The sequence below is a fragment of the Thermobia domestica genome, chromosome 2 (assembly GCF_964235325.1).
Source record: "Thermobia domestica chromosome 2, izTheDome1.hap1.1, whole genome shotgun sequence".
NCBI lineage: Eukaryota > Metazoa > Arthropoda > Insecta > Zygentoma > Lepismatidae > Thermobia > Thermobia domestica.
This window is the reverse complement of record NC_137455.1, coordinates 283,048,717-283,120,805: the sequence shown is the minus strand read 5'-3', so window position 1 is coordinate 283,120,805 and position 72,089 is coordinate 283,048,717. Positions and strand designations below refer to the sequence as shown.

At 36.0% G+C, this 72,089-nt stretch overlaps 1 protein-coding gene across 1 annotated transcript; it reads right to left on the bottom strand.

The window, feature by feature from the left end:
* Positions 1-14,251: 14,251 nt before the first annotated feature.
* On the bottom strand, positions 14,252-52,845 carry LOC145679444 (pickpocket protein 19-like). The gene is made up of 7 exons (XM_081750025.1): positions 52,832-52,845; positions 32,733-32,936; positions 28,188-28,353; positions 21,639-21,784; positions 19,785-19,896; positions 15,192-15,477; positions 14,252-14,283 (listed from the first exon to the last, which is right to left on the bottom strand). Exons 1-7 carry the CDS (start codon positions 52,843-52,845, stop codon positions 14,252-14,254), a joined length of 960 nt encoding a protein of 319 aa, XP_081606151.1.
* Positions 52,846-72,089: the final 19,244 nt, after the last annotated feature.

Below are 72,089 nucleotides of genomic sequence, written 5' to 3'. Positions count from 1 at the left end.
GGACCAGACTGTGAAATATAGATCCTGTGTTAATATCGCATATACTAGGCAAAGTCAGACAGAGATGCAAGGGCTCGAAAAAAGGAACCTTTTGTAAAAACAAAAACAAAAAAGAAAAAAGAAAAAAGAAAAAAGAAAAAGAAAACCAAGTTTTTTTCGCTATTTTTTTCTTGGGAAATTTTGGGCTTTTTGAATATTTCAACTTTAGTGAAGAGATAATGATATATTCACATTTGTTTTCGAATTGTGATACGAAACAACATTTCACCACTACATTCTGAAGAAAAACATTCATGAGACGTTCAGTAATTCGAATGAATGAATTTTATAGAATTCGAAGGAATCGTTTGTAGATCCATTAGAGTAACGTACTACGACAAAAATTTCATATTGAAAATTTAATAATATTGCCAATAACTGTTCTAGGAATGTAATAACTAGACCTACAAGGAAAATTTTCCCAGTGCCAATTTGCTTGAAACACCTGCTGTGAATAAAGGAATCAAAAGTAGAACATACATGTTTTTGTATATCGGCTAATGTGGGGGATGAAGGGGGAAACATTCCCTAAACTGCGAACATAGGGCAATATGACATATTTTAGCGAGATCATAACCAGCAACGCACAATGCGGATTTGGTTGAAACTTCCACAGTGAATAAAGGAATCAAAAGGTGCTTGAAACTTCCACAGTGAATAAAGGAATCAAAAGGTGCTTGAAACTTCCACAGTGAATAAAGGAGTTTCCAAAAAGGTGTTTGAAACTTCCACTGTGAATAAAGGAATTTCCAAACAGATGCTTTAGATGTCGGGAGAGATTATAGTTGATGAAGGGAATGTGTGTAGAATTCAGTGTTGAGGAAGAGCTTCAAACTGCAAGGTTCCTTGGGCAACATTTGCGCGCGAATTTTCGTGTAAGATCACGGCATCAAGTGTTTTGAACATTTCTGGATGTTTAAGGTAAAGTTTCAGAGCATTTAATGGATATCAGTTCTCTTTAAATTCGTGGTGATAGTTTCACCTCGACTGAGGAAGATATGATAGATGAACCACATCATAGATAACCATACCATCAACAACATCTTTTAGAACTTTTGGAAAGCTTCTTGGAATTTTATCAATATCGAAATACTGCCGTGACTGTATACAATTGTCGTAGCAGATACAGCTTAATCAAAGCTGACAATCCAATGAATGGAAGTTTTTTCCGTTATTTCTTACACTCAGATAAGTGCTCACCTCAAACGGCGATTATTGTTGACCAGTTCTAACTCATGTGAGACACATGAGTCCAACATTCACCTTACCGATTACATGGGAAAGCCGAACGACTATGGTATGGTGCATGCCTAATTCGTCTGCAATGACAAAAACATTTTTCCTAGATTCTCCCATTATGATGTTTCAAAGGAACTCATTTAAAGGTAATGTTGGTCGGTGCGGACGGGTTTTATTATTCTACACTGTGTCAGAGAAACGAAATGTCACAAACACACGACGAGTGGAGCGTTCATATGCTATTCCTGTCCCAAATGCACTGTTAATATTTGTTGTGGTTTACTGTGAAGCATGCTCAAGTTTGAACTCGGAAGAAAAAATTGTGTGCTCTAAATGGTGCACCTTTATACGACACAGTTTAAAAACGCACTGTCTATCTCGGTACCCAACCTGTTTGCTGGAAGTGTACAGAGGTAATATGACGTTACATGCGTGACCTTAATTCATCTCTGTGTTGTAATACGGAGGTGAGTTTTGCCATCAGACTTCAAAAATGACATTTCATTCGGACCAACCAAATGCTTTTTCCAAACTCTAATCTGACTTTGCAAAAGATTCTTTGAGGTTAAAAATGAAGGAGCTGTACAACAGGCCGGTAGTCAGCCCAAAAATGTAGGGGGGCGGTAAAATTAGGGGGGGGTGATTCAACCATATTATAGTTTTTATCACCATATTAGACCCTATAGTTATTTGCAAGCCTATCGTGAAAATTTTAGGGGGTAGTAAAAATTTAGGGGAGCGGCCCCCTAGATCCTTCGTGGATACGGGCCTGCTATACAACCATGCAATATATAGAAGGAGCCGCCATAGTATGTAGAAGATTCTCAGTTCTTGATGAGTAATCTGTAAGTGATAAATTATACATAAACGATAAATGGATTATGTTATAGCAGAACATGTTACTAGGGCTGTCTCTCCATAAGATTATTTATGTAGCCCTAATAGATAAAACATGGAAAAATAATTATAATAGTATTTAGTTTAATATCTCAGATTTAAGGCCTGTAGGCTACAGAAGAGAGATGGCAAACACTAGTGAACAATGTTGAAAGAATCGGTGGAAATTAGAAAGTGAAAGAAAACGAGTCAACTTCAACGTACCGGTACCGTTTAGATGCAATATTGTCAAATCGAACTTACGGTTCTTTGTTGCAGAAGTGATTGCTTCACCTATAAATCAGCTCCTATTCCAACACTTAATAAATTATGATAATTTCCTTATGTTGAGACATGACGATATGTTGAATAACTAACAAAGTTTTAGTTATTCTTTATACAAATACGGTATATTAATATAGTTGGTTACTTACGTTGGAATTTGTGTGCTTTCAATATTATATTTAACTTCGTCGCATGCTGGAGGACAATTGCAGGGAATAGCTCTCTTATCTTCCTTGAGCACTTCCTCCACATCAGAAAACTGATTTGGAAGTAAACTATTGCGAAGAAAAGCTGAAATAAATATGAACTTCATGAACTATATTATCATTTAGATCTAATTTAGTCCAGGTTTAATATTATTATTTCTACTTGAACAAAAATAAAATACTTAGGTAATTGTGAGCATTGGATACTTATTGTTAGAGCAATATCGGATATGATTCCCAATTCAAGTGTAAAGCATGTTAATTTCTAAAATCTATCTTATTGGAGAGATATTAATAATAACAAGTAATTTTGGTTACCCTTTGAATCGTTTTTGAAGAGTTATTGTAAGCTCTTTGTCAAGTTTGAAAAAGTGAGATACAAAACTAGGCTTCAAGATAATTTGCAGCATAAAACGAGAAATAAATCGTAAATTATTAATTTATATTTATCTAAAACTATCTTCAACAGTTTACTTGTAAATAGCCGCGAAAGAATTGAATATGAGCACTCCTACCTTCAAAATCTTGTCTAGTTAACAAGAATCTCCTCTTGAAAGGATATGGTAATTGAATATTATTTCCTTTATGAACCAAGTTCATTGAATAACACATTTAACTTCATTATTGTGTCAGAATAATAATTTATAAGACAAGTCACAATACGTTTAATTGTAGTAATATTAATATGACTAGCGCACACTAAAAATAATAAATGTAACATTATTAAGATATATCGTTTTCGTTCTAATGCTCAATGTTTTCAATTTTCAAACTAGAACTTAATATTTTAGTAACATGACAATATCTACCTGGTAAGCCATTTCAATGTGGAAGTATAAGACATTGCTGTCCTAATAAAACTCTTCTATAACTAACATTCTTATACAATTAATTTTCCTCAACTAGACCTTTTTGGTAACGACTAAGAATACTTATACCGATATTTAGAAAAGTAACAGGAGAAATGTCATATTAAAATGAAAGAATAGGTAATTTATGTAATTTATACTTTAGTATATCTGTAAAGTTATAGCGAAGAGTTCCAGACAACAAAAGAAACATCCTCTACGTTGGAATCTTTCATAACAAGATCATTGTGATACAAGATAAAGCGTTCTACTTTCTTCTGCTTGGAACCATTATATTTTCACGTGTGTAAAATATGAACCAGCACTGAAGGATAGCGTCATATAAATGGCATTTGTAATGAATAAATCACAATACTAGCAACAAGGTTTTAGCGTGGTACAGTAAGAGATCATATTTGATAGAGTACAGGACTGGAAAAAGAAAAGATACAAAAGGAAGTACAGAGAAGCTACATGAAAATATTTGGTCTAGGAATTAATTCGTGCGGGTGGACAAGAGATGGCGCAACGAACGGAGCGTCCCACAGTTCCGTGTATACACACATGTGTTGCAAACCCCTGTCATCGCGTATCGTTCGTAGTATAGGGCAGTGGATTAAAGCGTCAACAACACCAGTTTGTAGTTAAGTGAACATGGCGCAATTTGTGCCTGATAAAGTGTTTTTGCGGGGTGTCCTGCTGCATTACTTTAACATGCAGAAAAGTGCGACTGAAAGTCATCGTATTTTGGTGGAAGTGTATGGTGACCATGCTCTAGCTGAGCGAACGTGTCAGAAGTGGTTTGCACGGTTTAGAAGTGGTGATTTCGGCTTGGCAGACCAAGAGCGAGCTGGACAGCCAAAAAAATTTCAAGACGAAGAATTGACAGCATTGCTCGAGCAGGATTCGTGTCAAACGCAGGAACAACTTGCAGCAGCATTAGGCGTTGATCAAACAACAGTCTCCAAACGCTTGAAAGCCATGGGAATGATTCAAAAGATGTCACATTGGGTTCCACATGAATTGAAAGACAGAGACGTTGAAAGACGAAAAACCATTCGCGAATTGCTGCTTCAATGACAGAGCAGAAAGGGGTTTCTGCATCGAATTATTACGGGTGATGAGAAGTGGATCCATTACGAGAACCCTAAACGAAAAAAGGCCTGGGTGAAACCAGGTGAACCAGGTCCATCACAACCAAAACGAGATATTCACTGTGCAAAGGTTATGCTGTGCATATGGTGGGATATGAAAGGTGTGGTGTACTATGAGCTGCTGCAACCGGGTGAAACTATGAATGGAGAACGTTATCGACGACAATTAATGCGTTTGAAGCAAGCTCTGGTCAGAACACGACCAGAATGGGAGAACAGACATGATAAACTTATTATTCAACATGATAACGCTCGCCCACATGTCGCAAAACCGGTCAAAACCTATTTAGAAAATGTCGGATGGGAAGTTTTACCCCACCCGCCGTATTCACCAGACGTTGGTCCTTCGGACTACTACTTGTTCGATTGCATGAACAACGATTTGATTGGACAGCGGTTTACTTCTTCAGAAGATATCGAAACATGGGTCTCTGACTGGATCGCTTCCAAGGATGAGGACTTCTTTCGCCACGGAATCCGTACATTGCCTGACAGATGGGCGAAAGTGGTGGCTAGCGATGGACAATATTTTTCTTAAGGTATTTATGTATTTTGTGTTTGTACTACAGCTTCAATGTGTGCGTACCAACCGCACGAATTAATTCCTAGACCAAATACAAAATAAATTAAATAAAATATTGTGATAGGTAAGGGGGAAAATGTCGCCTTTTGTACTTCCAGTTACTGCAACGAACTCTTAATTACGCATAGTAATTTCTCTCTATGGGTTTTAGCGTAACGTTATTCATACGGTTTTCCATGGTTGGATATATTCTGTGATTTTATTTCATGTAAGTACACGTTGTTACATTGCTTTTTGTAGCTTTGACATAATTATTTGTACTTATGAATATTAGTATTATAAATATATCTACTATCTACTATCTAAACATGATTGTTTGTTTGTATATATGTCAGGATGTGTGTGCGTGTTTGATCGTATACAAATGCACACCGTTGACTAGGTACACTTCAAAGGGATTTTATCGAAAAGACTACAGTTTAAAAGAGACCGTATGCTAAATAGAACTGTTTTGCTTCTTATCCAAAGAGTGAGGTGAGGCTTCAAAGGCAAAGAGGTACTTTAAAATTTATGTTATATATATATATATATATATATATATATATATATATATATATATATATATATATATATATATATATATATATATATATATATATACCTAGTTTCAACTTCTGAAAAAAATTGACATATGACTTACAATACAATCTAGATAAAAATATTGTGGGGATAAGATACCTTTAAGAGGGGTGAAAAAGGGTGACGTGTAAAAATAATCAACAAACGACCGAAATTAGTGGCGAATACACAGTTTTTAGTATCGCTAAATTGATTAGTGACATTTCCGATGGCGTTCGAGTCAAGATTTATGCAAGAAGGGATGCGGCAACTTGTATGGGAACTGACAAGGATAACGGTGAAGACCTTGTTCTTCGGTACTTATGTATTTCTCTCATATTAAGAGGGACAATGCCAAAGGCGCTGCTATTAGTTACTTATTTATTATTTTTTACTCATATTGACAGGGGAAAACCCAAAGGATTTACAATTTATTATTTAGTTAGTTTATTGATATTGACAGGGGCAACGTCAAATGCGTTACTCTTCGTTATTTGTATATCTCACAGGTATCGAGAGGAGCAACGCCCAGGGGGTTTCTCTTCGTTGCTTACTTAATTCACTTATTTCTTCACCTTCATATATGATATATTGCATAACCTTATTCTCAACTAGGTGAAGAACGGTATTTCACTTTTTTTTCATATTAATTATAATAATGATAACATTATGTGCCAATTTTTAATGACCAAACGAAAAATAATAGTGAATATAAATCAACGAAAACGGCGACTCTGTTGATAAATTAAGAACCATATTTTATCAATCTGCCGCAATTATTTGTAGAGATTCTGTGGAAAAATATGTACGGTGATGTTAACAAATTAATTTTAAACTAGCTGAACCTGTGCTCTCTAAACAGCAACTCATTCACATATGAGCATCAATCTCTTTGTCATTCCTCACAAGATCTGTACATGCCCCTCTAGAGACACAAGTGAAGGACGTCTTGATAAAAATCGGCAAAGGGTACCATAAAGGGGAGTTTCTTTTCAATATCTCGCTCCGTTTGCGAGACTGAGCCTACTTCCGGTTGGAGTTTCTAATTCATGTATGGTCAGTGTTTTCTTTCTTCTTGCATGCAGTATGTAATAAGCAAATACATTACATACAGAATTAATTATAATGTCAGTGATATATGGTATTCATTAGGCAAAACACTCCAAAAATAAAGATTCATCTTAGCCTGGAGAAATGGCTATCATTCGTTTTTCATTATAATTTGACCAAACGTCTGAGAGACATACAACCCCTGTATACAAATATGTTGTTGGAATGTATGACTCATAGAATATTATGTTTTACTGTTTTTAAAATTTCAACACTTCCTGTGTACCCTAAAAATGCAATAAAGAAATGACGGCCACGTTTTTTAAATATTCAATTAGAACTGGACAATCTACACAAAATTTGGAATCGACCAGCGAAACCGGCACGTTTTTAACATTTGTGGTTTTCGAGATCTGATTGTAGAAAACATTGGAGATAAACATATAAACTTTTCTTTGGAGACAAACATCTAAACCTAGCATTTTAATATATAGATCCTAGCGTGCAGAAAACTATGAAAACCGTCATAGGGTACGTATCTAAGACATGTTCTTTTAAGGTAATATGCGCTGTTCACTTACTTGACCTTCACGTATTCACGCTGTTCGCTGTTCACGTATTAAAATAACTAGGTTTAAAAACGCTTCAATTAGACGCTAAATGATAACAATGTATACATGATAAAAATACAAGCGGACTCACAATCTTGGACAATGATGATGTGTAATTACTATTACTTAAATTAATTACAATCTTTCATAGTAAACAGAGTTACATTCGCTCAAAAATGAATTCTTACAGAATAACCACTGGTAATTAGAGTTCAATTCAACTATAATTATACAAGTATGTAGTTTTCTCCATTTGTATGTTCAGAATTACATAGCCTCAAAAGGCAAAAACCCTGTCAACCATGAATGTTATTCAATGTAGTTATAAATAATTAGGTAACTAGTGTAGTTACAGATGAAACGGTACAATCTTATTCACACAAGTAATCCTATTATATAATAAGGAAGATATAGCATTACATATGGTTAAAAGAAACGCCGTAATCTTGAATTACAACATGCGCAATTTGAGTTCAATTGCAGTAACTACAGAAAGTGACACTTTTGATTTGTACCTACTTACTGTACTTTAAGCAAAATTGTCTTCAAATATTGCTACCTGGAGTGTTCTTTGTACTATAACCCTCAATGTTACTTGCATGTCTCCAGTAACTTGCTCTCGTTCATACTTTCAGACTTCACACTGAGTGACAAATCAATCACTCTCGTGCAAATAGAAAAATAAAAGCAGATAAAAGATTTGAAAGCAGTTTGAATCTTGTTTCCAGAGAATGCTGAATTCATGTACAGTAGAGCGTCGATTATCCGAAGTAATTGGGGGACATGGGTGTTCGGAAAACTGGTTTGTTCGGATAATCGAACTGTACTGTACTGTACTGTACTGTACTGTACTTCTACAGCCAGTGCCAAACTGACAGAAGTGTGCTGATTGTTGAAACACAGCGACTGGCGGCTTGGCCGGTCAGCAGCGCCTTATGAAGGCCACATTAGAAGCAATGTTCCGCCAGCGGTGGCTCAGTGCGGCGTCTACTGTGGGAAACTTGGTTTGGGAGTGAGGGGGATGATGGACGGTGGGGTGGGAGAGTAACAGGTGCGAGCGAGTACACAGTTCGGTTAAGCGGACGTTCGGTTGACCGACGTTCGGATAATCGATGCTCTACTGTATATGATTTTATGCTCCTAAAACAAATGCGTACCAAGAAATGTGACTTGAGTTATAGAACACAAGGATTACGTAATGATTTTCAGTTAGAAAATATAATATTCTTAATTTGTAGAAGAATTTCTTACCATTAAATCCTCCAAGACAACCTAAGTGATTGACATTGCAGGTAGGCACATCTACAACAACAATACAATCATAAATTATGAACTGCCAAAAGGTATATTTTTGAAACAACACATTACATGAATAACAGTACTACATTAATAAATAAGTAACACTCAAAACTTAATCTATGAAGTAGGGATATTATTTACCCGTGCCGCGCGGAGTAGATATGGTACGAGATTTCCCTGGAATTAGTCCGGCCGTCAAACCCCTGATTTTGAGTGTACCGTGCATTCACGTCCGCATAAAATATTTTCACGTTTTCATAATCTTTTAACCCTACCAAGTAATATTAGGAAGGGTGTCGCCCTGACACCCTTGGGCAATTTGTATAAAACACGTTAATATAAAATGACTGCCGCGATTAACGGAATTTCTAGTTTCAATAACCTCTCTTCAACTTCTTGTTCTATCATATGAATATAGGTGTGTATACCTATGTTTTAATGGTCAAAAAATACTTTGAGCAGTTTACCATTGTTGTGGAGTCCATATTTAATAATGTAAAATTGATGTATGTACAAAAAGCTACCACTATTAACGGAATTTATATTTTCATTTATATCTCTCCAAGACCCTGTTATATCATAGAAATATAGGTGTCTACACCTATATTTTAATTGTCAAAAAATACTTTGAGCAGTTTACCATTGTTGTGGAGTCCATCTATATATATAAAAGAGAACGCACAAATCCTTTGTGAACTCATCACGCTAATACGGCTGAACCAATTTCTTTCATTTTGGGGGGGTTATTAGGATTTGGACCCTAGATGGTTTTTATCATATCACTTTAATTTTTAATTACCAGTGTCTTGAGATAATTGACCATTCAAGTGTCCATACGTACAAATCCTTTGTTATTAGTTCATCATAGGTAAAAATAAACGTATTTATATGCAACCCGCATGACCATGTGACTCGGCGGGTTAACATAAATGACAGGCGATATAATGTTAACATTTACTGGAATCTACTATGGTTTTTATCATATCACTTGAAAGCGAAAAAGTAAAAATTATCTAATTAACAAGGTTTATTGCGTTCCGGGGTGACCGCAGCGAAGCGGGGTGAACGCTGCTAGTATTTAATAATGTAAAATTGATGTATGTACAAAAAGCTACCACTATTAACGGAATTTCTATTTTCATTTATATCTCTCCAAGACCCTGTTATATCATAGAAATATAGGTGTCTACACCTATATTTTAATTGTCAAAAAATACTTTGAGCAGTTTACCATTGTTGTTGAGTCGATATTTAATAATGTAAAATTTATGTACATACAAAAAATTCAAAAAGAAATTATATTAACCATAGGAAATACAGTATGCGTGGGACAAGAAAACATTAATTTGTCAGTAAGAAAAAATATTTCTATAGACAATCATTTTAGGGCACACTCTTATCTAGATGTAGAGACTTTGATTTCCAATTTATAAAACGGATAGTAACTGAGCACGATACCCTAGAATTTACTAGATTTAATACATAATTGTGCCGCCAGCAAGGACAAGACTCTCTAACAGCCACAAGGGCCATATATACCCCCTTAATAGAAATGGATCCTGCAGACCTCGACACCATGTTCATAGCAATGGTTGAGGCCATACGACTTACCAATATGTGCGGACAAAATGTGACTATATTCACAAACGACCAGCAACTGTACAAGTTAGCTGTGCACATCAGCTGGTTTTACCCCAAACGGTTTTCAACTTTCATTCCAAAACTTGGGGAAATGCACATACTAATGATCTTTATTGGTTGCGTTGGATGCCTGATGACACGAAATGGTCTTGAAGATATTTTGAAGACAGCATTCGGAAGTGTTCCAAAAATGCTATCTGGTAAGATGTTCCCATAGAATTTCAGAGCTCTTCAATTGGTTGTTGAAGAAGTTTATAGAGACCTATTTTTCTTGCGGTAAATTCAAAGGAAGAGCTTATATTTAAAAAAAGCATCAAGCAGTTCTACATCCAAACTATGGTGCGGAAAATTTAGTAAAGCCTGTTTTTTTTTTATTATGATGGTGTTTGTGAGAGCTGAACGTGAAAGTGAATGGCCACTACACCTGTGAGCAGTAAAGCAAATGCTGCCATATTTCTTTTCTGCTGGTTATCACAATTATACAGAGTACGGTTTGTATTATTTGTAATCAATGCAAAAATGTCATGGCGATGTACTAAAGAAATTCATGGAAGGGGAGCACGTCATGCACCAGAAGGAAGGGCTGTGGAACGGCATCTGGTCTGACATGTATATCAAAACGACATTTACGAGATACGGTAAAGGATCCCGTGGATTCATCGGACTGACGATAAAACCAGAAAGTATGAAGACGTGGGCATACAGCATTCGCATTTTTAGCCGTATTTTGCAAGATCTATCCGACTTAACCAACGACAGTCAGAGGGATGAAGTCACTACTTACAAACAAGAGAAACCGCGAAGATTCGAGCAGATAGAATTGACAGAGAGAAACTCAGGAGTAAGCTAGAAACGTGTATTGATCCGTTTGACACGAAGGACCATTCCCAATCTCTTATCAACATAGTCACTGGCAAAATCGCGTCAGAAAAAGTGAATGTTCACAATGCGTTGAATATTGGAATGGATCAAATGGTTAAATATTCAGCTTCTTGGCAGGCATGTTTCTCCATACCAAAGAAATTTATAACGATGACTATTAACAAGAAGTCCATATGCGTTGGAACTACAGATGTATGTGATGCCACGTTGATTTGCTCTCGTGTTCCTGGATTACAAGGGTCAAGATACATCCATTTTCAACCTGTCCTCAAACATGAACTTGCCCCGGTACAAATTGCCATGTTTGATGGCTACCGGGTGATGAGAATAACAAAGGCGAAATCACTCATGATGAATAAGCTAAACGTTGATGCATCTGCAAGAGTAATCCTCAGACCAGAAGATACAGTGATTGATGGAAGTGCTATACTGTGGGTAGTAGACTGTCCGAACAATGGAACTGTTCATGGCTATTCCAGTAACGTATGTGAATACGTGTTTCAGAAGACAAGGTTCTCTAATGTGTATTTGGTATTCGACAGATACTGCAACTACAGCATTAAGAGTGGCACAAGATTCGCCAGAGCTGGCCAGTTTGGTAGCAGGAGGCAAAAGCCGAGTTTGGGAACATCACTTTCATCACGGAAAATATACTTACTGTCACTGAAAACAAAATACAACTGACAGAGTTAATTATCCAACAACTTCTAATTGATGTTCATATCAGAAATCTGGACTATAAATTGGTCATAACTGGAAAGGACCCCACTCCAAAGAGATATCACACAGAACTGATTTGCGGACAACATACGAAGAAGCAGGGGTGATCATAGTGCAGCAAGTAGTGAGGATTGCCCAAAAGGGAGTGAATAATATCACACTTACGTGCGACGATACCGATGTTTTCATACTTCTCATGTACTTCTTTCTCTCGCTTAAACCGTCGCGAGTGTTATCTATAGAAAGCATTGGGACCGTTATCGACATTGGTGCAAGCGTAGAAAAAGATAAGTCATTTCTTCCAGATCTTCCAGGTGCACATTTTCTCTCAGGGTGGGACACGGCTGCCCAGTGTTTTGGCATCGAAAAGGGAGTGCACTGCGGCAACAAACTCAAGCTACTTGGAAAATTTCATGCAAATATCGGCGATGTTGTAAAAGAAACCAAGTATTTCATGTTCGTTGTTACGAAAGCAAAAGGAGAGAAAAGATATCTGATGTACTAATCGATGCGTGGATGGAAAAGATATTAAGGCGAAAGGCTACGTCATTTCCTGATTTGAAAAGTCTCCCATCTACAACGGAAGCATTCGAGTTAAATGTCATTAGGATGTCAGGGTTAGGATGTCAGGGTCAGGTTAGGATGTCACATTCAAACTGTCATTAGGATGTCAGGGTGCGAATTTTAGCCTCCCAAGTTTGATCCCCCTTTGTATGGCTGGAAACGTGAAGATGCGTCGAAATCTCTTGTTCTTGTGCTGCTGCTATCAAATACTGCATTGGTATCTCCAGAAGTGTTTGATATGATTCATTGTCGTTGTTCATCTGATAAACCATTCTTAACAGCTTATTGTCGTTGCAATGCAGCTAAACTGTCATGCACTGTGTTTTATCTCTGTCATAACGAATCACGGTGTAATAACGAAAAAAAATAAAACAATCGCCACTGCAAATACAAACGTAGACGAAGAGGAGACCGAATATTTTGTTCATGACTTGTAGACTCTTTTTGCTCTCAGTGACTGTGAAAATGAAAGTGTTGTTTAGTTTCATACACAAGTGTTCAGATCAGTGCTAAAGATCGTTCATTGCTTTCAGGAAGCCAAGGATATTTTTTTACAGGAACTATATATATATACTTACTTACTTTTAAAACATTTTCTTCAACACTTTTAAGATGTTTAAACAGCTTGTGATCGATAAAAAACCTCGAGTGTACGCAACGGGAAGTTTCTGGTAGGATAATAACTTTGAGGTGTATACACAAAATTTGATTTATCAGTAATAGCAGCACATAGTAACCCTTTCGAATCCAATGACAAGACAACGTCGTGAAGTACTATAGACATTTAGTATCAAACATTAACTGCTTACTTGTACCAAAGCCTGTAGTTTGCATCAAAACCTAACCTACGCACCAGTGAAACCTGTTTTTTTTACTTACACAGAGAATTGAGAAACATTTTATAACGACATTATTATATAAGATATCAAAATAATAATTGACATGAACATTACCAATATCTCAATGTATATTGGGGTACCGTGCTTTCACCCAGGGCCCCAAATGTCGAAAAAGGGATTATTTCAGAGAAATTTTCCGATTTTTTCTAAATTTCCCTTTTCTCGTACGTTGTAAGGGTATGATCTTTTTAGCATTTGAAAGACTGTATCATTTTAAAGAGAATGACATATGAACCATAAAATTCTGATGAAATGTCTTGAAGCAGTAGATACTTGAAAAAAAGTCCTAAAAATTGCTTAACGTCATTGGATTCAAAAAGGGTTAATGGGTATTATGTAAAATGCCCAAGGGGGTAAGAGCGACACCCTTCCTAATATTGTTTAGGAGGATGTAAAGGACATGAAAATGCAAAAATATTTTATGCGGACGCACATGCACGGTACCATGGACTGACTGCCGGACTAAATGGTGAAAAATAATGATTCGGAAACCAGTTTTCGAGAATTTAAAGTTAATACTAGAAGCACAGGAATTTTCATCTCCTAAGAAGCACCATGCAGTTTCTTGAACAGCTCAATAGAATTTCCAATTATTACTAATGAATGATGTTACATTTCATGTTTTAAGCTATCATTGTATTTAATAAAGTTTCAATAATACTCAATACAACAGTATTCGATATTGATGACTTCACAATATTTCTATTATAATATATTACCATTAACTACAAAATGTATGTTCTACGTTACAAGTATAGAAATTGAATATATAAAAAATATTGAATTAGTGCGTTTTGTTAGTTACGGGTGTGAATTTCTTGTTGACTTTCTAAGGAAAATAGAACATACTTTAATAACAATTAGACAATGACAATGACACAAACTGACACTGACACAAAATTTGATAACAAAAGTTACACTGCATTACATTTCTTGCAGATAATTTGCTTCACTACTATTCCTGTGCATAATGTATAACATAATTTGTACATTAGCTAAGTTTTCGCCCTTAATTTGTAGTGATAAAATTTTATTTATTTATTTACTATCTAAATCTGCGCTGTCTACTCATTGCATCGTTCTGTTATAACCATGAATCTCCTCCCCACCGTGCGTTTGTCCTTACTCAAACAAGTAAAGGATAGAAGATTCACAAAGGAAGTGAATTGTTATGAATAGATGTTGGAGTGAGTTTGTAGCAAATTTGTAGAAGTAACGGGATATCAAGCGGAAATATTTTTTTCTAATAAATTCATATCCATCCGGGTACGCCTCATTGTATCTCTGGAGGCCATTAAAGTTGCAGCATACAATAGGTTTTGCCATTCAGATCTAAACGAAGCGCCTACAATGTCCGCCAACCCGTACGAAACTTCTCTACTGGTTGCCTAACACTGTAGTTTTGGCCTGCAACAATATTGATCTTATTGGCTCAAAACGGCCCCTAAAATGTTGAATAAAACAATAACGAGATGGTTTTTGCAAATTTGAATGAGAACTGGACAATCTACCCAAAATTTGGAATCGACCAGTGAAAACGGCACGCTTCTAGCACTTACGGTTTTCGAAATCTCATTGTCGAAAAATTGCGGACAAACATATAAACCTAGCATTTTAATATACAGATTTATTTATTTTATCCATGTGACTTCTCTCAAGAGCCGCCACAAATATCACAAGATAACAATGTTTGCATAGTAACTGTTTCAATCTGATTTATTAGACTAAAGAGCTTACCGTCAGAACCATTGCTAAACATGTAAGGAATACATTTGCACACATATTTAATATGTTTGAGTCGACATCTAACTAGGCATGTTTCTTGACTGTATGGTTCTTCGGTTTGTGAAAATATTTCTCCAGGAAAAACACAGCCTCTTCTCTTTTTGTCAATGCTTCTGGCGCTTCTTGTTGCTACAGTAATCTTTGGTGATACGGCCACTCGATTATCGTATCCTCTCTTTGGTTGCAAAAACAAGCCTTTGGCTACGTCAGGATATACGTCAGGGTGATGGATATGGACCTATAATGTTAATTTAACATATACATACGTGAAGTGAAAAAAGTTAATTATATTTTACATCATGGAATATCATCACAATTATTTAAAAAAATCTATCCTGAATAATAGCACATTTTCTAACGGGGGTTGTTGTGTTACGAATTATTTATTTCCAACGAAAAGAGATTTAAGTTAAAAATATTTTTATGGGTGGGAATGAAAAGAGATATTAAATACGAGTAATATTGTTTACTGAAGGTTACTATTAATTTGTTAAAGAAAGTAAGAAACATTTCTCCGAGATATTCCTTTTATTTATTTATTTATTTATTTAATTTCGCAACGTAATATGTAAGAGCCTTGTTAACACTGAACGACGATACATAGTTTGCATTTTTACTGCTAGAATGCGATACTTTTATTCAAGTTTTTCTTATCTGAGTAATGTGCATTCAGTCACACTTTTATCGGAAACATGTAAGCAAAACTATCAATATGTAGGTAGGAACATCGTTTCATAGTAAAATGTCTTTACGAACTTCGTCACGGTTAGTGAAACTTTAACTAGGACTAAGCTGCCAACTCTGAGAAATAAATTTACTAATACTCGTTTATCCCTTTCCGGACATGAAAACTTTTAACATCTTCATAAATCTTCATCAAACTTCAACCGCAAACAAAAGAAGTACGCACGCTCGTATGGGATTGATACATCTGTACTCATGTAACCTGCAAACTTCTACCGAGCTGTCCCGCCGATGATATAAACTGCAACGCCAAAATATGTAATTATTAGTGTTTGTAATTGATACCCACACAATCGTGCAGGCACGTCCCATTGGGCTTTACTTTATTTATAGCTTTTTTTTCAAACATTCCTTCAGCAAATTAATAATTTAATTTAATTTATCTCGGTTAAATTTTTGAGCACTTTTTACACCAATTGACATGAGCTTTTATTCAAACATTCCTTGCTGATTAAAAGTGTTAACGGATGCAAATAAAAATTCTTAAAAGGTTAGTATATTAAGAATCCTTTAGTAACGGAGAGGTAAATCAAAAGTTTCTGCAGCTTGCTGTACAAATACAATTTAATGATTCTTAATCTTGAGGAAAATATCTGAAAAGTGCTAGTTAAAAGTTCAAGCTCATATTAAGAGAGTAACTAGTTTTAAACATAGACTTAAGGTAGATTTAACTAAATATTATTAAAATTAAATATAGGGCAAATTTAGGAACTTATGAGATTAATTTTTCATTGGAATAAATTTAGATTTGGAATTAGAAGCAAGAACAGTGATAGTTTCTATTAATTAAATATGTTAGAAATATTTTGATATTTTTCTTAAAATGTTTGTAAAATTTGGAAGAAAGATTTGGATATTAATAAACTTCTTGCTATTTGACATTTTATGCTCAGAACATAGTTAAAATATAACTAATAATGTAGGAAAATTGAACGGATTTGGAAGAAAATTCATGATAAATTGCAAAGTATTTCAAATCCTTTTTATTATATAAATTTTTTGTTTTCAATAAATAATTGAAGTATTTGGATAAATTTATTGATAGTTAAATTATTGACATGTAATTTAATTAAAGCAATAATTTAATATTATTTATTGTAATTTGCAATGTATATTTATATGTAAGATGCAACACCGTCATACTAATATAGAGTATTATAGGAAGTTTCCTTCATTGTCACTTTGTTGAAATTTCTATACTGAAATAGAACTTGAAGTGAACATAATGCATGAAGAAACATTGAAAAAATCTGATTGTTATTAATGGAAATTTAAAATTCATCGACAATTCTATGAGGATTTTTGTAAAATTTCCTCAAAGTACTACTTACACTAGCACTGTTATTTCGATAGTATAAAATTAGGAAGAATAAACCTCCTATGTTTAAATTATCTTTAATTGTTTATTTAAAGCTATTCGTTTATATTTGACATGAATTTGAAGAAATACCTGAGAAACTGCTCTTCGTAATATGGGGTCAACAGCTGTTACACGCAATAAAAATCGCTTACCATATATTTTATTCCTCGTGTGTGGCAACAAATTGAAATTTAAAGGATCAACAGTGGTGAGTGGATACAGATATTGTTGCGGTGAAGAATGATGGAACAATTTCGGTTTACTTTTGGCCTCAATGATGACTTCTAGCAAACAAATTGCTCTCTATCACTCACCTTTTACGGCCCTTCGATCTCCTAAAATTATCGTTAACACATGCCCGGTGTAACTGAAGAAACAAGCAACCATTTTCGATGCAGCACTCTTCGAACGAACATCTTTCATTGGTCACGGCTTACTTTGAAAGATACAAACAATGGATTGGTGTTAGTTTCGAATTCGTATGAATAGAACAAATGTTTGTCTTCTGTACCAATGTAGTACATACAATTTAATTTATCTCGGTTACATTTTTGAGCACTTTTTACACCAATTGACATGAGCCTATTTATGACCTTCGGTCAAGTTGTGCGGGATCCAACAGCTTGAAAGTTTCCTTACATTCAGATGACCACTCAAAATCGTATTGCTTCCATGCCAATGTGAATCTCAGGGTAAGTATAGGCCTATCTCTCTTAACCATTTCACACCCTTGCATTAATATTAATATTACTAGCATCAACGGTCGTAGATGAACGATCTTCACAAAATTTATCCCTGCGAAAAGTGTGGACACGATGGAATTCGGAAAATCAACTGTACATAGTAATATTGGATATTGCATGTATTTGGTGTTAAACTATATTTGAAATTATAAAATAAATCACTGCCTTAAAATGTTCACGAGAAATTTCCATTTCTCTCACAAATTTAATTTCTGAAAGTGCTGTAAGAAATAAACGAATCGCCATAAGGAAACAATCACAGATAATTTAAACATAGAAAAGTCTAACGTTAAGAATTTTATAATAACGAGACATTAGCGCTACTTTAAGTAGTAGTTGGCAGATTTTTTCCAGCACCCTCACACTTAGATTAAGACTAGTTTACTAGCACAATTGACTTCAGGGAAGTTTGATATGTAGGAATTTCATGGATATAAAATAATACTGGACCTTCCTAAAACGTGGAATTTGGTATTGTGAATTTTGTTTTTAACATGTAGATTTGTAGTGTCATCTGAAGAAAACTATAAGTCTAAGTTAATCTGGCTGCGTTGCTGAATGTGACAAAACATTTTATTTCTGACAATATTTGATTATACATCAAGGTATTATTTGTTTTATGTGTTGTTATTGTGTACTGAATGGTGTATATTAAATGTATAAGTTTAAAATTTACCAGTGTATTTGAAGACAAATTATTCACTTTGTATACAGTGTCTAACTGGACTTTCACAGCTACTTCTATAGTACCTATTGTTTCAATTCTTCCGCCTTCTCCCTCCGCTACGAATCTCTTAAGGAAAATTAGTTTTTGTGACACTGCTTTTTACATTTTCTGATAATTACATTAAGTATATTTTAACAAGTCCCCACTCTATTAAGTTGAATAATTTTGTAAGATAATTAGAAATGACAAAATAATTAAATGTAGGTGCAAAGTCATGACAATTAATAGGGAAGGCATACAAACCATATATACCAAACAGGATATGTTTGGCATTAACAATATAATTTCAGTATATTAATGTTAGATTTATCAATTTTGTTTTTAATGAAAAGATTTTTTTTACATCATAAAATTATTTCATATTTCTAATAAAATGGCTAGTTTCTGTTTCATTTACGCAGATCTGAAGTTTTACTTAGCATTTGAAAAGCACATACTCCCTCGAAGTATCAGATTGTGATCATTAACACACAATGCTACTTCAGTAGTTTTATGCTGCACATATATAGTTCAGTTGATTGCAGCACCTGTTTTCTACACTGCATAGATAAATGATTAAGATTATTTCATTTTAATCATTTTTAAAGACATCTACTAGTAAAAAATAAAGATATTTAGAGTTTGCATTTAAAAGTAATACAGTGGAACGAACACTTTCGACATTCATCTTTCCCTCTGCTGAGAAAATTAGAAAGTAAATTGTAAGATAAAAATTGCATTTTCAAATTGTAAAAAAAATTAAAATGCAGACATCACTTCGCTGTAATGAATTTTGTGAAAGAAAATACATGCTATTTAAAACGCATATGGAGCACTGCAAGTTTGCAACACATTAACACGAACTGCTACTGAACGTGAATATAAATTTGTATTTTTAAAACATTTTCATTCAAAAACTAAACAAAGAATATATTTTTGATTATGATTGCACAATATCTACTATTAATAAAGAACTTAAGTTTAGACATTACATTTACACCTTGTGGACGTTTATCATCAGGTGGAGCTTCCCAATAAATAATTTTCAGGAACAATTCTAATCCTGTCATAGGACCTGCAGCGTTTATTTGTTTTAAGGGTTCGCTGAGAAAGAAAAGAATAATAAAAAGATCATTAACATTCCTTAATATTTTAGTCATTAACTATCTTACAAACTAACTCTAAGGTTAACATATCTGAAGATGTACTGCCACACCAACCAAAGCTAGGAATTGGATACTAGCGTGAGGAATTCAATTTTCAAACTGTATTTTTGCTACTCACCACCACCGATATCCATCTTTTACCATGTATTCATCTTCGAGCATCTAAACACTTTTCAGTCATTACTGAATTAAAATTAATTAATTATTATTTACGATGTTAGTTTAAGAAATTTTCGGAATCCTGTTCACTGTCTGAAGCAGTAATCGTGATTAAGAATAAATGGTGTCAGTAAGTAAGAGTTTCCATGACGTTACTACAACCCTTCGTTTTATTTTGCAACGATAACAAACCCAGTTTGTGTGGTGTTGATGTGGTAATGTCTGAGGTCAAAATGTTTATTTTTCATCAATGAACTCTAACTCATTTTCAAAATGTTTATTTTTTACCAATGAACTCTCAACTCATTTCCAAAATGTTTATTTTTCATCAATGAACTCTAACTCATTTCCACAAGCTGTTCAGGACATAAATAGGAGATTTTAAATAGTTTCCATTTATCTCATGACCTACCGGTCAAAGAACTGACATTTGGATTAACATGTAGAGGCATATCAAAACATGAAATCCACTGATAACAACGCGTTAACATTATTATTACGCCGTGAGACGGCCATTAACCTATAGAACCGTTCTGATTCCTTCCGGAGTTAACAGACATTTCATGAATGATTATCAAATGAATATTGTACTGTTCCCAATACATCAATTCAATGAAGAATATAATGGGGATGACAGCTTCGGGGCTACTTGTACGCCCTACTAAAATGTCAAAGGCCGAGACAGTAGAAACATTTATACTAGAAATTAATGATTGTTTCAGATAGATGATGGTAAAGGAAAAGATCTGCAGATTGGATCTTGAAGCAAACATAATTTTAATTAGTAGGTTTATCTCGAGACAAGAAGAGTGCGTAATGACTGAGTTAACTGTCATGTTCAGATTTGAATTTAATTCTTTACATGAAATTTAATTTTGTTAGTTTCTATTGCAATCATACGGCCTTGTTGCATTCTAGACTTTGCAAATATTGCGGAGTGCAATCCAACGCAAAATGTAGAAAAGTGAATTATAACTGCTACAACTAGTGTCGCAAACTAAAACGCAGATTGTGTGTTGCGTTAACGCAAACCGTTATGAAATGACAACTATAGTTTACCAACAATTCGTTACAGTCTAGAAACTGCATTCACTTTGATGTGGAAACTATCCGGTTAATTATCAGACCGTGAGATTTCGACGCGATGTTGTATTTAGGCTGTGGGTGCACATTAGAACATCTCGCCTTTCTGCATAGGAGATTTTATATGTCTTCTGGAACGATCTCATTTCCGCACATATTTTGTGACGGCGGTTTTGGTTGCCTCTGCTTACAAAATATGGTGCTGAATTTACAATATATATTTTATGTCACACTGTACTTGATCAGTGACTATTACACAAACATTTGCAGATCTTTTAATCTCAATACATTGTGGAAATTTTTCATAAAATCCGTGGAATCCGTTCCTACTGTAAATCCCGATTTACCACATGGCACACCACATTGAAGATCTATTAATCCATAAATAATTAAAGTACGATTGTGAGACTATTCACAGCAAACTAGAGGAGTTCTTACCTTCTATTATAACCTTCTGCAGTTCTTGAGTTGAAAGAATAACAAAATCCGTCTTCAGTGCGTTGTAGACGAAATGCCTCACAACAGTTTAAAGTACGACTTTTATAATAGCAATCGTGAAAAAGTTCGTCACATCTCGGTAGCACCTAAAAGAAAACATGTCACCAATTTTACAAAATTTAATATTTTGAAATTTTAATAAAAAAACAACAACATTTTCAATGGTTAGTTTGTTAATCAGAGTCCAGTGCCCTTATAGCAGCAAGAGTACGATATATGAGACTATGAGACTTGAACCTACAGCTTATCCTTTGTTCCAAACTGCATGAGTTTTTCCTTGAATCGAACCCAGATCGCCGAGGCGAAGGACGTGTACGTTAAATAGAGATGAAAAATATAACATTTTTGGTATGAAGGTTTGTTCAGATAAAGCTTTAGCAAAAAAAAAAAAAAAAAACTGTTCGCTTTTTGCCTTTTTGACTTTCTTCTTCAATTGTCACTTTTGTTTTCCTGTATTGAATTATAAATGAAAAAGAGCCTTTACAGCATTCATACGTAAGAGTCCTATCTATTTTCAGTCCGGATCTGGCTATCTCTATTAGTCCTCGAAATGACATTTCGTTGGTAGCCACCCAACAAACTACTGGAAGCCGGGAAATCACAAGTCATGTTGATTGCTTACCCACCTTATCAAGTTCCGGAAAGTTAGGTATTTTGCCTGTTTGTTGTACTTATTACCTAAATTCAAATTGGCAGACAGGCAACAGTTACCATAAACCAAGAAACAAACACATAGTTGTTTTGGGAAACAATTTCTGTTACATCTCGTTCTTCGTTCTGGAGAAACTTTGTTGGGAGCTTTAGATATTTTATTAGAACCAAAAATAAGTTTATTTCTAACATTAAAGCCGAGTTAACGATCATTTTGGATATGATATTAGTTTAACGGTAACAAGTGCTCATTTCTTAAATAAATCATTCTTAGTTTCTTTATATTGTGTCGATATATTTGAAGGAAGAAATTTAAATATATATTATTTTTTTACCTTTTCCCACTCAAGTTTTAGCGGCCTTAGGAATATAAAAATAGATACATTTGTTCTGCGCAACGCCTTACAGAAAACGTGTCTTTAGCTACAAAAGAACTGAATTTTTAACTGGAGTTTTACTTATGCATAATGTCTAAATGATACATTTGTTACACTAAGTATAATTACAGTATGTGGCGAAACAAATATTACTGAAATTAAGATACGGATTGCTCGCAGGTGTAATGTGGTAGAGCTGTGAACGCCACCTGTGTGCTTAGTTGTGTGTGGGTTTGCGTAGTGTGCAGTTGACAGCATCTCATTGCAGGAGATGAGCGCATCTAGTGTGTTGCTCTGGAGATGGAAGATTTCTTCAGCAACATATGATTCAGTGATGAAAATCATATCTCCTGTTTATTTCAAGAATGACATAATTCGAAATCCCAACTTTTCAGGGGAAGCGTTTGAAAGTTTTCGAAACACAATGAAAACAAATGGGTACAAGAACGACACAAAGTGCTCTCTAGAGACATCTGTGAATTTTTTTTACCAGAGATAGACATCATGATTAGCTTTCATTTTCTGCCCATAAGTCAATAAGGGCTAAAAGGCGATTATGTACTTTGATCGCTACATTAATTGACAGTTGATTATTGACTTATACTTGCATAATTTGTGCTATTTCTGCAGCACCAAAAATCTATCTTAACAACAACAATGGATGCAGCAAGATGGAACTACTTTCCACACTCTAAGTGAGTCACTTATCCTTCTGTCGACGAGAGTTTGATATCGCTTGATTTTTCGTAAAACGGATTTCCTGACCTCACGACTCCAGATGCCTTCATTTGGGGTATGCAGAAGGTAGCAATTTTTGAAACAGATAACTCCCTACCACTATACCGGAGTGTAGAGATACTGGATTTCCCTCATATTATTAATACTCAGTATATAAACAAATCAAGATTTAATAACGATTTTATTTTTTATTTTTTATTTTTTCTTTATTTTCTGTGGATGATGAGAGAGAGACACAACTTGGAATAATAAGATAGTCAGCAAACATTTCAAAATTCTCTTCAGTAGACGATTCCTCATTCTTCATTTTTGGTAAATTTATGTAACTTATGTAATCTGATGTAACCAAAGCGTTCTGTAACTGTTGACAAATTATTAAATAAGTCGAGAATTCCATTTACCTTGCACTTTCCTGAATCCTTACACGTGCGTACTTTGGATGTTTTTCCGTAATTTCGACGGCCATCTTCCTACTTTGGTTGATATAAAAACGTCCCAGGACCCGGAAGAGAGGAGTAGCACTCGAGAAGCGGTGAAGTACACGAGGAGCGGTAAAGTTCACGAGGAGCGAGTGTGATCAACGGCAGGAGAGACCTATACCAAATTCCACGCCAATTCGACACAGAAGCCGAGACATGGAGGGAGACCACCAGACGACGACCAGGAACTGAGGTACGGAATACACATCCAAGGTCCTAAACGCCCAAACAACCTTCCTTTTCTTTCTTCCTAAACATACTCTCTACTCTCTCTTTTTTCTAAATATTTGTTTTTATTTATTTCTACCCACATGCCCTACAAACTAAATACGCTCGTCGTCTTCTGAGATACCTCTCAATTCTACCAGTGAGCTATATTTCCCAAATTAACGATTATAGTTTCTTTTCTTTCTTCAAAACGACGACGAAAGCATTCCTACCGAATGCACAAGCGTAAGAGGAGTTAAGATAGCAGATTCGGTCATTTGTTTTGTCGTCCAACAACCCGTGTTCACTAACATGTTTATGGATCTACACGACTACTATGAAGAATGGGTGCAATGTAATGGTCAAAATTTTGAACGCATGATGTATAGGTGCGATTTCTCTTAAATTTACAATATGTGTTGAATAACATTTAGTTAATATCCATTTAAGAACATTTCTAAAGTTTCATTATGTTGTACAATAAATAAATAAATAAATAAATGTCAACGATATGATTTCAGTACAGTTAGTTTTGTCACATACTGTACTACATACTTATTGCTAACATTACTTATTGCTAACATTTCATTAAAACACTTTTGTTGTAGTAAAATACTCGAATAGCTCCACAAATAAAAGTTTCAACTCGAAAACTCAATGCATGCATCGATTTCCTCTTTTTTCTTTCCCATTGAGTGATCGATTTTTCTTGATTATTGAACTTTTCACATTTTTATCTTTATTCAGAATGCAGCAATAAAGTGCGTTTTCATGTAACAATGTGGAAAGAGAGCTGAAACGGCTTCGGATTACGAATTATATTTCTGGCCGTTACCGGTAGCTATCTACTGCCTTTGATGCCCGTCATGTTTGCTATGTAGGATGACATCCTTCGGCGATAAGAGTACCCGAGGAATTATGGAAGGAAGGATCCGGTCTAGAACATTTGTGTTAGGTACCAATCAGGAATTAGCCCAATGGGAATGAGGAAAGCCGAGAAAGAAACTCATTCAGAATGGTTAGCCTCTAAAGGCTTTTTATATCTTTTCGACAGAACTGGTTGTTCCTTCTTTGTTAAAGTTCAAGTGTTCAAAAAGTCCAAAATTTTCCAGGTAAAAGAGTGTGGGGAAAGTTCGTTTTTTATATTAAAAATGCCATCACATCGAGCCCTTGATCTAAGTTAACCATATACACACGAGGAAGCTCTAAAATTTCTAATATTACTCAATTGAGATGTGTATATATAATATTGAGAAAAAGTACAAATAGTGAAAAGAAAACAGACGATATTACATATAATTATAAAGAAAGGAACGAAAGTTTTGATGGAAAGAAATAATAATCACGCAACAAGTAAAAAATTTCCAAATTTCGAACTGCACTTTGATACTAATTTGAGGATGCTAAATACAATTAAACTATTTATAAATATATCCGTCCATGGGTTTACGAGGAAAAATGACCTCAAGGTGGGGCTTCTAGAGGTATTGCTGATGAAAATAGTAAGGTCCACGGTTACACATATTTATAATTGCCCTTTTTTATACTAATTTTAAGATCCTAAACCTAATTGAATTGTTTGTAAACATACAAGGTGTGATTAAAAAGTACGGTGAATGTTGTTACACAGTGCCATCTTTCGCTGTTGTATCAGTTTTAACTAGTAAGCCCGGTAGCCTAAATCTTTGGTACCGTCAGTGTCCAGTTTGAAGAAGTTGTGACATGTTAGTTGGTTTCCAGAGACAGAAGAGTGAGGTCGTGTTAAGAGTGCTTGTCGCGCGCCAACATTAAGTTTTGTTCTAAAGTGCAAAATAGTGCCAAAGTAGCTCACGAAATGTCAAAATCAGTGTATGGTCATGAAGTGGTGGCATTGAAGACTGTTTAAAAGTAGTACGATTGATTTAAAAGCAAGGAGTCGGTTGAAAACGAGCAATAATCGACAGGTCCTTCGACTTCAACAACAGATGAAAACGTACAAAAAGTGGCACAAATTGTTTGTCCAAACGTGCGAATGACCATTCGAGAGCTTTCCGAAGAACTAAACATCTCGTATGGGACGGTGAAAAGCATTTTATCCACCGATTAAATAGGTAAATAGCTTCCGCCTTCCGAAAACGCGCCGTGGTACACCTTGCTTTCAATTCGTGAGATTTTGGTCGAAAAATATAACAAATAATCTGTCCAAATCCGCTGTGTTCTCCCGATATAACACCATGCGACCTCTCGCTCTTCCAAAATATTAAAATCATGCTTAAAGGAAAAAGTTTTGACACATTTCCTGACATTGAGAGAGTCACGACAGAGCAGCTGAACGCCTTTCCAAAACAACCATTTCAGAAATACTTCCAGTAATGGTTTCATTTTTGGGACAAGTGCATTGCTAGTCAAGGACAGTACTTTGAAGAAGATTAAATCAAACTCCATGTAAGCTTATTACATTGTTTCTAATAACATTATTTACCGTGTTTCTTGAGCACACTTCGCATCTGTCCATCGACTCATAAGAAAACGTATCTCAAAGTTGGATATTTACTTACATCCTAAATTTGAGATCACTTTTCCATGCACCACATTGATGCATATGTTTAAGACTAAAGTTGTATTGAATTGAGCATCCTCAAATTAGTACACAAATGCAATTAGAAATATCGATATACATAAGCGTGGGTACTTCAATTATTAACATAAATAATACTTCAAAGATCCGAATGTTGAGGTAATTTTCCAAGCTACCGCATGGATGGATAGATTCAAAGATAGTTCAATTAGATTCAGAGTCCTTAACTCTGCAGTGCATGAATTTTTGAAAAAAATGAAATAAAATCTTTAAGTTTTACGTCCCACGGTTATGCCCGTTAGGCTAAAGGAGACGGTGATGATGAGGAATGAGTGAAATGGTGGAATGAAGAAAGTGGGAGGAAACGGGAGAACCTCGAGGAAACCCACGCACACGGTGTTTGTCCACCACAAAGTTAACTTGGCGGGGACAAAATAATCGAACCCGGACCCCAAGCAGCAGTGGTGAACGCTCTACCACAGAGCCACCGCGAATGGATTCTTGAAATTATTGTTTCTGTTTATGTTACGATTTAGTGTTTACGCGCCACCAAAATTCAATTATATAAGAGATCAAAAGCTACTAAAATTCAATTTTAAAATACAATTAGAATCACAGCAGAGCATAGTAAATGCATGATATAGCCGTTTGGAGTTGTACTGTTGAGGCTATAGCAAGATATATAAAACCTAGCCAAATGGAAAAAAAAATGCACTGGAGGGTTTAATTAGTATAAAAATGTATCCAAGCACAAAAACTTTTGCCTTTGAGATAAGCGGTACTTCTAAGATCCAAATTTGAGGTAATTTTCTCATGACCTCATCGACGGATATATTGAAAAATAGTTTCGTTGGACTCAGTATTCTCAAAGTACTATAAAATAAATGAGAAATGTATCCAGAGGGGACACTTTTACCACTAACATAAGAAATACTGAAAATATCGTAACTTTGAGATCATATTTATCGTGATCCCACGATCGATTTCTCTTATAAATGTGGCTATATTGGCCAATGGCTTGTATGACCACTGGCGTGTATAAGGTGTGATAGATGTGACCAATTGCTTCTATGACCATTACTTAGATGTGGCGTGTTTGCCAAGGGTAATTGTAATCTACAACCTACAAGAAAACAATTTACACATGATACAGTACACCAACTTAAGTGTTATAGCAAAATCGACGTAATTTTAAGAGATATACAGGTTTAAAATTAGGTAGTTTTTTTTTTTTTTTGTACCATCTAGAAAAAGTATTGTGAATAAAAAGGAGCTCTTTGAAAATTGTCTGCTTCGTAAGGTTACTCTATTTTACTCTTTTAAAAAAAAAAGATCTTGTTTAAATTCCATTTTATCTTCTCTATATATATACATTTTTACAAATAATAGAATTCTACTCAGTTCACAGATAAATTTACTTAATCTTTTATATCCTATGATTATCCCTTAAATCTTTATTGTGTAAATGTGCATTGCTTACCTGAAGCATAAAATCCGTGATATTAGGAATGGAAACATTTCGAAAGTTTTCTACTTTCTGTTGTAAATAATCGAAAGCTTGCCAGTAGAAAGGATAACGAGCAAAGGACAATGCAGTAAGAATTGCTATGTAAAATTGATCTGATTTGTTTTCGCCTGCAAATATCCTGTAAAGAAATAAAAATATTATTGGACCGCCTTCTCTGTCTGAATCATAGGCTTCATACAGAAATAAAGATACTCTTGCTTCCCTAATCTATGCTGTCAAAATGAAGCTATGAAATTTGATAGCAGACATTCCATATTATCTTTGTCGCTTCAAATCTAGGACATGAGTGTTTCCGCCAATGTTTTCGGCATCATTTAGTTTCTAGTGGGTTCCAAAGATAAGAATCAAGTATGGAAGTTACAAAGATATCACTTTGTACTGACTAGTAAACATGACAATGAAATAGGGAACTGCAATTTTTCTCCTTATATATAAAGATTAGATACTGACAGGCTTAAAATCATTACGTACAGAATAAGCAAGTAAGTAAAGTATAATAATTTCAGATATCAAAATGGTTTGTATGGTATAATGACTAAGTAAGTTCAGAATTCTGACTCCGAATCTAAAGCTGGATAGCTAATAGCTCTTATCGTTACTCAGATGCAGGGCATTACATAGATGCAGACGGGAGTAACCGCTCACAGAAAGATAAATAATAGGTCATATCATTAAAAGCAACTAGAGTAATGGCTGGAACTCATTCTGAACCTGAAATCTGCCACATTTCATTATGAGATGCAGGGATTTAATACACGAAGTAACAAATACGTCAATAAGCTAACGATTTCGAATCTGAAGTCCGTTATCTGCCATACATGCACAGGTCTATAAATGCTTGTACTATCAGTTCATGTCTAATGAGCACTTAAAAGAAACTATAGACTTCCATTTTCTGTCCGGTTCAATTACTTTGGAAATGGTAACACTATTGCATCCAGTTAAATTGTGTTGGTGAAGTTCTTCGTTCGCTGACTCAGGAAGAAGGAAACGCCCTTTTTACTCAGTGGCGTATTTCAGAGGGTGGCTTCCGGGCTCAAGCCCCCTCCCTCTAAATTTTATTTACTATTTTAAAGTGAATGAAATATCGTGCAAAATTTTCACATTTCCAGGAATAAAGTTAGCAAAGCCCCTCCCGAAACAAAATTGTAAATACGCCACTGTTTTCACCCAAAACACTTCGTTAATTACGACTGGTATACACCAACTTGTGTATAAAGATGCTTCGTTCCAGCTTTATAACTAGCCGAAAATTTGTCGAAAATGTTCAAAAACTGCAATGATTTTAAAATAAATGTCTGATCAAAGTCACGTAAAAGTGAACGTTCATTATTTCTAGACGTAGATTCCATTAATGTATACAATTACTTTTGGTGTAAGGGTGAAATGAAGTTGTCAGTTTAACGTCCCACGTTTATGCCTTTTAGGCTAAGGAAGACGATGATTAAGGCAAGTGAAAGATTATGGAAGAATTGGTAAAATGAGAATATGGGAATAATTGGAAGAACCCCGAGAAAACCAATAAACACGATGTTGTTCATCAGAAATGTACTTTCCCGGGATTGAACCAAAGATCGCACATACCACAGGTAAGTGCTCTACCACTGAGTCACCGTGCCACACAATGAAATTAGAGAATTGTTGGGGCATTTAACAAAAGTTCAACGGAAAACAAATAATAATCAACTACAATATTTCAATCGTAGTACATTATTTAAATCAGAACAGTGTTGAAATTCGAGGGAAGAATAGTCTCAACTTAGACTACGCGTACTTTGTCTTAGTACAGAATAAACTGTCAGAAAAAACTGAAACGTAACAAAATCTTTATCGTCTTTATGCCCTTCAGTCTCATACAGACCAATTTGAATGAAAGTAAATTACAGTGGATCTGATAACTCGAGTGAAGGGAATAGACAAAGTTCGAGTTATCGAGTTTTTCAACTAATCAAATTTCGAGTTACCAAGGTGACCACAACAAAAATTCTAGATACTGAGGTTCCGAGTTACTCATTAAAAGTGACTCTATAACCTCTATAACTCGAAGTTTTATTCGTTCAACCTCTGTAACTCGAAGTTGTGAAACTTCCTTAAATTAAATAAGATAACTAGTAAAAGTAACACACTATACATGTACTGTTTTCACAGCATTAAAAATTACTGAATGTGTTTTAATTTTAAATTACGAAGAACATTTAAATAAAAAAAAGTTAACCAACATGAAATAAAAAGAAACAGACTTCGCCATAATGTATACTAGACCAAGTAAAAAAAAATACGGTACTGTAAACTGATAAGTTACGTTAAGTTGATTGAGAGCTTAACGTCCCGTTCAGCAGCGAGGCTATATGAGAAGTGGACATACTGATTAACGTGGAACTCGAGCTCCCGCCGGGAATCGAACCCGGGTATCTCGCGCTGAAGGTGCGTACGCTAACCGCTTAGCCACGAAAGAGCTCCGACAAGTTACGTGAAATAAGTCTTTGTGTACATGAACAATCTAACAAATATAAGAGAAGCCCTAAAAATCTAGCAGAATAATAGTGTAGTAGAACTTCATACAGCTTAATTAAGAGGAGTCAAAATGGTCAATTTTTGATTGTTTAACTAAAATTAATGGTGTCCAAAGCAGTGTCCAAATCATTTATGCTCTTAACTACACTTTTGGGCAAACCCCTTTTCACAAACAAAAGTTTAAGCACCTCATTTGCTCACGAGTTTCTTTGATTGTTAGGTCAGGTAAACTGGGTTCAACTACGTCGGCGTCCTCCTGTTTATCAGAATTCACATTGGAGCCCTCCATCACAGAAGCAATGAAGTGTTCATCACTAGCACAAGTTTATTTTACATATTATAATTTTAAGACGATAATAGCAGACAACTTAACACACACACCTACAGATAGATAGATAGATAGATAGATAGATGTTAGCTTGTCCGCTATTATTGTCTTGTAATTTATAATATGTAAAATAAGCTTGTCCTAGTAGTATATATAGTTTTAATAACACTTCTATATTTATTATGAACCATAAATTATTTAAAATGTTCCTATTTACTAAGAAGATTGATATCGTAAAGCTTCCCTTATTCTTAGAAAATATTACAGAAAGATTTAGTTATATTTTCCTAAGAGGGGGCGCGTGACCATTTTCATTTGTGGCTTCGCCTCTTTTTGAGTTTTGTGTAAAGTGATTTCTTGCTTCACACTAGGTTTTGTTTAGAGCCAGACACGACCAAATTTGAGAAGAAGAATTTAGAGTTCTTACAATGTATATACGTTTCACAGAAATCATATTTTATTTTACGTCCCAATAACTTACTTAAAATAGTGCGAATTCGTTTGAAAAAATGCATCATTTCTTTCTCTGAGCCGTTTCCCTACTGAGAGGCGCAGACAGTTTTCCCTGAATCGATATATGACGTACAAAATTGCTGGTCATTGTTTTAAGCGCACGAGTAATACATCAAAATTCAATCACTGTTTTTCGACTAATTACAATCAACACATGAGCGAAAGGAAGTGTTTCCCGTGATCAGCAAACTCTGAAATACAGCTCAATATATTTATAGTGCAATAAAGAAGTCAATGGAAATGTCCCTTACAGGAAACCTAGCGATGAGCCAGTATGACTGTTTGTTAACTTTCTAAACATAATGAAGTGGGGGTACTGTAAACAATGATTCGTTGGTGGGTACTAGTTGTTGCATGACATGATACCGATCAGCTAACATACATGAAGGGAGAGGAGGGGTAAAAATATAGCACCAAACCTGTGCCTATAGAATCTCTGGAGATTAAGAAACTACTAGCACCGGAGGAGAAAACGAAAAGGAGATTGTGATAAGTGCATTATATAACAACGTGCCGTAGACTGGAATTCAGACAAGGGAACCCCAGAATAGCTCCAGGAAGTAATGAGAGAACATATATACTGGAGGCAAATTGAACAGAGAGAGGTAAAGCCAGACAGTCGTAGAAAGATCAGAAACAATTAATCCATTGGTTTGTAAGAAATGACAGGAGGTACTGGTTGATAGAAGTTAATCATGTAAAGGGCTTTATATTTGAGCCGGATTTTTGTAAAACTAAGCATCATGGAAAATAAAGATCCATACGTTTTAAACGAAAGAAAAACCAAGAACACAGAAATTCCTGACTGACTGAGCACCCCAGCATATTTCCTGAGTTTGTGACATAGTATACGTGACCATGGCTCATCTAACCTGACCATAGTTATGTTACAGAGGATGATTTCCCACCAAATGTAAAATCTGTCATATTATTTCTGCGAACAGAATAAGTATTTCTTATGGATATATGAATAATTATATTTCTAAAGCATTATATTTAGATTTTTAATATGCAACACCAATGCGATGTGGTTTTTCATGTTCATCTATGTGAAATTGAATTGAGTTTAACCATTACCTTCCGTTACAATTGAGATTCTGTATTAATAAGAGAGAAGTGTTTATCTTACAGGTTATACTTACTCTCTGATGAGAGGAAAAGCTCTTGCTTTGAATACTTTGTTAAGTCCACATATGGTAACTGCTGGAAATGGAATGTTATACAGTGGATAATTTGTATTATCCACCATTGTAACAATGGGACTCTCCCAATAGTTACTGAGAACAGACCACATCATCCAGGATGCACAGACAATGCCAAATCCACACACCAAGGCCCACAACAATCTGGATAAAAAAGGCAAATATACATTTTATAAATTACAAATTCATTTTACATATTTCTTATATCATTTGTAGTAATATACAATCAAGTTTTAAAAGTCTGTGAGAATACATGCTATCTAAAAACAGTGCTTTAAATTTTTTCTCACTGTTGATATCAGTAATCTTGCAGACCACTAACAGAGTTGCGACTCTGAGTCTGTATTTGACTATTATTTAATTTCTTCTCGTGTGTATTTCACTATTGAGTCAATTCATTCTAAGTGATCAAGCATGTGCCCCTCGACCTTTTCAAAAAAATCTAATTTTTTTCATGAATGTTTATCCTATATCAGGGTAGTACTTCAAAACCACAATTAATTATTTTTTATAACATATCATGGCAACGCAGCAGCTGCCGCCATTCTGCGTTTTTTCGATTTTAGGCGTTTACGTTGGTTTGAATATCTCAACATGTATTTGTCCTACCAAATTGAAAATTGCTGGAAGTCTCCAACTCGAGCAGATCTCTTAACTTTGATCTCTTAACATTTTTTGCCTAAAACCACTTCAAGGGGGTGAAATCAGGGCCTACAGTGGCAACATTTTTGAACATTGAATACATGTTTGGGAAGAACAAACAATTGACGTAGAGGTCTGAATTTGTGTGTGCGTGTAGTCGGCAGTCATAAGTTAATACGCTAAAATTTACAGACCTGTAGCTGCTCCCAAAAGGCCTGAAAAAAATCGTAAAGTTGGGAAATTATGCCAATTTGGCATGTTTCATTGTCCAATATCTCCAATGGGCCTGGATAAAAAAAATCTGAAATTTTGGGAATAGTTAGTCCTTTAGTATACCATAACACATAACAAAGCGCGTTCTGTGTTTTTGATCAGAAGGGGGTCAAAGTATTAAATAATGACGTCATACTCTAGGAGGACTTTTGTTCACAAATTCAACTGGAAATTCGTTGTTGTGAAGTAAAATAAACTAGGATAAATAGATAGTCCAGTCAAGGCTCTCAACCTCGTCTCTTTCCTCTAGTTGTAACACTGTCTTATCACACCCACAGCAGCACTAGTGAAGAATGCCGCTATCAGCAGAAGGCGAGGAAAGTCCAAATGCACACTTGACAAAAAGTCCACAAGTACTCATTGATCTTGCTGTTTGCTATATCAATGATATTCAATCCTATTTATTAATTGTTTTAACTGTCAACAAATGTAGGAGACTGTTGCCCTTTCGTTTGATTTACATTTTACACTCAGTGTTTACAGCGAGTAAGTGTTCACTGACTTGAGAATGTAGATCAAACGAAAGGACAACCGTCTCCTCAGGGGTGTAGCCAGCAGGTTTATGTAGGAGGGGCCCGTCGTTTTTGAGGGGGGGCCAGCTACAATGTACAAAGTCAAAAAATGTGCTGCTGCTAATATTTATGAGGCCTGAAAAAAAACGGAAAATTTTGGTTTCCTTGTGGAAAACTAAAAACATTATTTTAGCTTCTTCTTCTTCTTCTTCTTCTTCTTCTTCTTCTTCTTATTATTATTATTATTATTATTATTATTATTATTATTATTATTATTATTATTATTATTATTATTATTATTATTATTATTATTATTATTATTATTATCTTCCATAAATTATATTCAAGGTAGTTTTTATTATGCTTAAACAAGAACTACTGACCGGGACCAAACGCTATACTTTTGTGCATAATTATAAAGGTAACCAAGAAAGTTCTGTCCCTTTTTGTGGAGGTCTGTGTTAAATTGGACCTCACACCGTGAGTTGAATGCGAGTGGAGACAACGCGAAGGTCAGTTGTTGGTGTGGGTATATCCATCACACTACCTGGTTGTGGCAATTCAGATACACCGTGAACTTGCGAGGACAGAGGGAACATGGGACATCCACAGAGCGTCATAAGGGCATGTATGTTGAACGAGTTCAAATGGAAGTCAAACGCCGCTGCAGCGAGACAGAAGATATGCCAGGCATTTGGCGAGGGTGTCGTGACGACACGGACAGTACAGCGATGGTTTAACAAGTTTAAGGACTATGACGAAACACTCGAAAACACCACGTACCGGAAGACCAACACATGTACAAAATAAAGATCTTCAGGCAGCAGTTGAGGCGAACAGTGGCTAGACATGTGAGGAACTAGGACTACAATTTAGTGTGACTGGAGAAACCATTCGGCAGCACCTCCAAAGTACTACAAGATGGGTCGATGGGTCCCACATGTTTTGACTCCGGGCCAGAAAGCAACGCGGCAGTCACCTGTGTTTATTTACTGTTTCGGAGACATTTCTCGACAGGGTGTTAACGTGTGATAAGAAGTGGGTCCTATACGAAGCTCCACGGCGCAATCATCATTAGTTAGCATCCCAGGAACCGATTTCAAATCAGCCGAAACCAGCATTGCACCAGAAAAAAGAAGGTCCCTCTGGGTGTTTGGTGCTTCGTGCATCGGGAACGCTACCAGCTGGTCAGACTATCAATGCAACTTTGTAGTATCAGCAGTTGAGCTGTGTTCATGAAAAACTCAAACTCTGGAGCCAGCACTTCTGAATCGCAAACGGGTCCTCGTTTACGGGACAACGCTAAGTCCCACGTGACTAGGATGACTCAGGATACCATTCTACGCCTTGGATGGAAAACAATATTGCAACCACTATATTCATCGGATATTGCACCGTGTGATTATTACCTGTTCCATTCTTTGGACAATCACCTTAGAGGACGCCAGTTCAAATCCCTAGTAAAAGTGCAAAATGCACCTGATACCTTCTTCGTTTGACGGCCCACCAAGTTCTACCGCGATGGATTCCATGGCCTTTCAGGGCGTTGGCAGAAGGTGGTCGATGTTGATGGGGACTATTTTTGATTTTCCAGGTTCGTCTTAGGTGACATATCGATGTTCGAAGGTGGTAGGTGAAAGAGCAATACAACTTTTCTTGGTTATCTTTATATTTACATTTAAGACCTTGTATACAGAGCCTATCTACACAAGATTGATTTTCTTTGAAATTTCACTTCATTTCTTTACGGTTTCCTGACAAAAATATGTATTTATTATTTGTGCCTAAAATACATAATTATTTTATTATACTGAGTAGAAATAAAAGAGAGAGCGAATGAAATCCAAACTGAATAAAAACATTGTTTCTCACCAAATTTTCCATCTGATAAATATATGTCTTTTAAAACACTTGTTAAAACATATAAAAATATACTGTACTTACAAATCAGTTTAGTACCTTTATTTTAGGGCTGTATTTATAGTACCTTGTTAAAACGTTTGTCTCCAAACTGTCAAGTATAAATCACAGTAAATTGTGTAATATGCTGTCACAAAAAAGTATCCTATTTTTCGATCGGTATGGAAAAACATTTTACCGTAAATTATTAATTGTCAGTAAACTTTGTTACTTTTAAATGACTGAAACGAGATAATTTTACTATCATGTTTTAAAAGCTGGTCATTTGAGGAGGGCCAGGAAATCATTTGGGGGCCTGACCCCGATGCCCCCCTCCCTTGGCTACATCCCTGACTCTCCTACATGAGTTGAAAGTTAAAATAAGAATAAATAGGATTGAATATCATTGATATAGCAAACAGCAAGATCAATGAGTACTTGTGGACTTTTTGTCAAGTGTGCATTTGGACTTTCCTTGCCTTCTGCTGATAGCGGCATTCTTCACTAGTGCTGCTGTGGGTGTGATAAGACAGTGTTACAACTAGAGGAAAGAGACGAGGTTGAGAGCCTTGACTGGACTATCTATTTATCCTAGTTTATTTTACTTCACAACAACGAATTTCCAGTTGAATTTGTGAACAAAAGTCCTCCTAGAGTATGACGTCATTATTTAATACTTTGACCCCCTTCTGATCAAAAACACAGAACGCGCTTTGTTATGTGTTATGGTATACTAAAGGACTAACTATTCCCAAAATTTCAGATTTTTTAAAATCCAGGCCCATTGGAGATATTGAACAATGAAACATGCCAAATTGGCATAATTCTGCAGCTTTACAATTCTTTTCAGACCTTTGGGAGCAGCTACAGGTCTGTAAATTTGAGTTTATTAACTTATAACTCAGGACTACATGCACACACAAATTCAGATCTATACGTCAATTGTTTCCTCTTCCCAAACATGTTTTCAATGTTCCAAAACGTGCCACTGTAGGCCCTGATTTCACCCCTTGAAGTGGTTTTAGGTAAAAATGTTGAGAGATCAAAGTTTTAGCTCTGCACGAGTTGGAGACGTCCAGTAATTTTCAGTTTGCTAGGACAAATACATGCTGAGATATTCAAACCAACGTAAACGCCTAAAATCGAAAAAACGCAAAATGGCGGCAGCCGCTGCGTCGCCATTGGATGTAAAAAATAATTAATTGTGGTTTTGGAGTACCCTGATATAGGATAAACATTCATGAAAAAAAAAAGATTTTTTTTGAAAAAGTCGATCGGCAATGTTTCTTTTTTCTGGATCACTTAGCATGGATTGACCCTATTATTATGATACTACTAGTACTATTTTCAATTATTACCCTAAAATATTAATACTCTCTCCAATCACAAAAATATGAGCTCAAGGAAGAACGTTTTAATTATAATTAAACACCTAAATTAAACATATTTATAATCAAACATATTATTTATTAATAATATATTTGTGTTACATTTAAATATCCAAGGTGGCAGCATTTGAAATGTGGAGTTGGCGAAGAATACTGCGCATATCATGGACTGAAAGGAAAAGCAATGAAGACGTACTAAAGGAAGTAATGAAGGACGACAGATCATGAGGATAATAGGAAAAAGAAGAAACAGTATGTTTGGTCATCTTATTCGGCAATCCGATTGGATCATCGTGTTGATAGAGTGAATGACAGAAGGAAAACCAGGAAGAAGAAGACCAATGATAGAATACTTAAATGCAGGTATGAAGAAGAGACCATATCAAAGTATAAAATAGCTCTCCCAAGGGAGAGAAAAGTTTTAAAGTTTCCATGTTGCCCACCAATCTATGGTTGAGGTGAGAAAGAAGAAGAAGTGTTACATTCTCAAACAAGGGTGTTTGAAAATGTAACACTTCTTCATCTACTATAATCAAAACTATGACCTAATGTTAAGTATGAAAGGGGATTCTAGCTCTACTCAATTCCGTGTTTGGGCGCCCAAATGTTGAATGGTTTAATGAAGGTGTCTGCATTGAGGCTTTTGTCTCCGTTGTGATAAGGACAAAGGCCAACGCATAATCTACATTAAAATACAAATTGAAACTCCTAATACGTGAATTTAAAACAAAAGCTCTACACAATAATATATTTTACGTAAAATAAACTATAATGGGACCTCGATAACTCGAAGCTGAAAGGAATAGATAACAATTCGAGTTATCGAGCTTTTTGAGTAATTAAGGTGGCCACAACAAAAATTCGAGATACCGAGGTTCCACGTTCACCATCAAAAATGACTACATAACCCCTATAATTCGAAGTTTTATTCATTCAACCTCTATAACTCGAAGTTGTGAGTTTCTTAAATGAAATGAGACGACTAGTAAAAATAAAATACCAGACATGAAAAAATACAACTACAGTACACATGAACAATTACAGGACTAGCAACAATGACAATTACGTAAAAGCAAAGAGGTATAATTTCGAGATAACGAGGTCACATAAGAGAAATTCGACTTATAAAAGTAAACTTCGATTCATAGAGGTTAGCAGGTACGAAAGTTGGAGTTACCGGGGTTTTTAAGTATAATTATGAAACCCTTAAAATTCGACTTGCGTGCTCTCTTGTACCTCTTGCGTGCTTATGGGGCGTTTACACTTGGTCGATTTAGTCGCACGACTAAATCGACTCGCTGTATTTGCCACTAAATCGAAGCAACTAGGCCGAATCAGATTGATGGATGTGTTCAATTATTTCAACCACAGAAAATAGAACGTCTTTCAATTCAGTTGCCAGTCGATTAGTCGCCTTCGATCAACAAGCGATTAAGTTGAAGTCCCGTTTACACGGTCGATTAAGTTGAAAGTGACGTCAATTCAACTGAATCGAACGCAAATCGACTAAGTGTAAACGCCCCATTAGAAATGGGTTGTAGTTGTAGAATGCTTCGTAGCTTGGATTTACATATTTCTTATATCTATAATTTTTTGATACTTTTGTTTGAATTTTTATTTATTTATATTTTCTATATTTATTTACGTATTTCATTCCTCAACTACTTATTTATGTTATTTATTTTCTGTTATTTCATATATCAAATATTTATAATATAATTTCATTTTACTTATTTATTACTATTACTATTATATTATTGCTATTTCAACGCGTCGACTAGATTTTTCGCAATAAACACGCATTATATATGTACACCTACCTGTATCATAACTTGAAATTATTAAATTCTTTCATGAGGAGTTTCACTATTACTATCTTAGAAAGTGATTCTTCAGGAAGTAGTTGCATTACTGGATATACATTTACTTTAGTAGGGCTTGTCCTTTATGGATATAAATACAATGTGTTGACATATCCCATAAAAACACTAACCAACTTAAATGGACGACCAGCCTGTGCTAGGTATCCATTAAAAAGTGTGAATACTGTCTAACCAAGTTAGGACAGGAGCTCAGCAGGCGGGAACGTGTGGTGCTTTCGTATGGAGCAGGTGCATCAGTAACGATGGATAAGCGCAAAAATGAAGATGATGGATAAAACTTCATATTGCATAAAAACATATACCTTACTTGTGGTACAGCTTTGCCACACTTCTATGGTTAGGCCTATGCATGGTCACATTCTACACTGTCTTCACGTAGCACTTCACTTCATCATGGGCTTGGTTATGGAGTATTCAGTGTTAAAGAGCACACCTTGCATTTAGTATTTCTACCTTATTATACAGTACACGTAAGAGGTTAAATATCAGTACACTTTGAATACTTATACATTGGTCATCTTAAATAAAATAATAGATTTCTTCCGTAAATTTAACAAAGCTACACCTAACGCTACGTGGCATAATTTAGAATTTACTGAGCTACCAGTGTATTTATGCACTACAGAGAATGACTAACATGTGCAAAAAGGTTCGTTTCACTGTTTCGCAAGATATGGCATTAGTATACTGACAAACTCAGCGCGGAGCATTGAAGTACTGACATATGCAAATACACTATACTTTTCTTAGTTTTTCTCGGTTTTTCAAATGTACTATAACGTATTACTTGTGGGAATGCTTCAATTGTCTTTTACATAGCTACAGTTGACAACCTATATTTCTGAATTTCTTTGGAATGATTTTCAGTCCCAGTTAACCGTAAGAAATTCATAATTTCGTTTGAATTTGTTATCTAACATCAAATAATTAATTTATATACAAAGCTAGCACAAATCCTGTCACGCTCCCCGTAAGTATAAAATAATCAAACTATGTAATTATATGTAATTATATAAACTGTAAATATATGTAAACTGTAAATATGCAATATATTATACAGTGTAAACTGTAAATATAATGTTGAAATTTAAGTGAATTACTTTCATATTTCAGGTATAAACAATGGTTGATACAAGTGACTATACCATTGAAGAAAGCATCGTCACAAGCACTTGGGTTCACGAGAGGCGCAGAACAGGGAAAATGGTGGAAGAGGTACGTATGTATTTCCAGCTACGATTCAGACGAGACCTCCCTCCACAGAGAAAACTTTTTAGTGCAGGAATTTTGTGAGAAAAACAAAAAAATAATTCATACAAGCAAGGAACTTTGCACAGTTATAGTACTCGACCTCCTTATCAATATACTAAAAGTCCCCTAAGATTGATCTTGAGCATCGGCTGCCATATTGGAATATGGTCGCCGATTTTTAGTTTTTCGCCGATAACTTTAAAATGGGCAGATAGCTTAAACTATAAAGAGTAATGATATGTAGAGTATGAAAACTACACATTTTGGTGTATAATACATCTCTATAGCTTTATTCGTTTAGGAGATATGTAGTTTTGAGTTTCCGATCTTTGTTATTTTGTGCAGATGGTACAGTTTCTCTGGCAGAATTCTATCACTATAGATTGCAATTACTCAAATTGTGCATTGAAATGATTTCAGTATCGATACTCTTAAACTGAAACTGAAGAATGAAATTATCTCTCTGGCTTCAATAAATGCAGGAATAAAAATCCGAGACCATAATGTAGTTATTAATGGCCAAGAATTATTCCATAGAATTATTTATGTCATAAAAGGAACTCATCAATTGAAAGATTGTTTCAGATATGAGGTTTCTCAAAACCATCTTCATTATTTGACAACATCTCAATGAGAAAGGGCAACAAGTCATCTTTAGTATCAGCTTGTAAATGGGAAGAAATCAACTTCAAAGTACCAACGAATGCTGTTCATGTCTTAGATGGAGGACACAGCTGCATTCTATTGTATGGCCAAGACCAGCGACATACGGTGATATTCTTGATAGCTACATGTCGTACATAATATCCCATTACGGTGAAAATTGCATCTTTGTTTTTGATAGATATTCTGAACAGCCAACATAAGGAATCGATGAACAAAGAAGAACAGTACGTACAACGTCCGCAACAATTAAATTTGACGAAACCTCAGTTACGACCTGTACTCAAGCTGAATTTTTAAGTAATTCCAATAATAAAGTTGCCTTAATTAATGCCTTGGTAGCTCGTTGTTTGAAGTTCAATATGAAGGTTTGCCAAGCAGAAGCTAATATTGATATTTCAATCGTTAGCCATGGAAGATGCAAAATGTCAAGTGCCTGTTGTTGTTATCAGCCAGGACACTGATTTTTTGATTCTGTTAACAGCATTAACAAAGGAGAAATGTGATTTGTGGTTTTTAACTCCTACCTTTGGGGCTAAGAAACAGAAAACTATATTTAATATTTACCAGCAACAGTTATTATTTGGGGAAGGAATATGTGATGTACTGTTGTTTTTGCATGCATCAACAGGTTGTGATACAACTTCGGCTATATACCGAAAGGGTAAACTTCAAGTCATGCGTCTTCTCCAGAAAGATTGAGGACATCAATTTTAGTGTTCAATGATCCATTGTCTACCAAAGAAATAACAGCAGAGACTGGTGAAAGATTTCTGCTTCAACTTTATGGTGCCAAGATATGAGGATCATTATTATGACTACAATATTCTCACCAGTAAGCCAACATTAAATTCCAGATTTGATCTCGCAGTGCTACCCCCAACAAATGCAGCCGCAAAGCAACAATATCCTTTCCGTGTATATCATCAGGTGGAAGAATGGGAAGGAAATTCATTACAGCCTATAAATTGAGGATGGACACAATCTCACAACAAATTGATGCCGATTTGCTCAGACCTGGAACCTGCTCCTTCTGAGTTGTTGCATATAAATTGTAAGAATAATTGCGTTTATTTCAATGCTGGGTTACCTTGTTAGCCCATGTATAGTTATTGGCAGGGTGTTTCGTGTGGTAACTACTCAGATGTTCCTAATTCGCAAGAAAATGAGGATGAATTATATGCATTTAATATTTAAATTACATGGACAAAAGAACAAACTTCAGAACACATTTTAAATAATAATTTTCAATATAAATTCTTGTATTCTAATGTATTTTTTAGCATCCTTAGATTAAACATATAGTGGTACTTTGAAAATAATATAAACACAGCAGAAATATTATGTCAAAGTTAGAAGTTAGTTAAAAATAAACTATGCTCAATAGACGTTTATGTCTACTACAAAGTAATTATATTTATTGTAAACTATACGGATCGCTTCTTGATTTATTACTGTGTGATATACAAGCCACTGATAGAGATATATAAACATATTATACACCAAAATCTGTATTTTTATCCTCTTAATTTTCATGTACAGTTTGAGTAAGCACGCAATTTGTAGTTTTCGAATTCTGCCAGAGAAACTTTACCACCTGCACAAAATAACAAAATTTCCCACAACTTAAAACTTCATATCTCCTGAATGAATAAAGCTAGAGGGATGCATTATACACCAAAATGTGTGTTTGTTTATTCTTTATGTATTATTAGTCTATTTATAGTTTACGCTATCTATCTCTGCTCATTTTAAAGTTATCCTCGAAAAACTGAAAATCGGCGGGCCATTTTCCAATATGGCGGACGAATCTTAAGGTCAATCTTAGGAAACTTTTAGTATATTGATAACGAGGTCAAGTACTAAAACTGTGCGAAGTTCTTAAAATTCCTGCACTATTTGGCTAGGAATAGAAGCTGTACTCTACCGGCAGTGTTAAGAATAAACTACAAAGTAGTAGATCATCCACAAGAAAGGAACAATGCAGAGAAGTCTCGGCGTCAATAAAAATATCATCAATGAAGTCAAGTTCCAAATAGTCCGTGAAACATTGCATACGTTGGTCAACTCTCCGAAAATATATGAAACATGGCTTAGAATTACACTCTTTCCACTGAAGTTTGTTTAAGAATTATCTGTCAGTGATTTAAACTAAAAGATGGGGTAATGTGACGCACTTCTTCACGTGTTAGACACTATTCCGAAACGTAGAAAAATAATGTTCAGTGATGAATGTGCCAAGTAACAAAACTCCAGGGCAAACAATGTTTTCTTCCGATCAAGGTTAAACCTTTGTTCTTAAGGGGAGATTGAGAATAACCCTCCCAAAGTCATGATATGGGCTTTAATGGACAGCAAACAAATATATGGTCCATATTTTTTGATGGATCTGTTAACCAACATTGATATCTTTATATGCCAAGAAATTACTTCATTCCCCTTTTGGAAACCCGAGGGCATAAGGAGACATGTTAGTTTCAGCAAGATAGAGCGCCTTCTCATTTTGCTACTTTTGTTACTTCAGTTCGAGAATATCTCAGTGTGGTTGTTTTAGTACGCTGGATTGCAACTAGATAGCCTTCATTGCTCGCTCCACTTGACTGGCCACCTCGAAGTCCAGACTTAACGACATGTGAAAATTTGCTCTGGAGATTCATGGAGAACATTGTTGCAGCACAACGTTATGCTACGATTGAGGAATTGAAAGAAATGTGAGACTTGCTTTTAAACAGGTTTTTGCATCAATGCTGAAGAAAATGTCCCACAAAACTTGGCTACGTATGAATTTGTGTTCGGTGCACGATGGCCCCCTGGTGTATTAGATATTTAGACACTAAGGAAAGTGGTGTCCATTTTAAATAAAACTCAATCAGTAATGTGTACACCTAAAATTGTAATTAAAGTTCGAATATTTAGTACTTCCAAGAGGTGACGGAATTTTGTGCCCAACCTGTAGAATTACTCCCTTTTATGTAATTTTTCATTCTTTTCTTTTTCTTGCCTACTTCTAAATGTCGTTAATACAGCGTGAGGCACGTAAAACCGGCCCGTAAAGTGAACACATAAAATGAAATGTAATGTATTGAATATGATTAACTACAACACATAAATGAAATGTAATGTATTGAATATGACTACTCACCTTCACAGCAGCCTTCACAGCAGGTGCTGAAAGTGTCCTCCGCCCACTTCAACACACATGTGAGCATGATTGAGGAGATTCATATATACCCTTGTCAGTTCTTGTATTGTAATGCTATTGGTGACATCCTGGATCCTGGTCTTGAGTTCTTCAATTATGTGTGGATTTGTTTCGTATACTCTTCCCTTTAACAGTCCCCATAAGTAAAAGTCATACATGGACAAGTCTGGTGACCGAGGAGGCCACAAGCCTTTGCTGCTTGTCCTCTCTGGTGTAAACATCTCATGCACAAGGGACAATGATGCAGCTGATGTGTGGCATGTTGCATTGTCCTGCTGAAAGTAACATAACTGACGCTCCTCTTCGGTCAAGTGTGTATAAAACTCCTCCAGGATTCCCATATACACGTCACTGTTCACTGTCGTCTCAAAGAATATGGGCCCAATAACGCGTGTGCCGGAAATGGCACACCAAACACCAATCTTCTCATCATGCAAGGGTACCTGGTGGATTGCGTGTGAATTTTCAGTCTACCAATACCGGTTGTTTTGGGAATTTACGTACCCAGACAAGTGGAACCACGCCTCGTCACTCATGATGAGCATTAGTGGATCCAAGAAACCACTGGCAACATTGCTCAACAGCCATGAACAGAAATTCACCCTCTTCTGCAAGTCAGGCTCCTTCAGTTCTTGCACAACACTTATCCGGTACGGTTTTAACTTCAGTTCCCTTAAAACACGTCTGCAACTTCTCTCACTCGCATGAACCTGTTGACTCAATCTCCTGGTTGACTTTCGAGGACTTCTTGTCATTATCTCCTCCACCTGCATCTTTAATTCAGGTGTACAGACATATGGTCGTCTGTTCTTGTGAGCATTTTGAACCGATTCTGTACGCCGCCATTTTTCAATCAATTCCTGAATGGTGCCTTTTGCTGGCACAGAACGTCCTGGAAATTTCTCCCGAAACAAATTCTTTGTTTTCACAAAAGATCCAGTGAGAATGAACCCTTCAACAATGGCAACACGCTCGGGTATCGAATACGGCATTATCACACACTGACACTCACCCGGCTTAACACAACGAGGCCATTTTCTCAACTGCTTTCGACAAGTTTCACTGGCTGCGGCTGCACGTGACTGCTGCAGGTCACGTAAGTCGACCCGACCTCGACACGGCATCTCTTGGTAGGAAGGTAGATTATTTAAGTGTTGCCAAAAACACAATATACCAGAATATTACGACGGGCCGGTTTTACGTGCCGCAACCTGTATAAGTAAGCATTGCCAGTGACTTGGAATTTCGTATGTTGCAGATAAATAATACACCGTATATCGCCCTTCATAAGTAAGACCTGACATTATTCTTTAGTGTTGTTAACAGTGAAGGATTTTGCACGAGTTTTATTTCTCCGTCCAGAGATGGAGTTAGCATCGCAGTCGGTCTTGCCTTCGCTCGCAAAAACATGGGTGAGAAAGTTTGTTGCTTCATTCGATGTTACCCTCTCAATAATGAAAAAGTGTTAAATACAGTCAAATCAGTTGACGAATAATGAACATAAAGAACATAATTCTTTTATATATACAATTCTTTTGTATATTTATAAGTGTGTGTTTGTGTTTATTGGTAAAATAAGTGATGGTTTTCGTCTAATAATAAGGAAACAGTATAACATGTCATGAAATCTCAAATGCCCTCCAATCGCCACTTTTTGTTCCAACCCTTGTTTTGTTTAGAAAGGAAAACGCCTGTGGGGGCGTTAAGCCATTGTTAAGAACCAGTGACCTAAATAATGTAAATATTTTCAAGATTCTCATCATTATTCCGAATAATCAATCTCTTTATAGCAAGGATCTTATAAATAGAGGATTAGTAAACGAGACGGGACAGAACCCTTTTAGAAGAGACACGAGACGAGACAGACTACTTGTCCCGTCTCGAAAACGAGACGAGACACGAGACGAGACGAGACGTCTCGTGAAATGTCTCGTCTCGTCTCGTGTCTCGAAAATGAAAACGCTGGCGGGAATGGCCAAGATTGAAATTGCCAGTGGTCATATATATTGCAAAAGGAAAATCCCCTCTGTGAGAAAACATGTTGAAAAGCCTTCATAGAAAAGTGTTCTCTGTCTATTGAATGAAACAATCGTGATACATGAGCTTCCAGGAATATCATCCTTAATATCTTGTCTCCAATTCCCCTTGCTGTAAACTGAGGAATTCTCATTTTTTTTTATTTCTGGCTGGAATGATGACAAACAAAATCAAGACAGGGAAGATTTTTACAAGGTCAAGAAACCGAACTACCACCACCATCTATTCAATTTGAAAACTGGGTAAGGTCTACACTCATTACAGGCTGTAGTTGAAAGTTCAGGCTGAGATGGCGGAAGAGAACAGAACAGACTACACTTGTCTTTATTCTCTAGTGGCGGTATTCATTTTGCTATATGAACCGAAAACGGCAATTGAAGTATGTCATCTTGCAACTAAAATTTTGTCTTCTCTCTCTCTCTCTCTCTCTCTCTCACACACACACACACACACTTACATACACACAAAAACATAATTTTACCATTTTACCAATCGCTCGCTTATTATACAGCAGTCATGTAAAATTCACCTCTTCGTTTGGAAGGCGGGCGAAGGACAAAGAAAGCAAAGATATTATCAACGAACCCTTCAAATTGTTTGCTTTCAGCAAATTTATGATACTAACAATAACACTTTAGGTGAAGAGATTTTACAGGGGGACTTTCGTTTTGTTACGCGGAAATGTTTGATCTGACCAGAGTGCGAAATTTCCCTCTGCTTCCATGTTGAGAGGAGGGGAATACTTCCTTTTCCTAGTGAATAATATTCATTAGGACCTGAATTATCTTCAGAAATTGTTTCTTACAGGCATATAAAACCTCTCGAACTTGACAAGTTTAAAGAACATTTGGTATAATATTCATGGAACTCCGTTGAAAGCAGAAAATATCATGAGAATAATCAAAATTCCAACATTGGAGAACATAATTAACAGAAAAGAAATAGGATACCCAAACCATATTTTTAAACCTGCTATAAAATGTATATCCTATATTTTTACTAATTCCTTACTCCCATGAAAGTATCCTGGGGCGGATATTCTCTCCATTTTTTCAGACTGAAATCCTTTTATCCCGTACGATTCCCCCCTGACACAATACGAAAAAACAAAATCTGTTAAAATCCATACACATGACCCTTCCGGGACTCAACCTGGGGCCTTCAAGCCATGGTCTATCGCCGCAGACCGCTCGGCTTGGTATGAAGATGTACGTTGTATGATTGCGAATAGATCACGACAATATAAGAAACTTTAATCCAAAATAACCAACCAAAAATCAACTTTTTTTTTAGCCACTAGCTAATCTGGGTGTACTGTCATGAGTTTGTTACACAAACGGGACAACCACCACATAGTAGCACACACCCCGCGGTTATGGGAACAGATTTGAACCATGTAGGTGAAGACTGGCCCCAAGCATTCTTTCGTCCGATGTGTCGTTCAGCTCCCATTATTATGGCACATTAAGTAGAGCTTACTGTGTAGTAACATAAAATTTCAATCAAATACTTTCCATTACACAATACAATTATTTGGTTCCGAGCTTTTTTTTAAAAAAAAATAATTGCAACAAATCTAAACATGCTAAAATGGAAAGTAGTCTTTAGAATGTTATGGGTTAACATTGCGAAACCTAAAGGCTGGAATATATGAAATCAAAGTGTACACACATATCTATCTCTCTATGTATCTATATATCTTTCCATCTCTCTCCCTCTCTCTTTATATATATATATATATATATATATATATATATATATATATATATATATATATAGAGAGAGAGAGAGAGAGAGAGAGAGAGACTATAAAGCAAGTGGGCTGATAGTATACGATAGTGTCGGGGATGGTGACACCTTTACATCGAACTTTGCTTGTCGTGTAAACATTATTTGACATTAGTGTCTTCATCTTCCTATGAGCAATTTGCTGTGTATTCGTGTCTTGAAACTGGTCAAAACAAATTTCAATGTTTCAGACGGTAGAAAAAAAAAAAAAAGCCAGAGTCGAGAAGCCTCAGACAACTAACAGCAGAGAAATATTATCTGGTAAACTACAATATTTGTCCTTGCCTTGTGAGCTTATTTGAATTTATTTTTAAGACCTTTAGGCAACTTTGGCCGAATGGATGATGATGGGAAAATTAGTGGAATGAAGAAAGTGGTAGGATACTAGACAACTTCGAGCAAACACACACATTCGAAAAATGAAATGAAATCTTTGTTTTACGTCCCACCGGTTAGGCATATGCCGGTTAGGCTAAAGGAGACAGTGATGATGAGTAATGAATGAAATGGTGGAATGAAGAAAGTGGGAGGAAACGGGAGAACCCCGAGAAAACCCACGCACACGGTGTTTGTCCACCACAAAGTTCACTTGGCGGGACTGGGATCGAACCCGAGACCCCAAGCACCAGAGGTGAACGCTCTACCACTGAGCCACCGCGGTCCCCACACACATTCAATGTTTGTCCATCACAAAGCTCACATGGCACTAACCGAGATGGAACCGACTACCACATACACTAGAGGTGAAGACTTCACGGTGTAGCTACCGTGACACTTCTTGTCTTGTGTGTTCTGGGTAACACTTGTAACTTACAAGGGAACCTTCCGAAAATGATAGTTGCAGTGAAAGATGTGACCTATGCCAATTGAAAGAGGTGTAACAGAAATGAGCATTCCGAAAAAATGAGCTGCCCATACCAATAGGTTCAAGAAATATAAGGGGTGGAAGTTCGGGAAACAACTAAGTTGCCAAGGATGGAAAAGTGCAAATTCCGCAAAAAAGGGGGCACGGCAAATTACAATGCTGACAAGTGATGTATAGAAAGAGACTTTCCACAATAGGGAACAAATGAAGGCCACCAGTGGGGTTAACAGTGTTGCCAACTGCAATGAAAAGCACATGTTTTGCAAAGAGCACTATATGAAGTGAGTGCAATATTCAGTGTCAACCTGTCATGTGGAACATTAGATAAGTGCATAATCAGTGGTGTAATCTAATAAAAGAAAACTGAAAAAACAGAAGTACGAAAAATACGGAAAAGATGGAGTTGGCCATAATGCGCCACATTTGATCACGAGCTGTGCATATTAGAATGAACAAAACAAGAAGCACCGACTATGCAGAAAACCGACGTACCTAGAGTCGAAAACAAAAACGAGTTCCAAAGTTGGCAACGCTGGCCATGAAAATCCAGACAAGTCTAATATAGTTAGGATACTCGTTTCACAAAAAGAAAATTCCGGCAACAGGCATCACTCGGAATACATCAATGCTGGAGTGATTGAGGGAATGTCAAGTCGGGGAACATGAAATGGTTGGGTTGAACCAACAACTGATAATCGAAGTAGTGAACATTATGTCATGGTGGGTATACGTGGGAAGATACAGGGTGTCCCACCAAACTTTGTGATCTGAAAGATTTGCGAAACGAACAAAAATGTGACGGATACAGTTGTGCAGGAATGTACCAATGTCAGGGGGTTATAAAAGTCTGCGAGAAGCAAATGCCCCCAGGATCCCCATCATAGGGCCCCAGAAGCTAACTTCAAACTTTCAAACGGCAACAGGTACCGAGTGGTACCTCTTTCGATAGATCATGAAATGTGCAACAACACCTATAGGAAACATTTGCTATATGAAGCATGGGTTTCAAAATGGCCGCCAAAAATGTACGTTGTTCTTGTCACCGAGCAGATATTTTTGGCGGCCATTTTGAAATCCCATATAGTAAATATTTCTGATATGCGTTGTTGCATATTACAAGATTTATCAAAAGAAATATAACTCGACCGATGGTGCCATTTGAAATTTTGAAGTTGGCCCCTGGGACCCTATGATGGGGGACTTGGAGCACTTGCGTCTCACAGAAGTTTGTCGCCCGCTGACATGGGCTACATTCCTGCACAACTGGATGTGTCACATTTGTTTCGCTTTGAAACTATTTCAGTCGCAGAGTTAGATGGGACACTCTGGATATATCATATAGGTGGTGATAGTACTGGAGACAGCAGCACAAGATGTTTCCTACGTCGCTCCACTTGTGTTGAAAGGAGGATTATGAACAAGTAAGATCGATAAGATCAGTGGGAGGGAGAAGGTGTAGAAAAAAGACAGACAAATGTTATCACGGGAAATGAAAAGAGTGCGCTGCAAAGACTCGTAAGTCACTTGCTTTCCTGCAATTGACTGGTCAAGGTAGCTCATAACCTGCTGCTAAAGGTAAGCATTAACCTCTATACGAATGATCATACTAGATTAGTAGTAAAGGATAGTACAACAAAAACATTTGTAGCGATGAAATACGAGAAAACTGAACTTTGTGTAACATATGCACATAAACAATACAAGGAGTTCAGTAACTTCAATGTCAGCGTTTGAGGGTAAAACGATGAAAGAAAAAAAAGAAAAGAAAAAATAGGTGAATGCATATTATGTAAAGAGGAGTTCTTTCCAAGTTGTGGGTGAGGCAAAGTGCAGAAAACTCAACTTTGAAGGATAAAAGCGCATAGATTATGCGTGTTTGCAAATTCCACATATCCTACACGGTTGCACAGATTTTGAACAAACGTGAATTAAATATACCAGGTAACAAACATTCTAGGGTTTAGCCCCTATAACTCACCCCGTTTTCCAGGGGGTCGAATTACACACAATGCTTTTTAAATGGGGTTTTCACGCCAGGAATGGTTTTAATGGAGTAACTTAAGAACGCCTGAAGTAATTTCAGCCGAACTTTGTACACATATAGTTTACAGTATGGCACGAAATTATGTTAAAGTAGACACCCCTACCACCCACATGGGCGGCGCTAGGACAGGAGGCGTGTAAAAAGTGCCCAAAATGACCAATATTAGATTGAAATCAACTGTTTTTTGCGTCGCCAAATACATTAATGACATTACCAAAGTCGTTTTCGCCGTAGTAGTAGTAGTAGGCCTAGTAGGTAGTACTAGTACTACTACTACTAGTATAGTAGTAGTAGTAGTTAGTAGTGTGGTAGTAATAGTAGAAAATAGCAGTAGTTCAAAAATTCAACAAATCTCCCCGTACAATTCGGGGCATTTCAGCTAGTAGTGTTAGAACAATTGTGTGAAGCGACACCAAATCATAATTGTAGTTACGTTTTCATGTACTTAAAAGGCAAAATTCAGCAGCTTGGGGAATTTACTCAAGAGTGTATTAATTCTTGGACCATTAAACCCACAAATTATCCAGTAGTTCCTCACTTCCATACGGACTTCTTTACCTACGTTCGCCATAGTCTTAAATTTGGTGTTTTCTGATAATAAAGGTCACACCTTTTACGTGCCGCACTTGGGAAAGGGTTCGGAAACACTGGGTTAAATGTTCAACCACGCGGTAAAGAGCTTTCAAGGTCATGCCTAACAAACAAATTGGCGACACCAACCGGGAGTTCTATCAATTTGATTATAACGCTTGATCCATATTGTGTGTATAATAGCCCGATAGTCCTGTAAAAATAGCAATGATTCTAGAATTAAATGGCAAAAGAATTATTTACAGCGATTTTTGTGTGTGCTTCCAAGGATGGAACTATATTATAAGCCAAGGATGCTGCCTAAATACATTATTGTAACTCTTTTCATAATTCCAAAATAGCAGAAACGATCAAGTTGGATTCGTCTTGATCCGTGTTGTGTCCTGGGTTATATAAATTTCTGAAAAAATAAACATGGCGCATTTTATTTTCATAAAAAGTTATGTTTGTGTGAGGTAACAACATGTGCTGGACACGATGGAACAAGTTCTACAACTATAAATCTTTTCGCAATATCCTAAAATTACAGGTTTGGAAGAAAGTTGATTTTCGCCATGTTGGATTTATTTTCATACTTTCATATAACCCAGGACACAGTATGGATCACGACAAATCCAAAATACACTTGTTAAAATTGCTCAAGTAGTTTAGGTCCCAAATGACAGAGATATTCTATCACAATGCAACAGTGTGTTACTTTCCGCCATGTTGGAGTTATAGAGTTCAGTGGTCATCTTTGTTCCGTTGTTTTCAATTACCAATCTGTCGTCTAAAAACGGTTGTCCGAAATTCTGTTCCAGTTTGTCCTAGCTTCACCTAAATATTCAGCTTACGTGACTGGAACACAATATTTTAATGATACCCATGAGACAAGCTTTGTGCCTGTCTCATGAAAACGTTTTAACATTTCGTTTTGTAGATAGTATTACTACAAAAACTGTAGTTCTTGTCTTGTAAAAATACTACAACAATATTGTATCGTCTCGTCTTGTAGCCATTACCTGTATTTGCACATGTTTATCTGACCTTCAGTGATATGTCCCCCTGTTTGTGACTCTTTCAGGAATGAATCCGCAAATTGTCATCACTCTCTTGGTTAAGGAGTTTGGTACCAGTAGCGATCCACCGAGTGCAGAGGATCTGGAGGTGTTTCACAGAATCAAGGAGGAACTACGTAATGTTGCTATTGTTCTTGATCACTATCAGATATTTGTATGTCTCGGAACTGATATATTTCATGCATCTAATGAAGGTATTGAAGATGCGAGTGATGACTTCGTGCGTGTTGAATCGCAGCCGAGCACATCCACCCATGTAGCTCCAAGTGTCAGGTCTCCCTCACAGTTGTCGGGATGTAGCGGCAGCAGTTCTTCCTATGTTCCGTCTCCTCCGCAGGTTGGCCGTCCACGAACTCGTAGAGTAGATTCTGATGCACCCAAGAAGAAAAAGACTTATTTGTACTACTATTACGACAATCCGGACGGTTCGCCACGAAGATCATTGAAAGCCGTCATGCACAGACATCGCTGCATCAGGTCATATATGGATCTCGCACGGATCAAGAAGAAGTACTTCTCTTCCCCGCCGCTAACTATGGACGATATAAACCGCGAAGTTTACCGTTGCTTCAAGGAACACGAAGAATGTAGCGCCAGAATACATGACAAGACATTACGAGTATGGGCTCTCCGCATCAAATACGCCATGGATCCACATAATAGACTTAAGTTTAAGACCTCGGAATCGTTGGTCTATAAATTTAAGAAGCTACAATATTGGTGTACGAGTGATAATCCACAAGCTTAACAGACAGTTCTCTACGAAAGAGAATGAACTGGCTACTTTGGCAGACTCTTTCCGAACCAAGATCAGGAGAATGCTTGATAGTCACGCCATCACGCCCTTTCAATTGTTCAGTATCGATCAGAGTAGATTTGACAAGGAAATACATACTCATCGCGTGTTGCGATCAAAAGGTGCAAAACATATTTACGGTGTTCTTGGATCGATCTCTGCAACATCACATTCGTATATGATAATGCCTGTCATCTCTGCTGATGGAACTCTCCTGTCACCAATGTATGTGCAAGTGGCAGAATGCAAAGGAACATTTCCCCAGAAGACCAAAAACTTTTTGTCAACTCTTCCGAATATTAAGGCCTTCCCAAATACAACCGCAAACATGCGGAAGAGTGATTTAAGCGTGTTTTATGCCAACGTGTTTTGGCCAAGTTTGGCAGAAAGAAACCTAACTGATGTTGTTCTACTTGTTGATTCTTGGACAGCGAACAAAGACACCAACTTGCTCTACGAGCATGTACCATCCGGAGTGAATTTCAAAGTTGAGCTGATTCCTCCTTTTTGTACGGGTCTGACACAACTACTTGATGTTTATTTTTGTAGACCATACAAGAACTTTGTGCGCTACATTACCGAGCTTGTGTTATCAGATACTCACTTTAACATTTGGTCCCGCGAGAATTTTCTGAAACTTCAAGCCTTAATCCATTACCAGTTTACCTCATGTTTATTAAAGCCTTTGATTATGTTTGCTTCCTACAGGTGTGGATATGTGATAGAAAGACCACCAAAGGTTCCGACACCTCTAGAGTACTGTTTCGAGACATTCACAGGCAATCATTGTACCATGTGTGACGGATTGGCAGCATTCCGCTGTGCTCACTGCAAATGTATCTTCTGTTTAGACCATTGCCTCATGGAACAATTGCAGGTACAATTTTGACGAGCATGCACAAATGATGCGAAGGCTAATGCCTGTTGCCGAAATTTTCTTTTTGTGAAGCGAGTGGCCTAACTATATTAGACTTGTCTGGATTTTCATGGCCAGTGTTGCCAACTTTGGAACTCGTTTTTGTTTTCGACTCTAGATACGTCGGTTTCCTGCATAGTTGGTGCTTTCTTGTTTTGTTCATTCTAATATGCACAGTTCGTCATCAAATGTGGCGCATTATGGCCAACTCGGTCATTTCCGAATTTTTCGTACTTCTGTTTTTTCTATTTTCTTTTGTTAGATTGTACCACTGATTATACACTTATCTAATATTCCACATGACAGGTTGACACTGAATATTGCACTCAATTCATATAGTGCTCTTTACAAACCATGTACTTTTCATTGCAGTTGGCAACACTGTTAACCCCACTGGTGGCCTTCATTTGTTCCCTATTGTGGCAAGTCTCTTTCTATACATCACTTGTCGCCATTGTATTTTACCGTGCCCCTTTTTTTTGCGGAATTTGCACTTTTCCACCCTTGTCCAACCTAGCTGTTTCCCGAACTTCCACCCCTTATATTTCTTTCGCCTATTGCTATGGGCAGCTCCTTTTTTGGGAATGCTCATCTCTGTTACAGCTCTTTCAATTGGCATAGGTCACATCTTTCACTGCAACTACCATTTTCGGAAGGTTCCCTTGTTATTTGTATCTTGATTAGCATGGTGCAGCCTGCTACATTTTACTTTCGTTCCCATGGTATGCTGCTATTTTTTACGAGACAAGACGAGACAAAACGAGACAAACGAGACGAGACGAGACGAAACAGAACATCACGAGACACGCTTTGCACGAGACGAGACGAGACAGCCTGAAGTTTTGGCTTCATTATTTAATAGGATGAAGATATATATATGGGGCAGATCCTCTATTTTATAAGATCCTGGCTTTATAGGCTATATTGTTGATAGGCACGTAGCCAAGGGGAGGGTTCGGACACCCTTGAAGTCTCACAAAAAGGAAAAAAGTATTGAAAGTTTGCGTTAAATGGAAATTTCTTGTTTTATCTTCATTCTTGTACATTTTTAGAATACGAAATACCAGTAAATTAAATACATTCAATAAATACCTGCAGAGAAAAGTAAGATATGAAATGATTACTTGTTCTATATTGCGTGGTATATAATGTGTTTCTATGGAGTATCTGATACGTTTTATTATTATTATTATTATTTCTCTGTGTACGAAAACGCGTACCAATGAGCGGAGTATCGCTCTAATACACTTACGTATTTTTTTTTTTTTGTAAGTAACCCTTTAACTTCTTCCTTCTGTTTCCAATATTTATATATTTTCAACCCATCAAGTCTTTTCTTCTCTTACGAAATAAAATACTAAAGTATTTAAAAACATATTTTGTTCGATTTAGAGATGGAAATTGTACAGTAATTTGGCTGTCCGCAGATGTACATCCAAACCTGATTACCGAAGTTTCAGAATCAAAGCTGCAAAGAAGAAACAAGTGAGTATCGTTCCACAGTGTGAAACTACGTAGACTTCCAAACTATACAAATTACATAGTAAAACTGGAAATAGTAGAGACCAGAAGTAGTTGATTTCTACCACTTCCGGCTTAAATAGAAGATTATCAAAGGAGATTGTACTTATTCTTGGAACGATAAATCGATTCTCAGAAAAATCTTGCCGATACCTCTTACCGTTTTTGAGTTATGACAAATACTGTTGAAACCGGAAGTGGCCGATTTGTATAGCTTCCGGTTTAACTTGAAGATTGGTGAAGGAGATAGGACATATTCTTAGGATGCTGAATCGATTTCTGAAAACTGCTTGTTGATAACTCTTACAGTTTTATGTAAATGAAGATCAATATTCAAACCGGATGTAGTAGTAAATTTCTACCACTTACGGTTTTAGTGGAAATACAGAAGTCGAAGTGTTTTGTTTCCTTGACACCTTGAATCGATTTCTGAGAACCGTTTGACGCTAGCTATTATCGTTTCTGGGTTATGACTACTACTGTTGAAACAGGAAGTGGTAAAAAATTGACCCCTTCCGGTTTAAGTAGGAGGTTGTTGAAGGAGATGGAATCTGTTCATGGGATTCTGAATCGATTCCCGAAAACCACTTGTCGATAGATTTTACCGCTTTAATTGTATGAAAATAGCTCTTACTGTTTTTGCTGTGATACCTGTTGACAGACAGACAGATAAACAGACGGACGGACACAGCCGTTCTAAAGGACTTCAATTTCTTATGCATAGCATAGTTTGGAAGTCTAAAATTAATCCAAAAGTTTCAAAGGCATCATTGTGATACAATGATAGCTACGTGATATATATAGAGACGTGCTGATGGACGGGGGACGTGCAGATGGAATCCGAACCTCATGAGCTCCCGCCGGGAATCGAACCCGGGTCTCCCACGCCAAAGGCGCGTAACACCACTTTTGTGATACAATTATCATCAGAGATGGTAATTGCGCGTCGGTTTTTTTTTTTTTTAATCACGTTTTCGGACGTTCAAAAAGCTCAGCATTTACATTTTTTTAGTTTCTACCAGAAACGTAGCCAGAGTTCTGATTTGGGTGGGGGCATATATACTAAACTAGTACCATAAATAGCAAACTAGTACTTATATACTAGTTTAAATATTCGGAAGGAAGGTCAAGATTTGGACCCCGTGCTCCCCTAGCTACATCCTTGGTTTCTACACAACTTTTTTCCGCTAGAAAGTACTCAAGTGAATTAAATAGCTGCATAAATTGCTTGCTATAGTACAACATATAAATTACTTTTAGAAAAAAAGCATTCAAGTCATAGTCTACGAATCGGGGGTTTGCGAATATGATTCCCGATGTGAACACTTGGTCGACGTTGAAAAAAATGGTGGATCAAGACGACTAAAATTATAAACCAGATGAGAGGATAGAGACGCATGATAAAATGCAGAATACACTCATTTGTAGCTACAATGCGTGAAATGCACTACTTTTCGTAGTGACTGGCGTTTTTACCATTCCTTGAAAGAAAGAAAGCAAAATAGATACCCTACTATGGCACCTGAAATGCCCGCGGCTGAGTCAACACTTAGAAACATTTTGGCGGAATAAGAATGAGCAAATCTAATCCGGCAGGAGGGTTAGTAGAAATGACATGCCAATTCCAATGTGAAAACCCTCTGTGCAGCACAAATGAAAAAAAAAGGTCTTATCAGATCTCCTCGTTTGCTTGCTTCTTCTCAATTCTTGGAATTCTAACCCGAAGCTAGTCAGTCACGTGATGTGCAAAGCAGAGACATCCTTGGTTCATCTGCTTGCTCCACCGTACCGTTTGCGAGATAGGATGTACTCGTAACTGATAGATGAGACTTTTTCTTTTCTTCTTCTTCTTCTTCTTCTTCTTCTTCTTCTTATTATTATTATTATTATTATTATTATTATTATTATTATTATTATTATTATTATTATTATTATTATTATTCAAACTAATGGAATAAGGGGCGGAGCAACTTCACACTTAGCCGTCAGATTTTGAGATTTTTCACCTCAAATCGTTAGTTTAGGTTAGTTGCTAAAATTAGTATTTTCGAAAGAGTTCTTTTATACTAGAAATAAATTAGGGAGAGGAGGGATAGTGTGAAGTTGTCCACCCATGAACAATATCCATATAGTTATACTGCATTATATAACTAGTTGCTCGTCACTTTACGCAGTTCTGAAGCTGCCTATCTCAGTTTTGCAAAAGTCAATATTTTATTTGACAAATATGTTTGAGGACCAAGTGGCATGTAATTATAATCGTACTTCTTCTCTTTAATCAACATCATATTCGTATACATCGCTCTTTGTCATGATATGTATCATCATCATAATTAATTCCACATAATCTCTAGTCCATTAACATTAAATTATTATTATATTGTGCTAAAGATCGAACAAAATGACACGCACAAATTTTATATTTACCATGGAATATTTCAGAACGGAAATGATTCTCACATGTGAATATTATTATATTATTTAATCGTTAACATTATTTATATCTTACTTACTGTTCGATCCCAATTGACAAATATTGTACCTACGTAAACCAAGATTTCGAAGATAGACCCCCCTGGTATGACTTACGGTTCCTGGTATCCTTGCGACCCACTGTTCTTAGCACTCTAATTTATTGAAATAACTTGCAGTACACTGGTACCCTTGTTTGGTTCGCAGTGAGAGAGTATTAAATGTAGTACAATATTCCGTTCCAGTCTAAATAGTGAGTGAATATATTACAGATTGTATACAAAAAGTGGTAGGTACTGAGAACAGATGCTAAACAACGAAAACAAAACATAATTACAAAACAAGAGAGACAAAAATAATGTAAATATACATTAAATAATAAGTGAAACGAATATAAAGAGTTATCTACTAACATACTCCAGTAACACGAAGCTTATATATATCATATATATTTCATCATACTGTTTTGAATCTTCAGCGGTTCCTTGTTCTTGATAACATGGAGAAGAATCATGAACAGAAACAACAATTTCAGTTTTGCGACGTTTAGCGGCGGTTCGAGCAGATTATGAGCTCTTATTTCGTTTTCTGGTTTTTGATAAAGGTCGTTTACGAGCCATTATGTAATTGCAGTATATCAGCTCACGCCTGATTGGTAACACCTTCAACTCGTTAGCTACACTGCGAAATAGGTGATAGTAGGACCTTGTAGTTGTAGAACATCCCGTCGAAAATGCGAGTGGCGCTAGCGTACAGATGTTCCTTTTAAAATGTTAACACTTTGCGCATTTATTCTCGAAATACATAAAGTACGTTGGTAATACATGATGAAGTATAATATCGAGAGGAAGAAGACATTTCAATGTTTAGAACTATATATAAATGTTGAAGATCGCTGGCCTCTTTCGACAAATATAAGTAATCAAAAAACGGATTTGCTCTGTGATGTGCAGTTTAGTTACATTTTAACATTCCAATATCTAGTTCTTAAGATAATTAAAACCAAATCAAGCTTCATGAAAAATTTAATACCATTTCATTCTAATCAATAATAGTCAGGGAATAACATATTCAAGTTTCGGAACGAAATTTTTATTAATTATTTCACTACATTAGAACAAATTTTAATTAATTATTAATTAATTATATAAGCGCATATTGATTATATCAACATAAAATTTATCATTACTACTATTAAATATATTGCTATAATGTTATATACTCAGATAATTTCGATAAGTTGCATTCTTTAGTAATTCTGAGTAGAGTGCCAACGCCCTTGGCAATGCATAAAAGCAGAAGCATAAATAACGAACAAACAAAAAAATGATGCAAGAAATTTTATAAGCAGAAAAATTAAATTCAACAAAATAAACTCCAGTAAATAATAATATACGTATAATGGTCACGATTAGTAGACCATTACAACATAAGTTCGAAAATATTTCTTATTCTAGAAGATATGATTGGTTAAGATCTGTTATACATATGTAAATGCAAAGGTGAAATATGATTGCTGTTACGATACATGAAAGTTAATTGTAATAAAAACTGTATATGTTTTATTAACCCAAACAATATTAATTTTATGAAAATAGATCACAAGCAAATTTACTAGTACAAATAATAAAATTAATAACTACCTTTCAAAAATACTAATGTTTTCATCCATGATGTATCCGAAACCATGCAAGGATGTTCTGTTAAGAAAGGATTTAAGTAGGGATTTCCAGCCACTATTTGAACTGGAATGTTTCTTTAAATATGTGTTTCTTATATCCATCCTTTGTGATGCTTTCAATTGAGGCATCATTTCAGAAATGGCTCTTACTTTGTAATTATGAAAATCCATTGCCTAATTTAACTGAAAAGAAAATAATCTATTTTCAGGAACTAATGTTGGATTATAATATTCAAAAGATACTAACAATTCCAAGTAATTTCTTAAACTTACTTTCAACTATGCAGATTTATTTTTCTTTGTGAAAATAAACTGCATGTCAAAATATTAAGAAAAATATCAAAAGCAGCGTGCATTTTCTGTATTCAACAGAAAAGCACCAGGTACTAGATATGTCAAGAATTGTCCATGATTATACTTATCTGGGAACATTCAATGATCACTCATAATGCAGAAATGATTCTTAAAAATAGGTAAAATATTCTATGGTTACCACGGTGTCATATATATTTTAATAGGAATAACATCAAGGTGACATTACTGGAGCGATGATAATATTTCATATTCAGTGGACTGTTAACTGTAGCAGTTCTATATCACTTAGAAAAATTGAATGCTTGTTTCTTTATTTTACGTTTTTTTCCGCACTGAGACTATTTAAAGACTGGACTTAAGTTTAATGTGGGTTCCGAACCATTCGGTCTTACTAGAAATCAAATCTGGGGTCATCCAGGTGAAATGTGTCACGGACACGAGTTACAATATAACATTTCCCCCCAAATTTAAGGGATCACCTTGTATAAACTGCTTGACAGATCAAAAAGTTATTTACACAACTTGAAAGTTCACAAGGAGTTGTAATAACTTCTCAAATTTTATTTCAAATTATTCATATAACCATATATATAAAAATAGGCATTATATTTCACAGACGAACATACAGTTAGTTTAAAGCAAAATTCAAATTATCAGCAGACACAAGGCAAATATACATTAGACCATTATATATTGCTCGATGATTCGTTCGGATAGAAATTTCCAGTTTCGTTGTATATTTTTATCCGATACCCATAATAGAAAGCTTATGGGATCAAAAATTTTAAAAAAGTATAGCGTGAATCTCACGCATCCACAATTACACCGCCTTTTTAATGCACTCTGCTGACAGAAATAAATCTGTTTCGTGTATTTGTCGTAACGAGTTGCATAGTACACATACGTTATGCATTTATATAGTTGAGAAGTTGCATCATCTTTACAGGACAGGTAATTCTAAACTAAAATTCTACACCCGTTCTTCTCCTTATGACAGGCATTTCGTATGAAAACCAAAACAGTTACAATTTAATTCAAAACGAAGAAAGCTGGCTCGCAACAATGTTGTTTTATTTGTTCTTGTGAATGTGGTAATACATCAAAATCTAACTGAACAGACAATCACTTCCTGAAGCTACTGTACACATGGGAGCCGATCCTGGCGGGAGGGCGAGGGGGACCGGGTCCCCCAAAGCATGTGGGTCCCTTTATTGTATTTAAGAATAGCTGTACATTATTTGGCATAATTTGAATGCAATTTGTCTTAAAATCCTCATATATGCCTTCTGCATCTGAATGGGCCCCTTCAAATTTACAGAGAAATGGGCGCTCTTGACTATACATGTTATTAGACCAGACCAGTAACATTTAAGGTACGTTGACAGAATGCTACTCAATTTGAGTTGTGCTCAATTACGTGTGATAAAAATTGTAATTGATTTGTTCTTCGTTTTCCTTTTTAAAGAAAATAACTTCTACAAGGAGAGATTCAGGTTTGAGAATTTTAGTTTCGAGCGAGTTGTAACTTCTTAATTCTTAAAGCAAAATAAATCTTGGTCAGATGTACCTCATAGTCAGCTGCGAGAAAGTAAACTCCGAATTTCACTACCATCTAAGACAAGAATATATGCCCTTAAGTAATAATTATATATATATATATATATATATATATATATATATATATATATATATATATATATATATATATATATATATATATCAGTTAAAATTATTATGGCAAAAGCCGCGTCTTGTTCCACGTGTTTACGTTCTTTGATGAGTTTTCTTTGTCAAGAAAACGCAGGATCTTTTCATTTTTCTCGTAAATGGAATTACATGGTTAAAAAGGAACGTATGAGCGTAAGTTGACATGCTCCCTATTACATTACCAATGCTCGCTTTCTTTCTTAATGATACGGTAACATTCTAGAGTCTTGGACTATCTTTTTGAAATACGAAAGCTTTTAACTTTTACCTTCTCATTCCATTCCTTATATGTGTTCTCTACATACCAATTATATTGTTGATACATGTAATATGCGTACAATATAGTGATAAAATATAGTGAAAATACATTTCCCTGTAGAGAAACCGGAAGAGATTTGGAATGATACAAGCTCATGTTTGTAATTTACGTAAGTCTCTTAAAGCGTCTGTATTTAGTATGCTTTAAAGTGAACATCTTAAATGAGTATTTATGACATGATGCCAAGGACTAGTGGAGCAAGGATGAAACAGAACCAAATAGAAGTGTTCCAGACAGAAATCTGTGATTATTAGTAAAATGAGAAACAAAATCTCTTATGTAGAAGCAATTGTGAGATTTTGTCTGATCGGATCAAGCAATAATTACTAAAACAAATGCAGTAGACTCACGATTATCCCAGGTAAATGGGACCAAGCCTATTTGGGATACGGAGATCAACTGTTGCTAAGTATAATAGTACTACTGTGAATAACAAAACAGTTTTTATAGAGTTGTTTATTACAGAATACATACAGCAGTACCATATAAGGCTTATTTTTTCAATAAGTCAGTGATTATTTTCTGAAACTTATTTTGGCCTCTCTTTGATAGTACGATGTTACAGTGATACACGATCACAGAGGCTGGGTCCGAAAATTTCAGGCTTAGCAGCTCGGAGCAGTCAGTAGGCTCGCTATCTCTTACAACGACTAGGCCCTATAATCTGTATTTTTATAGACTGCCTCGTTTGATCCAGAGTATCAATTAATCGGTACTTAGATAATAGTGAGTCTACTGTTAAACAATATTTGGCATGATTATCAACTTTAGAATCTCCGAGGATTATGATATTGAATTCATTAAAATGCGTATCGATGAGGGAGCGGGATCATAATTTATGCAAAAATATTGAGTGGTGAAATGCAAAAATAATACAAAACGGCCGATATTAACATCTAGTCCATAGTTTTTGGGGCTGCTGAGATAAATATTAACACTCTCGACACCGTTACTTAGACTACCAATTTTTTGTCAGTGTAAGGATTGATTTATTCATACACCTTTGTGATATAAGCCTTTCATAAGTTAGTCATGATTGGTTATGTTCATATGACATAGAGAAGGAAAATACGGAGGTAGGATATATATATTACTGGTGTTTTAGAAAAGAACAACGGTCTTTGAATTTTCTGTTCATGGCTCACATATGTCTTGTTGATAGTTTAAGGATTAGGATCAAGTTGAGTCCATATCGGCATGAGGGTTGATGGGTAGCGGGTGGAAAGGGGAGTGACATTACGGATTTTTACTATCACACTTTTATTCTAATGCGTAATCTGAGAGAAGAAAATTGTCAAATATTTTACGTTAACCTATTCTCTCTGTTCACAAAAGGGAGCGTTTCAGCTGGTTAGAAATTAAAGTGAAACCCATACACAGTAGTCTGGAAAACTAGTTAAGCTATGTTAAAATGAAACGAACCAAGATAATGCATATTAATCATTTTCTTCTCTTCAAGGAATAAGTAGAAAATAAAATAAAATTATGCTTCCAACATCTAAACGGGAACTTCTTGTTCATACATCCAGTGTTATTGCTGTAATAATCATGTAATGGAAAACTAAAACCTTAGGAAGGAGAGTGAAATAAAAAAAAATCGAATAAATTCTTTAGTTTAACGTCCACGCTCACTCAACTAAGGCTAAAGAAGATTATAATAATTGCAAGAGATTGATAACTGATGAAAGTGGTGGGATAATGAAGTGGGAAAAACAGGAAAACGTCGAGGAAACCCACGCTCGCGACGCTAGACCATCACTTTCATATGGCGGCTAAAGTGCCACCTATAAAATAATGATCATGTCAATAGAAATGCAGACAGCAAAACATTCATATTGAAATTTTGTGTAATTACCGCATGCTGCAATTACGACACCCAGTCTCTCCTGCTTGCTTGTAACAAGTGCAGTAAAGTGACCTGTTCTATGGTTGCTATTCTCTTGGAATTTTACCCATTCCTATACAATTAAATTCCATTTGGTTGAAATCATCAGACCGAGGAGGCCAGTCCATGCAGATGAGTTTTCAGGTGTCCGTGTAGCCATATCTGGGCATGTCTGGAAAATTCGCAAGATACGATGGTAGCAAGGTATTCTCCAGGATATCAATATAGACCTGGCTGATCGTTTCCTCGGCACTGAAATCAGTTCCATTATTCCAAGAGCTGCCATGTATCCGAAGAAATGTGCCCCAAACCGCCCAGAATGTTCTCTCTCCATTACATGTTGAGGCACATATCTGTTCCTTGTTTCCAATGGAGGACGAGTCTTTCCCATTGATCGGACAGAAATGCCTTTACATCGTTCCATATAGTTAAATCCCAGTATGCTTATTTGAGTTCAATGTTCCGCTGTACACATTCTAATCGTCTATCCTTGTGCGACTCTATGAGAAGATTCCTCGCAAAGGAACAACAATTCTCCGACAGATTACTTTTAGTCTTTGCCATATGATTTCATGGGAACAGCCGTACTCTGCAGCCTTGTCCAGCAATATTTATCTATAGGGTAAAGGCACCGAATATGGAATACTTTTTGTTTCTTCTTTATTTCGCAGAAATGTGTATTCTAGAATAAAAATATTATACATCATAATGCTTACGGTTCCTTTGCAAAACAAACTACAAGTATCAAAGTTTGTTCCACATTATTGATTTTTTACAATATAATAAAGTTGAAAGAAACTCAATTTCCCATATTAGGCACACCCCGCTCCTAATATGGGACACTACCTGCCTGTTCTTAAAATGGAATGCTAGAACAAATATGTGTGTCTGCCTACCATGCGACATTTGGACAACTCAAGCATGGGTAATGCATTCGACAATTTATTTGTTTATTTAAGGAGTAAATTTATTTATTAGTTCAAGGAAAGAAGCAAAGGAAGTGTTCGAGCCTCAAACTCTGAGAGCACATCGTCTTCAAAGCAACGAACTGGAAAGGACTCGGTCATGGTCTCCGGTAAAGTACTATCCCGGCATACGTCTGATGACACTGAGGAAAACCAAGGGAAACCTCACTCAGGATGGGCGTTCTGAGCAGGGATCGTGCCCATGCTCGAATTATCCAAATGTCGCGTTGTAGGCATTGTGGCCTATATATTATATTTGGTAGGTCTATAAGACAAATAAACAAAAAATACATAACATTCTTAAGATAAAACATAAAACAGCAGAAACACCAGAATTCTATATAGTGCAAAGATAATTACCGAACTTGACTGGACTTATTCATTATTAGGCTTATGCTTGTAAATTGCTGTAATAGGCTGTAATAATTAGCTAGTTATTTGAACTTTTGGAGTAGCTATAATATCTTTTACCTTGTAATAATCATGTTTACTAGATTCAACCAATAATAAAATTAATAAAACGAAATATTCGGAGAAGCAAACTACGTGCGACAAATAAAGTACAAAAGTACCCTATATAAAAGAAAAATGTTCAAACACACTGGATTAATGTGTTTTAAGGCGTTCAAATTTTGAAAACTCAAGTTCTTCAAAAAAGTATTCTGCAGCAGAATAAAATGTTATGTTATCGTTCGGCAGCAAACTACTAATGCGCAGACTGAGGGTGTCACTGTGTACAAGTTTACGTCAAGTCTTCTCGGTGGCAGCACATAGTAGACAAAATAATGTGGTATTTCATATTAGCAACGTATTCCATATATGGCGCACCCACCCTATCATTTTGAATCAACGCTCCACCCTGATCTTCAGTTGTTGCCCTCAATGTGCCTGATCTTTGCGAAGATTTATTTCATTTAATTCTAAACATTTGCAAACAATGCATCGGTCGCAACCATGTACTCATACGATTTGAGATACATTCTGGCCGTGGGATGCACAATTCACAATTTCACAACACTAAGCTACTGAGAACGTTTGACTACCACAGGGACGCGCATGGCTTTGCTCTCAGAATGAATGTTTTGAACAATATGCTGTAAAGAACATCCATGACTACTGCCCACGCTTCTCAGCAATAATGGTATAGTTTCACTAACATTTATTCCTAAAATCAGGAATATGGAACCTTTCTCGCAACAAAATAAAACCGAATAAACACACAGTGGATTCGAATTATGGTTCTTTAAATTCATAGTTGATTACCTTAACCATTAGACTACGACCACTTCCCTCTAACTAGTGATGTATTTACTGCAATCGAATTTTGTTAACCAACTTCAAATCTTTTATGATATTTTTCTTTGTTTCATATATTTTTCGTATTTCTCATATGTTGTCGTCACTTATCTACACTAAGATTTACTTATATTTACAACTTCTGTCCTTTTACGTAATATATTACAGATTTTCGTTGTCTCTCCCCACGAATCTATAGCTTTAACTAATTTAATTCTCATATTCTCCACACAAGTCGGTGTAGGAATGCCAGACTCACGAACAGGTATTCATTTAATTGTTTGACATATAGTATCTGTATTTTTAGACTATCCCTGTAAACCATTTTTTAATTACAATATTAATGTTTTGTTACAATACTTTAAAAAACCAAGTTTTATCAAGCGAAACAAATGCCTCATAAAATTACCACTTAAAACAATTTTATACTAGACATTAATTTCTTTTGGTTTGGAACAACCTTCAAACAAGATCCAATCATGGCTAGTAGAAAGTATCCACCCTTAGATAAGTTTCTAATTGCGTTTTTTAATACTAATTTGAGGTCGTTAAATAAAAAAAATGACTGTCCATGGCGTCACGAAAAAATTAACCTCAAAGTTGGAGTGTGTGAAGTACCGGTTATGTCAAGTAAAAGTATCCAGGCTTCAACACATTTTGAATTTAAATTTCTGAAATAATTGGAAGATGCTGAATTAAATGAAATAATATTTTAACTTAAGCGATGTGGGATCATGTGAAAAATGTTTTCAAATCCGCAGTATTTGAACAACCGCTCATGCTAATGATAAAAATGTCATTATTAGATACGTTTTTAATTACACTTTTATACTAATTTAAAGATGATGAATGCAATGGAAATTTCCGTTCTAATTTAACCATCCACGGGGTCACTCGAAAGATGAATTTAAAGTTAGGGTATGCATCTTTGTTTCATTGGTCATAAAGGTTTTATTTTATTTGATGTTTAGTTTAGTGTCCCGTTCAGTAGCGAGGCTATATGAGACGTGAACATACAGCTTAATATGGGATCCGAACCACACAAGCAGCAGCCGGGAATCGAACCCGAGCCTCCCAAACCAAAGGTGCGTACGTTAACCACTTAGCCACGTGTTTCAAAACAACACCGACAACGTTTGGGAGGTGACTCCTGACATCAAGATAAGACAAAAAGTATAGATCAACCTCAGTGCACAAATGCTTCCTTTCGGAGTTATAAGCTTCTGAAAACATTAAAAAAAAAAAAAAATGAATTTTAAAGGTCCATAGCTCCAAAACTAGAAGATCTACCGTAGTCGGGTCAAGACCTCACTTAGAATCGTAAGGCACTTTCGCAACAAGTTTTATGGAGGAAGTTTGGATATGGGCATAAAATTTGAAATACTCATCAACTACCTCTATAAAAATTGTTGTGTAAGTACCACAAGATTCTGAAACATGGATATTTGGATAGGGCACATACTAGTTCCTAAGTGAAGTTTTGACCCGACTACGTAGATCCCATAGTTTTGGAACTATGGGCCTTTAAAGTTCATTTTCTCATGCTTTCGGGTGCCTAAGCATTTGTGCACCCAGGATGCTCTATACTTTTTGTCTTATTTCGGTGTCAGGAATCACCTCCCAAAAGTTGTCGGTGTTGCTTTGAAACATCCTGTATATATATAGTACTGCAAATCATATACATGCTTTTGTATATATGTACAGAAATGTATCGAAGCCTGGATACTTATTATTCATATAAGCGGCACTTCAAAGCGGTTAACTTTAAGATCTTTTTCCTCGTGACATCCTGAACGGATAAGTTTAAACATACTTCTTTTGTATTCAGCGTTCTCAAGTTAATGTGAAAAATGCAATTAGAAATTTATCCAAATATGGAGACAATTTACTGGTGACATTATCGGATGTTCTTTTTTTTTAATAAATAACAGTAATAAAATCTTACCTATATTACACACGTAAACACAATTATTACAGATTTTATCAGGGTAGGTACGTAAAGTCACTGCATTATAATAAAATATGTACTAATTTAATTAGTATGTATGCATTACTTCACCTTCTAACGCTTTTGCATGTGTATAATAGCTCACTGGCAAATCAAGTAATATTTACCCAGGTATATACTTGTAAAGCGCATTTACACTAACGTTTGTACAGCAGCCAGTACCTTGGAAAAGCTGACCTTGCACTCGAGTGAGAAGAAATAGCAACAATTTTATCAGAAATAAATATCAACAGACCATACTAGCAGCAACCATGTGGGTTAAGTACACATAATAGCCTTATTCTAACACAAAGCATTACATTGCTGAAGATTGATATGTTTATTCATTATTCATGATAAATATTTCGTAGGAAAAGAAAAACATGGTCATTATTGGTGTCACCAAAACAGAATAATTTTTATTTATTTCGCATGGTGTGTCTGATATTCGTTTCTCCCGGAACTGATATTAGTATGATAAATTACTGAATTGGTTCGATTGAAATGTCCTGTTTACGTCTAATGGGAAACTTTCTACACATTAAAAAAAAAAAAAAAAAAAAGCTGGGATGCACAAACTTTCTCCTATCCCTGAAATCTGTCTAGCCATGAAGCAGTTTACTATAGCTAACTGTGAAAGTTAATAAGCAATTGTCAGGCGACTTCCCGCGATTCTAGGGCGAAATGAGGCACCGAATGAATCAACAGCTCGCGAACTTATGGAGAAGTTCATTGAAACGAGTTCAACAGTGAACATTAAAGGTTCTGGGCGTCGTCGTAGTGGTCGTTCTGAGCAAAACATTGCGGAGGTTCTTGAAACTGTGACTGTTAGTAAGGCAGTCGTAGAGAATTTCACGAACAGAGTTATTGCATGCCAGCGCAGTAGAGGAAGTCATATGCCTGACATCATTCACCATTCCTGAATGTGTGATGAACATGTTTATGAATTTTGTTAGTGTGCTTTGGAAAAATGAAGTTCATAATTTGATGTAACAAAACCGGCGCACTTTTTGAATAACCGTATGGAACATACAAATTCGGGTAATTTTCCTTTATGAGTTTAAATTAATACATTCTACACATTGAGCTCTGAAAAGTATCCATAGTGCATTTACGGTAATAGTGGTGAATAAACAAACCATACGACCATGTAATGCTAGAAATTTTAGTAGGTACATCCTCGACCGGTTTCAAAAATATAGCAAATACCCACCGCATAAACGCTCGTTTTAAAGTGATTATGCATAGGACTATAACATTTTAGGTGAATATATGCTGTATAGTCCCGTATATGACCCATTGCATCCCTGCAAAAACCATCAGTTTGTGAAATTTCCTGCAGATGACATAGCATTTTTGACAGTCACCAAACAACGACCTGTTCCACTGACCTTCTCAAGAACGTCGCGAAAGTGAACTTCAGAACAGTGTTCGTGCAATTGCAGATGAGTTAGTCATATCAGCATACTTCCATCGTTCTTCGGTACCGCACATAGTATGTTAAAAATTTGTACTCATGGGTAGCTCATGAGTTGAAGTAGCCAACAAGGATCGTCGTCTGGAGAGGTGGAGTTCCCTGAGTATATAGGATAACCAGTAAAGTTTCTTGCGTCAGATAGTCATTTCTGATTTTAAAAAATGGATTTCTTACAATGTTAGTTGATTAATTTGGGGTTTAGTGTCCCATTCAGCAGCGAGGCTATATGAGATGTAAAATTACGGCTTAAAGTGGGATTCGAATCACATGAGCTCTAGCCAGAAATTGACCCTGGGTCTTCCGTGCTAAAGACGCGTATGCTAACCATATACTGAGTCTGCTACAACTGTAAATGATTAGACAGTGGTTGGTTCCTGATCAACCTCCAGTACAGTTTCTGAAACAGACCCTCCACTACTAGGTAATGAGCTTGTACAGCTATTTATCGTGGAGGTAATCTTTCACGTCTTCCTTCATCGTGGTGAAACCTTCACTACTGACCGTTACAATGCTGAATTCTGTCCTCATTTACATACAGGGTGTTATCGCATTGCATAATAACGCATGCCAATAAATCGCGCAATAAACGGTGAAGACTCTTTATGAGTTACGGTATGAAAAATTTCCTCATCCATCGTATTCTGCTCGCATTTTTAACAATGAATTCCTACCTTTTCTGGTATCTTGATCACTTCTTCACTGGGAAGAAATTCCTGATATTCGAGTGGAGGAACATGTATTATAGTTGAGGACTTCTTTACATAGTAGACTAGAGTTACGGCAGGCCCGTATCCAGGGGGTCTAGGGAGATCCGGCCTGACCGTAAATTTTTACTGCCCCCCTAAAATTTTCACGGTAGGCTTACAAATGAACTATTATATGGGGAAGAACTATACTATGGTTGGATCTTCACTGTCCAAAAGAGGTTTGGAACTCCTCATCGGAAAGTGCTACAACAGCAGCCGTAGTGTTGAAGTAGATCTCCTCTCAGAACTGAAAGCGAGCTTCTTTCTGATACCATTAGATTTCTGAGAACAGTCAAACGCCTCAAGAGGCTATACCCGGAGAATAGGTGCTTTACAAACCATCGAAGGGTTGTGCTATCCTATAAGTCAGATGAATGAATCATTCTTGGTGCACTGTTCTGGGCTTTGAGTTCCACAGGTCTTGTTATTTCGAAAAGGGCATAGACGACGGAAATTGTCTAAAGAAAAGCCCTTTATATATGTAAATCCTTCTTAAATAAGCCCTTGATGCACATTGCCGCGGCAAGCACGACTCCTTCAGAGAAGTAATACTCCCGGAAGTAGGAACTAAATTTACGGTTCTGATTGGTTGGAATTATCAGTTCCTCGTCATGTAGCATGCATATAGCAGAAAGAAAACGCCAGATTCTGTCGCCCTTCGTAGCCGAGCCTGCTAGTGAGCGGGTTAGTAAGGAAAGTCGCTTTTGGGGTGGCCCAAAGAAAGTTTTTTTTTAATTTTCATAACTGCTTTTTCATTAAAATAAGATGAAAATAATACTCAAAGAAAGTAATTCAATTACGAAACATAGCTGAGCGAGCGAAGGAGGTTAGAAGCCTCACAGGACTCGTTTTGTTCCACCTAGAGCCCCATGATAATCGATGCAAATTTAACTTCAACTGCTTCCTTGTGACCAATTTGAAACAGCTCGCTAAGATAGGAAGCGAAAAAGGTACAGGGTAGGGCGCGAAAAAATACATCCGGGAGTATTACTTCCCGAAAGGGTCGTCGGCAATTGAAGAACACAGTCAACATCTGCATGCTAAAAAACATCATAAAAACTCTTTCAGGATGCAAAACATGCCGATCATGTGCTATATAGTTCAAAACTATAGATTAT

Excerpts from the sequence above, each read along its gene's own strand:
- LOC145679444 (XM_081750025.1), bottom strand. Across the intron at positions 21,785-28,187 it reads TCACGGATTTTATGCTTCAG|GTGCTACCGAGATGTGACGA; the intron begins GTAAGCAATGCA and ends GTTTTCTTTTAG. Across the intron at positions 14,284-15,191 it reads GTTTAGCAATGGTTCTGACG|AAAGTCAACAAGAAATTCAC; the intron begins GTAAGCTCTTTA and ends TATTTTCCTTAG.